Source organism: Sciurus carolinensis, chromosome 9 (assembly GCF_902686445.1).
Source record: "Sciurus carolinensis chromosome 9, mSciCar1.2, whole genome shotgun sequence".
Taxonomy (NCBI): Eukaryota; Metazoa; Chordata; class Mammalia; order Rodentia; family Sciuridae; genus Sciurus; species Sciurus carolinensis.
The window spans coordinates 130,785,035-130,854,860 of NC_062221.1; the positions used below are offsets into that span (position 1 = coordinate 130,785,035).

The following is a 69,826-nucleotide window of genomic DNA, read 5'->3' on the forward strand; positions in this document are numbered from 1 at the left end:
AGCCGCGTAGCAGTCAGGGTCAAGGCCTCCCTCGACTCCGGGAACTGGGAGGCCGCGGGCCGGAAGGAGGGGGCGCGAGGCAAAGGCAAAGCGACCCGCTCCTTTCGAAGCTGAGGGCGGGGAGGGGCGGAGCGCTCGCCGAGGGGAGGGGCGGAGCGCTCGCGGAGGAGGAGGGCGGAGCGTTCGCGGAGGAGAGGGGCGGGGCGATAGCGGAGGAGAGGGGCGGAGCGTTCGCGGAGGGAAGGGGCGGAGCGCTCGCGGAGGGGAGGGGCGGGGCGAGGCGTTCACGGAGGGCAGGGGAGGGGCGGAGCGTTCGCGGCGGAGAGGGAGGGTGGTGCGTTCGCGGGAGGGGCGAGGGGCGAGGGGCGAGGGCGGGGGACGGGGGACCGGGGCCTGGCGGCGGTGGGTTCGCGGGAGGGTCGGGAGAGACCGGGGCGGTGCTTTCGCGGAGCGGTGGCTGCGCGCAGAAGTTTGCCGGTGGCCTGGGCGCAGCTTGCGTGAAGCGTGACCGAGGATGTGAGCGGCCCGGACCGCCGCGGCCCGCGGACGATGCTCACCCTCCTCAGCGCGATGACGCTGATGCTGGTCGCCGGGGCGCAGGGGCTGCTACCCGCAGTCGCAGGTGAGAGGCCGGGACTGGGAGCAGGGCCTTGGCGGGGACGCGGTGGGGAGGGGACAGACGTCTCCGGGAAGCCGCCGGTCGCCTGCGCCTTACGGTGTGGGAGCGTGGCCTCAGCGCTCCGCTTGAACCTGGAGCGCGAGCACCCGCCCCCGGGTTGGGGGCGCCCCCTGGACCGAGAGCCCGCTGCGCCCCGGGGAACCCGCTGTGCCACGGCCCCTGTTGGCGTTGGCTTTTGGAAAAATCCTCAGCTCTGCTGTCGGGTTTGATAATAAACAAGGCGTCCCTGAATCGCATTTCCTCAACTTAATGAACAGTTGCCCCCAGTCCCTGGCGGAGTGAAAGTATTGCAAGGATTTCTCTGCCCTCGGGGTTCGCCCATGCTAATAAAAAATAATTGAAAGAACTGCTGGGCGGGGTGGCGCACGCCTGGGATCCCAGCTACTAGGCAACTTGGTGAGACCCTATCTCAAAAAACAAAAGGGCTGGGGATGGGCTCAGTGGTAAAGTTCCTGAGTTCCACCCGCAGTACCATAAAAAAGAAAGAAGAGAGAGAGGCAGGACGCCAGTAGGCTAGCTTCTTGCAATTCATGATGCTTAGCTAGGATGCTGTAGGGAGATGTCAACTATTGTTAAGATTGAGAGAAGAGCCGGGGTGCATGCCTGTAATCCCAGCGACTCAGGAGGCTGAGGCAGGAGGATCGCGAATTCCAAGCCACCCGCAGCAAAAGTGAGGTGCTAAGCAACTCAGTGAGACCCTGTATCTAAGTAAAATACAAAATATGGTCAAGTGCCCCAGAGTTCAATCCCCAATCCGGCCCCCCACCCCCAAAAAAAATTGAGAGAAGAGAGGTAATTTGTAGTGACAGGTACCCAAAGAGAAATAGGCGTAGCCTCCCAACGCAGGAATCCAGGAGGCTACTAGTGGGGTCAAAATACCTGTTTTCCTAGAAAACCATATACTTGTACGGTACATGATATGGTATTCCTTCAAACTCTCTACAAATAGTATCTAATAGCATATGGGTATTAGTGTCCTGGTACAACCCATGATGATTTCTTTGAAGTTTTTTTATGAAAAATTTGCATTAAACTCATACTTTAATGTAAAAAGAACTTGCCCATAAAATGAACATTTGAAGATGTGAATTGAGAAGTTAATTTTAATCTAGGTTAGAGATACTAAAATATAACTTAAAGGTACTTAGCTTTTATTTCCTAACTATATACCAGTCACTAATTTGAGTGTTTTAGGGATGCAGACTCACGTAACTTTCAGAACCTAGACAGTATTATCCTTATTTTACAGATGTGGAAACTGAGGCTCAGAGACTTTTAAGTAACAGCATGAAACCAGTCAGCCACTGGCTGAATGGGAAATCATACCCTGAGAGTCTGAGAGTCTTATGGCTTAACCAAACTGGACTCTTTCTTAGAGGCAAAACAATTTAAATTCTTGACTGTTCACCTATATGTTTAGGGCCTGCTTATCAGTTATCTTTTGACTAGCTAACGTTCTTTTTCCCCAAAGCAATAATAATATTCAAAACTAAGTGAACTGTTAACCCAAATTTGAGATTGTTGGTCTTTCAAAAGACATAAAAATATGAATACTATTTAATCTATAAGTGCAATTGTAGGACCCTAGTCTTAAGAAAATTGTCCAAAATATAGGAAGAAGTTTGCATTCAAATTTGTGTGGATGTATGTGTGTGCATTTACATCAGACTTAAAAAGATAATTGTGTTAGCTGTCCATTGCTCGGATGAAAATTCTGAGAAAAACAACTTAAAGGAGGAAAGATGCGTTTTGGCTCATGGTTTCAGAGGTTTCGGCTCATGATTGGCCAGCTCCATTGCTTCAGCAGAACCTCATGGCAGAAGGATGTGGCAGAAGACAGTTGCTCACCTCATTTCAACAGTGAAGCAGAGAGAAAGAGAGGAGAAGCCCAATGCAAGATAAAACTTTCTAGACATGTCCCCATTGACCCACTTCCTCTGCAGTAGACCTCACCACCTACAGTTTCCACTACCTGCCAATAACATCAGCAAATATGTATCCTTCAAAGAATTAATCCACTTGTGAGGTCGGAGCCCTCATGAGCCAGTCAATCCCAAAATCCAGCACTGCTGCACTGGGGATTAATTCTTCAAAACGTGAGCCTTTGGGGGACATCCAAACCATAACATTCTGCCACTGGCCCCAAGGCTCATGTCCTTCTCCAAGCATCCCTTAGTCTTAACAGTTACGGCTTTTCTCAAAGTCCAGATCTAAAGTCTCTCAACTCAAGGCCGTGAGTCCCTGTAAAAATCAAAAAGCAAGTTACATACTTTCAATATACAGTGATGAAACAGGCACAGGGTAAACATTCTAGCAGGGCAAACACTGAATCCTGTAGCTCCATCTCTTATCCAGGGCACCAAGTGATGAGATATGAACTACAAGATGGAACAGCCCCACCCCTATGACTTTGCTGGTTGCAGCCCACATGGTCTCTTTCTTGGACTGGCTCTGCTCACTGCAGCTTTTCTTGGCAGATAGTCTGCATTATTCTCATCTCTACTTTCCTGAGGTCTCCATTGCAGCTTCAGTTTCACTCACAGCTTCACATACTGCTCCCTCATGGGCTGCTGTCAGGCCAATCCTGTCACCTGTTACCTATCCTCCCAGGCATACCTTTGAAATCTCAGTGGAAACCCCATAACTCCTTCATTCTGCATTCCTGCCTGCAAAGCCAGCACTGTGGGGATGATGCAAGGCCTACTTGGACCATGCCTGCTGCAGCCTCTGAATGCTAGGGAAACACCATGGTGAGACAAATCCTGGGGCCGTAGCTTCCTAGGTGGCCCTGTGAGACAGGGTGCCCGGTACTCTCTTCTAAAAGCAAATTCTTTCAAAGGAGTTTATACTTTTGCACCCCTGAGCCTGCAGTGGGTGGAGACTGGCCAATGCCTGAGATGCCCTCAAGGCATCTTTCCTATTGTCCAGGTGAAAAGTATCCATTATTTCTTTAGTGGCACTAATCTCTTCAGCAAGTACATCTTCCTTGGCCCCAATTCACTGGCTTCTTTTATGGTCAAACTAAATTTTTCAAATCTTTTTGCCCCAATTCTTGTTCCTGATTTTCACTGTGAAGCTGACAAAAAGCAGCCAGCAATATCCATGCCACCTAAATATACTGCTGTCTGGAAATTTCCCCCACCAAATTAATTAGTCCTTCCTTTTTTAAAACTCATACTCACGTAAGGACTCAAAGCATGGACAAAATGTAGACAAAAGTTTTTGCCAGAATGGAAAAAGAATGGCCTCTAATCCAATTCTCAATAGGGTCCTTGTTCCCATCTGTAACCTCATGAGTACAGACTTTACTATCCACATTCTGTCAGCATTTTGGTCTTCTGAGCTCCCACCAGAATTGCCTATTAAACACTTACAACATTCTGAGGCTTCCCTAGCATGCATCTCCAATCTTTTCCAAATTCCTCCCACAAACCAGTTCCAAAGGCTTATGAATCACGTGGTCATGTATAATCACATGGTCATGTATAATCACAGCAAAAATCCCACTCTTAGTACCAACTTTCTGTGTTAGTCAACTTTTTGTCACTGAAACTTTTTGACTCATGGTTTCAGAGGTTTCAGTCCATGATTGCCTGGCTCCATTGCTTTGGACCTGAGGTGAGGCAGAAAATATGGCAGAGGATATGGAAAAAGATAACTGCTCATTTTATGATAGCCAGGAAGCAGAGAGAAAGGAAGGAGCAAAAGGCAAAATCTACCCTTCTAGGGCATGCCCCCAGTGAACCACTTCCTCTAACTAGGCCCTACCACGCACAGTTACCACCACTTGCCAATAATGCCATTATATATGAATTCCTCAATGGATTCACCCATTGATGAGGTCAGAACCCTCATATTCCAATGACTTGCCAAAATCCTATTTCTGAACACTGCTACATTGGGGACCAAGCCTTCAGCACATGAGACTTTGGGGGACATTAAGATTCTAACCATACTAATAGTAAACCCCACTGGCCACCTGAATATACTGTTCATGCCAGTAGTAAACCCCACTGGCCACCTGAATATACTGTTCATGCCAGTAGTCCCAGCACTAGGGAGACTGAAGCAGGAGGATCACTACTTGAGCCCAGGAGTTCAAGACCAGCGTGGGCAACATACACAAACAACAAAAGAGATTTATGTGAAAGGTTGGAAGCAGTCAAAAATATAAATAAATGCCCATTTATACCTTTTGCATGCTAGAAAGGTAAAACAAATTTTATTAAGAAGGGACTGCTAGAAGCTGGAGATGTGACTCACTGGTAAAGTGCTTGCCTAGCATGTGTGAAGCCCTGAGTTCAATCCCCAGCACCACTAAAAAGAAGAAGAGATTGCTGATACACAACAATCTGGGAAAACTAAAATCTTGCTTAATAACTGTTATTTCCAAGTCTCCCTGTCTGCTTACTAATAAGTTTTTTGTTTATCTCCCAAGTGCCAACGTGACTCTAACTCTAGGATCTCCTTCATTTACCAATAGAAGGATTGCATCCTTGAGGATATCCCTGAATCTCCCCATCAGATTTCCTCTGAAACTCTCAAGGCCCAGAATTTCTTGAATTACCATATTCTGAACAGTGTACTATAAATATTACAAATATCATCAGATCTTTTGTTAACCCCTGCAAATCCAACTGCTACCCGCTGCACAAAATCTATAAATTCCAACAAATTGAATAGGAATCAGGTTAAGAAAATAAGGAATAAAGAAATATATTCTCTTCAGGGATGCAGTTGCAAAGAATTTGAATATGAAACTTAAAATTGAGATTTAAAGACCTGATGGCTACCTCCTTAAATTTAAGAAGAAAAATTTTTTTCAAAAAATGTTTTCTCAGAAGTCTCCTCGTTGGGTACAGTAGCACATACCTGTAATCCCAGCAGCTCAGGAGGCTGAGGTAGGCAAATCGAAAATTCAAAGCCAGCCTCAACAGTTTATGGAGGCCCTAAGCAACTCAGGGAGACCCTGTCTCTAATATAAAAAAGAACTGGGGATGTGACTCAGTGGTTGAGTACCCCCAGGGTTCCATCCCTGGTACTCCTCTTCAAAAAAAAAAAAAAAAAAAAAAGTCTCTTTTGACCCCATTTTGTATATGTAACTGGAAAATGGCAGAAGCAATCCCAATAAAATTCTACAAGGATCTCTGTGGTAAAATAAAATAAATAAATCCACTTGTAAGAAAATGATATAATTGTTGAAGTCAAAGCTAAAAATATTAAATTTATCAGAAATAAACTTATAGTTTTTAAAAATTAGAGCATACCAGTGAATGATCTTTATATTTAAGAAATTTCTGGAGGCCCAGCTGATTACCCTGAAACTTACAAATGAAGTAGGATGCTATACAGACTCTACCTTTAATGGTTTCAGATGTGTGTTTCACACAGAGAAGCAGTTTGTAAAAATATGTCTTTGGGGGATTCTGGAAATACAACTGGAGAAGAAAGCAAAAGGGGCTCTGTGCCCCCTACACAGTTGCGCTGGCGTAGTCTGTCTGGTGTGGCTGTTCCAGAACTCTGGAGTCTTATTCTGAAGACTTGCGACATGAAGGGAAAGATTTCGATGAACAGAGGTGTCTACATTAATATTAGGAAAAATGGACTTTACACCATTGTTGACATAGTGATTCTCCTTTAAATTAAATAAGAAAATAGTTTATTCTAAGCCAAATATGAGTGACCATGCCCTGAAAGCACGGATTCAGGTTACCCTGCATGACTTGTTTCTCTGAAGTTCATATGTTACATGAACTTTTATAGTCACAGAACAAAGTCATAAATCAATAATTCATTCATTAAATACTTTGATGGGGACAATGCACAGGCAAGTTAAGGTAAAGAGGGAAAATCTGGAATTGGATTGGGATGCTGTCGTACAGCATTCTTAACCAGAAGGTCAGTCAGAAGGTCAGGGGTCTATTTTACCTAATTGTTATGAGAATATTAGGTGGGCTACAAAAGATGAGAAGTAAGGGCTTGTTTTCTAAAGGCACAGGGGCAGCCTTTATCTCAAGCCTCCCACCTGCACCTCATCTCCTTTCAGGAGAAAGAGCTTGTCTGTGTCTTGTACTTGCTTGAAGAGTTCCATTGTAATACAGTTTTTTTCTTCCAGAAATGCTTAACTTCACACAATAAAGGTGACAGGAGACAGACATTGTATTTTAATTAAAGATTCAATATAGCAAGGAGTTATAATAGTTACAAAGATTTGTGTGCCTCATGGCAAACCATAAAAATATCTGAAGCAAAAACTGACGGAATTGAAGGGAGATGTAGACAGTTATACAATAATTGGAAACTACAATTTTTACCCCTCTTGAAAATAAATAGAACAAGTAGAAGATAAGGAAATAGAGGTCACTATCAACAAAGTAAAAAGTCAACCTACAAATGAGAGCAAATATTTGCAAAGCATGTATCTGATAAGGAATTGATACCCCTAATATACATAGAAAGTTCCAAAACTCAATTCAAAATAACCAAAGGAGTTGAATAGACGTTTCTTAAAAGAAGATGCACAAATGATCAGTAAGCACATGAAAATATCCTCAACATTGCTAATTGTTAAATACAAACTGAAACTATAAGATACTACCTGCCACTCGTTAGAATGGCTACCATCAAAAGAAAAGAGTAAGGGTTGGTGAGGATGTGGAAAAATCAGAAGCCTTGTGTACTGTTGGTGCACCTGCTATGGAAAACAGTATGGAGGTTCTCCAAAGAATGAAAAATACAACTATTGTATGATCTAGTAATTCCACTTCCAGATGCTACCCCAAAGAATTGAAAACAGGGTCTCAAAAAGATACTTGTATATCCATATTCATAGCCACATTATTTGCAGTAGCTAAACTGTAGAAGCACCCAAGTATCCATCAGAGAACGAGTGGATAAGCCAAATGTGGTATGCAACAATGGAACACTGTTAAGCCTTTAAAGGAGGGACATTCTCACATTTGCTCCAACACTGACAAATCTTGAAAACATTATAAGTGAAATAAGGTAGCTGCAAAAAAGGAAATACTGTATCATTCCTCCTGTCTGAGGTATTTAGTCAAAATCTAAGAGAATGACAATAGAATGGTTGACAGGGCTGGGCCATGGGGAACGGGGAGTTATTGTTTAATGGGTATAGATCTTCAGTCTCCAAGATGAAAGGAGTCAGGAATATGGGTTGTGGTGATGACTGCAGTGTTATTGTACTTAATACTGCTGGACTGTACCCTTATTGTCAAAGTTGGTAAGTTTCACATTCTGCGTATTTTAGCACAATTTTTAAAATTGGAAAAAGTATATCCTGCACTCAACAAGTATTTGAGAGCTGAGTACATCTACATAAGTGTGAAATTGAGTAGTGCAGATTAAATGACATGAGATTAAGAAGACAGCAAGACCAACATGAACTGCAGTATGCAGCAAAGATTCTCTAAAGGGGTCAAGAGTGGGTCTTGGAGGATTTCGGTCATCAGAGAAGAAGAGAGGTACACTGCAGATTGGAGGAGCCAGAAAGGAAAACTGAGGAAGGAGGTAATTCTCTTGGTAGAAGATAGTTATTAGGAGTAGTAAAAAATAAAGTGGATTCTTAGATGGAAATCCTTAAAAATAAACAGAAAAGCTCAGTCAACACATTCAGAAGTTGGAACATGTTTAGGGTCCTGAGGGACTCAGCTGACAAAAACATTCATCTCTGTCTCTCAGTTTTGTTATATGAGTTCTGAATATAACTGTCAACTATGAAATCACATCTGTTTAATTCTCCATCAGAGTATATGAAGCAGCTGTCTCTGAAAAGGATATGAAACCAAATTGAGGCTGTTAAACAGTTGAACCTTGTGTTCATGGTGTCAGTATTACTTCTGAGACCAAAAGAGTTTTTTTGTTTTTTGTTTTTTGTTTTCAATTAAAGGAGAACTTTTTTTATGGATGAAAAATCTCAACCTTTTTTTTCAGGTCTCTCAGGTGAAGAAATATAATTAACACACTCCCTGTGCTGAAAGCCATCAAGTTTTTTAGATCTTTTAAATATAGCATCTCACCCTGACCTGATCCACGGTTTTCCTTTCCATGGTCAACCATGGGCTGAAAATATTAAATGGAAATTTCTAGAAATAAGAAGTTCAAAAGCTTAAAATTGTGTGCCATCTAGAGTATCATGATGAAATGTCACTGTGTGCTGCCTGGGACAGGAGTCATCTCTCCCGTGTATTCCATGGTGGACTCTCGCCCTAGTGCAGTCTACCAATTACTCCTATTTTACTTAATAATGGCCCCAAGTACAAAATTTTATTACAGTGTTGTTACAATTGTTCTATTTTTGTTGGTATTGTTAATCTCTTACTGTTCCTAATTTATAAATTAGACTTTACCACAGGGTTGTGTGTGTGAGAGACAAAGAGAAAGAGAGGAGAGAAATTATACAGTTGTTTCAGGCATCCACTAGGGGTCTTGGTGCGCAACCCCTCACAGATAAGGAGGAACTACTATATACTTTGCTTTATTTGAATGTATTCACTCGTTAATTGTGAGTGTGAAGGGAAGAATAACACTTTTTAAAGTGTCTAACATATACATAATTTTGTTTCTGGTTGTCTCTACAGATGAAAAAAATCTAAAGCCTCCTGAGAATATAGAGGTCTACATCATAGATGACAACTTCACCCTGGAGTGGAACAGCAGTGATGGGACTGTTGGGAATGTGACCTTTTCAGCAGTTTATCAAACGTAGGTGACTCTACTTATTGATTTGCCAGAATGATGTGGATAATATTTATGATTTTCCCACATTTTTATTGGTGCATTATAATTATATGTAATGGTGGATTTCATTGTTGTTTGTACACACAATTTAACAATATAATTTGGCCAGTATCATTCCCCAGTATTTCCCCTTTCCCTCCCCCGATCCCTTTCTTCTCTACTCTACTTATCTACCTTTGATTTTTGTGAAATCCCCCCACCTTTCTATTTCTTTTTTCCTTTCAACAGTTATAACTTTATCACCATAATTTCAGATTTGGGAAACATTTGTGTTTTTTTCATTTATTAGAAATTTTCTGTCTATATAGTATTTGTAATTCATTTCTGCAAACAGAGGCTTAGTGAAATTCATCTTTGAAGCAAAAGAGATTTGAGATGAGTGTGGTAAAGGCTTTTCTAACCCACAGCCAACCCCACACCTTCTCTGCAATGGATATTCCAGATTCATTAAATGTATATTGGTGTTTGAACTGGAGCATGCCTTGAGGATATGAGAGAGTGCCCAAAAAGGCTAATCCAGGATTTTGGAATACGTAACCAGACCTCCTAGGGTCAGGTTTTCCTATCATTTCCATCGTACACAATATTTTAAATTCAAATACAGTTTGTAAACTATATTGGACTCTGTATTGGAGTTTCAGTGTCTTTTCCTTGGTGCTGACTTTCTGTTTCATGGTTGCCAAGAGGATAAGCAGGCAGGACTTATGGAGAAAAGGTTTACAGAGGAGACACAGCTCAGGATGTACAGCCCTGGACCTCCCAGTGGGTGTTGGGACCCTGTCTGCTAACCATGGTCCACTGTCCAGGGAGGAGAAGACAGTGAAAGAAGCAAGGCGTTAGGGCCTTCAGAGCCAGGATCCTACCACTTCAGCCATGGTGATTAAAACTGGAAGAGTAATCTCATAGCTTGATTATTATGTGTATGTCTGTATGTGTAGAAATACATTTTTATCTCCAGAGATTTTCTTTAAATTGAATCGAGTTTTGCTACCAGATTATTTTTTTGCCTTAGTTCAGAATCTTCTTGTGAAACAACTGCCTTAGGTATAGCAGGGTCATTTCAGGTACCTTATAATAAAGAACAGAGGGCCATTGCTCTCTCACCTGCATTCCTCCCCACATTGCTTATGCCAGCTGCTCTAGTTCATCATAATCTTTCGCCCTTCCACTTCAACTTTTGCATCAAATGATTTTTTCAGTATGTTCTTACCCTCTTTTGTTCTGCTAATGTACAAACCATTCTCTTTGCAGAAATATGCCAGAATATACATTTGGATTAGGATAGTGTAGTGTAATGTGGACTCAAGCCAGGCTGCTTGCTTTGAAACCTATATTCTGCAGGTTTTTCTGTCTAAAACATCAGGGCATGTCACTTCTATCTAAAATGGATTGTGACGTATGTGACTCGTTCAGTTGACAATACCGAATGCCTTCTATGCCAAAGCACCCATTCTGAGTGCTCAGAAGACCTCAGCGAACAGGAGAAATAAAGATGGCCCAGAGCTACATCGCCAAACTGCTTTTATGAAATGAATCTTTTATTGGTTACATATTCATATTTCACATTGTATTCTGATCTGATCTAATTATTGGAGATGATAAAGGTTTTTTAAGAAAGTATAAAAGTAGCCCTTACTGAAATAGTTCCCTTAAATGCAAAAGCATTTTAATAAAAGTTTTACTGCATTTTCTAAAGTAGAAAAGAAGATAACTATAAAGAGTGAGATTGGATCAAAACCATATTAATATATTTGTTTATTTATTATTGTTGGCAGTGCTGAGAATGGAACTGGGGCCTTGTGCATCCTAGGCAAGTGCTCTACCACTCAGCAACACCTCTAGCCCCTGCCTGCTTTTTAAAAAGAAGAATCCATTCTCAATCATACAAACTTTTTTGGTTAACTAGTTCCACTGGAGGAATTTGTTTATGTTTACATTTTAAGTCTTTTGTTTCTGGTGGTGTAATAAAAAGAATGATGGAGACCAAGAAGCAGAGGAGTAGTTTGTTTTTGGAGAGGGCAGAGGAAGCCCCCAAACGGCACTGATGCTGAGATCTGCCTTAGGACAGGTCATGTATTCATAGAAGAACAGAAAGGGATCTTCAAATCCAATTTTCACTTAGAAGATCCAACAACAAAAAGTAAATTGCCAAAGTCACACAACTGTCCTTTACAAAGCCAACCCAGAATCTGCTTTTGCCTTATGGTATATGCATTTCTCTGCTTCCATGAAATCTTAATGCAGCCACCCATAAAATTATTATAGAACCATATCGAAAATCTGTTATATGAGAGCCAAATGTGGTGGTGCACACCTGTAATCCCAGCCACTCGGGAGGCTGAGGCAGGAGGATTTCAAGTTCAGAGCCAGCCTCAGCAAAAGTGAGGCTCTAAGTAACTCAGTGAGACCCTGTCTCTAAATAAAATACAAAGTAGGGCTAGGGATGCAACGCAGTGCGGTCAAGTGCCCCTGAGTTCAATCCTCAGTACTCCCCCCCTCAAAAAAAATCAATTATATGTCTGAATTATTCTATTTTATATGTAGTAGCTTGTTTTATAGGTATTGGAAAAGAGTGAAAGGGTACATATTCAAATGTTAACAGGACATGAACTCAAGAAAAGGAAATAACTTCTTAAGCTAGCTTTATAACATTAGTAAGGGAAGAACGTATTTGACACACTTTTGTCTGACATGTGCTCATTCATTCCTTTGCTTTTTTTTCACTTGAAGACCTGAGATGGATGATTGGATAAAATTGCCTGGCTGTCAACATACTGCAGGCACCAAATGCTATTTTTCTCTCCCTGATTTGGATGTTTATGAAGAACTTCAATTGCGAATAAGAACAGAAAAAGGAAATGACACTTCTTCATGGAGTGAAGTTTACTCATTTATACCATTTAACAAAGGTAATAAAAACCAAACTTGCTATCTGAATTATAGTGTATGCTTTAGTAAATGTTGCCAGAATGGTTCTCTTTCCAAATCCATTGATTCACATGATGTAAAATCTCCTGTCTTTAAAAGAACAAAAATGCCTTTAAATCTCTTTCTTCCTCTGCTCTGGCCCCATTTTTCTGCTTTCCTTTAATAGTAGTTCTTAAAGTGTGGTCCCCAAAACCCTTTCAGAGGGTCCATAAAGACAGAACTGTTTTCATAATAATCTGATACTTCATTGTCTTTCTCCTTTTCGTTCTTTCTTGTTTGCACAGTGGAATTTTCTGAAGGAGGCTGTTAGATACATGATGTAACTGTTTGAATGCAAATGTGAGATTCATTTCCTTTATTAATGAAGACACTAAGGAGATTTGAACACGAGACCTTCTGGTCTAGATTCAGACGCGCTGCTGTTGAGCCACAAGGCCGAATGCCTCAAGGCTAGAAAGCATTATGAATACTTTACTTCTGAATTACAATAATAGTTTTTTAAAAAAAGAGATTTGGAAAAAGATTTAAAACATCACTATAGTTCCAAATTTTTTGTTTTGTTTTGGAAAATATATAACAAATGTTTGTTGCCGTATAATGGGTTTATCCATTGTTTGTTGTTTTTGGTTTTGTTTTTTGTTTTATGGTACTGGGGATTGAACCTGGGAGCATTCTGCCTCTGGGCTACATCCCCAGCCCTTTTTTAAAATGTTATTTTGAGACAGCATCTCAGTAAATCGTCCAGGCTGGCCTCAAGCTTGTGACCCTCTTGCCTCCCAAGTAGCTGGGATTATGGTGTCCACCATCTTGCCTCACTTATCGTTTGTTTGCTTTTTGTTTTAATGAATTCATCAATATTTTATAATTTTGTTAGTTTTAATATTTAATATGCAGAATAACAAAAGACATATTCCATATAAATTAAAGCTCTTTGGGAACCTTAATAATTTCTTTAAAAAGTGTAAAGAGGTCCTGAGACCAAAAAAAATTCGAGAAGCACAGCCCTGAACCAAACAAAAGAGAATGGTCTGCACTCCCTGTCTATACTTCATTTTCCCCCATTCCCTCATCGTCCCTCTCCCTTCGAGCCTTCTTCCTCCTCACTGTATGAAAACCATCCTTCTCGAGGTTACCAGCGACCTCCACATGCAGGTGAATTCCCAGTCTCTTCTGGTCGGTCCCCCAGTGCGTGGATGTGGACTTCCCTCCAACTCTCTAGAAACACCTCCTTTACTGGCTCTCTCGGGCATTTCTCCTTCCTAGTCTCCTGCCCACTGGTTGCCCACTGCCAGTTTCTTCACCTCTCCCAGACTTTTTTAAATGTCGAACTGCTGCAGGGGCCAGTCTTTGAACCTCTTCTCTGCTCACTCCAACAGTAATCTCGTGCTTTCCAGATCATCTGTATGCTCTTGCCTCACAAAATTGTTCCTCCAGCCCCATTCCTCCTCTGATCTTTAGACTTGTATCACCACCTTTATTCAACACCTCTGAATGTTAAAAGTCATCTCACAGTAAAATGGTCAAATAAAGCTCTCCCTTTCCCCCTTAAAATCTGCTCTCCTGCAGTTTTTCCCTCTCGATTAACGGCTTCAGCTGTTGGTTTGCTCAGACCAGCAGCCCACAGTCATCCTTCACACATCTTGTCTGTCAGCACATTCTGTCTGATTCATCTTCAAAGTACACCTGACTTTCTTCACTTCCAGCCTAAAAACCAAGCCACTTTTCATTCTTCGTTTGATTTCTTACTTTCTTTTCTTACCAGTAAGAAAAGATATTGCCTCCTAATATCTTAACTAGGATGCTCTTTCCAAAACCTGAGTCACATCTTGGTACTCCTAATCTTAGCCCCCAGTGACTTCATGGACTACTAAGCCTATGAAGTTCTTTCACATCTGGCCTCTAGTCTCCTCCCTGATCTGTTTCAACCACCCCCAGCCATTCTAGCAACTTCATTGCCTCCTGAAAAAGTTAAACTCATACTAGGGGCTTGGCACCCTTGCCTGGGTGACTTTTTCCCTAGATATTTGCATGACTCTCCTTTACTTTGTTCAGGCCTCAGCTCAAATGCTTTTCCTATCTAATGTATCTAAAATAGCACTTGCTACCATTCTTCAACCCTTTATATTACTTTATTTTTCTTTATAGCATGTGGTATTTTATGTATTCATTTATTTGAGGTTTTTGCCATCTACCATGAGAGTGTAGGTCCTCTATTTTGCTCTGTTGGGGACACAGTACTTGTTGGGTGAATGTTTTGACTTGGTGTTAGAGAAGCGTCATAGTAATTGTTTTGATTCCTACAGCTCAAATTGGTCCTCCAAAAGTACATTTAGCAGCTGAAGATAAGGCAATAACAGTATACATCTCTCCTCCTGGGACAGCGGACAATGTTATGTGGTCTTTGGATAATAAAGCCTTTACATACAGTTTAGTTATGTGGAAAAATTCTTCAAATATAGAAGTAAGCATTTTTTTAACCTTTGTTTCATGTGAATTAATTGTAAAATTTGACTTTATACTTTTCTGACGAGTAGACCTCTTTTTTTTTTTTTTCTTAATTATAGGAAAGGATTGAAAAGGTTCAACCTGGTGGTAAAATTTATAAACTTTCACCAGAGACTACTTATTGTTTAAAAGTTAGAGCACAACTACTTTTGTATAGCAAAATTGGTATCTATAGTCCAGTGTGTTGTATAAATACCACAGGTAAGGAGAACCTTTTGCTTTAAAACTATATCTTGACAATATATTTATTTTGGAATTTTTTGCATAGTCATTGAACCATGTGTTATATGATGGTTTAATAGATATTAACACAAAAGCATTATAGCAGCATTTACATAAGTTGAAAAAGGTTATTTGGGATTTTTGCCTCAAGTAAATAGTATTGAAAATTAATTCTTCTTAAAAGTCCAAATATTTTCTAATGACAAAATGCTTCTTACTTGCTCAAAATCCATAAAAGCGGGAGGTAGTTAATAGTAGAATGGTTAGTCTTCCAAAGTATACTGCTAAATGAAATGTGAAAATATGGCATCCTGTTCTGTCTAGTCTTTGACATCTTGCCAGTAATTAAGGTCAAGAGTGGGAGGTGGGATTTGTTTATTATTTTAATTATAAACCTAACATGCTTTCTTTCTTAAAATCAAACAATACAGAAGAGTTTAAAGTGAACTTTTTTTCTCTTGTTCTCTTACCCTCAGTTCTGTTTCCCAGAGATAAGCATTGTTAGCAGTGCATATTTTTTTCAGGGCTTATAAGAGGTACAGTTTGGGGGTTTTGTTTTTAAAATTAAAAGAGAATCCTGATACATATACTTATTTTACAACTTGCTTGTTTAACCCAATATGTTGGGGATATCCTCTGTATTAGTACATACAGATCTGTCACAGTTTTTTAAATGACTGCTTAGTATTTCATTGTGTAAATGTACACCACAGCTTTCTTGTTACCTTAATGATCAGTTGTAAGCCTTTTATCATTTGACCCATGCTGTTAAGAATTCCTCCATTTATTCTCCAGCTAGAGGAAAATCGTATGCTATTTAATGTATTCTTTGACTTCTAGTTGAAAATAAGCTGCCTCCACCAGAAAATTTAGAAATCAGTGCTAACAATAAGAGCTATATTATGAAATGGGATTATGCATATGTGAACGTGACCTTTCAAGCTCAATGGCTCCAGTAAGTTCTTTTCCATAAATTTCCTTTTGCCACATGTGTTTTGATTATATTTTCATGCCACGTCAACCAGCTGCAACTCCTTGCACCTACAAGTGACTGGCTGAGAGGTGGGTATGAGACATTGGAAATTTGAGGGATTTAATTATAGTTTCAACTATGGGCATAACTAGCTGGCTGATGTTGAGCTCATGACTTAACCTCTGTGTGCTTCAGTTTCTTCATTTGTAACAAAATGGGTGTATTCTAATCCCTAAATTTCTTATTGGCTCTTTTTGTAGGTAGGTACGATTTTATTCTTTCTTTGTGTGTGTGTGTGTGTGTGTGTGTGTGTAAGAGAGAGAGAGATGCTGGCTGTGGAACCCAGAGCCCTGCACGTGGTAAGCAAGTGCTCAACTACTGAGCTACACCTTCCACCCTAGTTTCACCTATTATTTCCCCAATCAGGAACATTTGATTTTGACCCTGATCTTTTCTTCAGAGCTTACGTTTCCCATAAGTCCTTGAAATTATATCAGGCTACTCACTTCAGCTTGTTCAATCCAAAAAGTTAATCCTCCTGTTTTCTTAATTTCAGTGGCTTTGGTGAATTTTCTAATGATCACATCAGTGGGAAATTAAAGAAAGTTGGAGAGAACAGACTTCACCATGGCCGAGTAGAGACTAATCAATCTGAGTGAGGTCTTGGTACTGCATAAATTAAATAACTGCATGCACTTTATATCGATTGAAAAATGGCAGAGGATGAAGAGACAGGGAGGAGAGAATAGAAAATTATAAGAAAGGAAAAATGAGTTTTGGGGAGACCAGGGATGGAAAGAAAGATAAATACTGAGGGCAGAAGAATAGAGGGACTAAAAGATGGCCAACGGCAGGGAAAGAAAAGTGAGAAGAAGAAGAAAGGGAAAGATGAACAATGCGGGTGGAGAGGAGTCAGTGCTCATCTTCTGTCCTCTTTAATGTTATCGTGGAACCAGGGATGGCTGGAGGAGGGGAGCAGATCTGTGCGTTTGTGCCCCATCTGTTCAGATGGACACAGACTCCCCAGGGGACTGTGCAATAACCTTTTGCGTCTACTCCACTTTCAGAACCATGTTCAACGATAGGGCCACAGAATAGAGAAGGAGAGCTGATGCCGGGGGCTCCTGAGTGTCTCTTGGCTACTTGGCGCCCTATACAAAGACTGAAGAGGTGAAATGAGCAGGAGGAAGCATGCAAGTCCAGACTCCTGAAGCAGCCAGCTGACACTGCTCAGCGACCTGGCTCAGGGCTGGGTGGTGGCATACAAATTATAACAGTTATATAAATCAAAAAGGTGAAATAATAGATAGGGCTGGAGAGCACAGAAGCCACTTGGAAGGACGTCAGATAATAACGAGGCCTTGATGTTAATCAGATGTTTTCAAGTGGATGAGAGAGGGTATCCAGTGGGAGCAACAGCAGGAGGGAAAATGGAGGAATAGGAAGAGACTTAAAATCAGGTTGGGGGATAGCTCATTTTCTGTTCCTCTGTAACAAATTACTATAGATTTAACAGATCAAAAACAGGCATTTTATCTGATGTTTCTGTGTCTCAGTCCAGGTGTGGCTTAACTGAGTCCTCTGCTAAGTAATGAGGGCATCGCCGAGATCGAGGTTTCACCTGACTCCAGGTCCCCAGGCACCCCCACGAGGCTGCTGGCAGCAGAGGAGCTCCTGTGGCCTGCCTCTGGGAGACATCAGAGGACCTCTAGCCCTTCTTTTAAAGGACTCCCCTGAGAGATCCGGCCACCCAGCATAGTGCTTCATTTGATTAACTCACAATTAGTGATTGGGACCTTAATTACATCTGTAAAATGCTTCTGCCAGATAATGTCACCTAATCGGCAGGGAGAGGGACCCCCATCATATTCACAGATCCTGCTCACACTTTGCGGGGGCGTATAGGATGTATGTGCAGAGACGGGGACTTTGGGGCCACCTTAGGATGCTGCCTGCCACCGTGGGGAGGGTGTCCTACAGGAACAGAACATCAGGGCGTGGAGAAGCCAGGAGCAAGATGAAGGTGGTCGGAGGGGAGCCATGGGCTGACCTGTATATGTTTGGAAATCATTGGGAAGTTAGCTGGGGGATAGGTGACGTGAGTTCTGTGTTTGAGGAAGATGTGTGTGACTGCATTGTATGTGGAGCCGTGGGCTCAGGCAACACAACATGAGGAAACGAGTTAGGCTCTTGCGGTTCTAGGCCTAAAGTAGACGCTCTTTGCAGTTGGTTTGAGAGGCAGTTTCTTAGCCTCCCCAGCCTCAGTTGGGTGCCTGACCTTGGTTTTGGCGCAGCATAGCCCTGGGCAGTGCATTTGTGTTACGCAGGGGTGTGTGCAGATGTGTTCAGCAACTGACTCTCCAAAAGGGAAGAGCCCTATTTGGAGTGTTGGTTGAATTTTGTGATGATGGCTACTTTCAAACCATTAGCATCCTGTTCCTCAACATGGAGCTGGAAAGATACACACAGAGTTGGACACTGGTATGCAGGATTTTTACCATGTAGATACAATAGGCATAAATAGCCTCAAGTACATAGATGATAAAATATAGTAAAATCTCTAGGACAGGATGCAGTTTAAATATGTATTATCTTTGTCTTTAATACAATTTTTATTTGTAAGATTATATATTTAGATTTTTAATAAAGGCTCTATTTAAAAACCATCTTGGAGCATTCCTGGAATTTTACAAGTTGTCTTTGCACATGGTACAAGCCACCTCTGACACACACCACCACTTTGTCACACTCGGGAGCACTCTTTAGCTTTCTTTTGTGTTGGATAGACACATCTTGTGAGTTTCCCAAGGGTGTGGGAGCTGATTGTTCATGTGTCTTTAGCCTCTAACAGAGCATCTAGCATACTGTAAGTATTCAGTTCATATTTACTAAATTAATGTGTTTGAATTTTTTAAAAAATTTTGTCTTACAGTGGCTTTTTAAAAATTGCTTCTGGGACCAATTTACATAAATGGGAACAAATACCTAACTGTGAACACATCAAAACTACATATTGTGTCTTTCTTCGAAAATTTTTCCCAAAAGGAATTTACTATCTCCGGGTACAAGCATCTAATGGAAATAGCACATCTTTTTGGTCTGAAGAGAAAAAATTAAATACTGCAATATACAGTAAGCCAATGTTTCTTTCATAAGATTATAATTCTCCGATTTGGTGCAAATTCTTAAAATTGTTTTAAAATGTATAATCACACATTATATCTTTACAAATTTTTTTCTAGCCATCATACCTCCTCCAGTCATTAGCATGAAACCCGTTAATGATTCTCTGCGTGTCGATATCAATGCTCCAGGAGTCCCACTAATTTATGAAATTATTTTTTGGGAAAACAATTCAAATACTGAGGTAATTATACATAGTATAATTTTGTATTTGGAAAAATAAAGCTTACATTTAAAATTTAGGAAATATTAGACTCTTAAGATTGTATTTAACTGTGTGCCTATTTGCAGTATGATGAATATCAGCATTTTTCCATGTTTTTGTCTGGTAGAGTTGTGGATTACTTGTGTCTGAGTCTCAGTTTGCTTTTAAAATAGATTCCTGAGCCCATTGCCACTGAATTAGAACCATTCTTAACACATTCCTAGATGTTCTCACGCAGGGCTTCTCTACACTATTGCACTGCGGCCAGATAATTCTTGCAACAGAGTCACCATATGCTTTGTAGGATGCTTAGCAGCATCTCTGGGCTCTACCTACTAGATGCCAGTAGCACTTCCTCCCAGTCATGACCACCAAAAACACTGCTGGACATTGTCAAATGTCCCCTGGTGACCCCTCCAAGGGGACAAAATTGGTTCTTAGTGGGCAAAAAATATCATGGAAAGCATGTCTCCAAAGTTCAACTTTATTCCTTAGTGTTTAATTTCATGTTGGGGAGGAATTTTTTTAAATTATCTAAAAAAGTCTCTGCAGAGAAGTCATAATGAAAAAAATGTTGAGAAACACTGGCAAACACTGCAATTCAGAATCCACAGACAGAATTGATAACATCACATCAGGGTATCCACACAATTCCTTATGGAGTTACAATCAAGGAATCAACTTCATATACTCAGTGCTGGTAAATTCTGTAACTTTACTTCATTTTCTGTTGGAAACTTGAAGCAAATTCCAGTGACTTGAATGCTTTCATTTTAGTTATCTGACCATAGCTTAATTTAGACCATTGAGAATTATCATCAGTTTTCAGCTGTCCTGAGATTAGACAAATCTGAATTTGTGTACCACACTTACACATCATTTAATTAATCTTAAGCAAGGTGTTTCACCTCTTCGAGACTTTATTTCATCTGCTCAAAAGTGGCAGTGATCATGGCAGCTAAATTTTGCAAAATGCTATTTCTAAGATTTGAAATAAAATACCTAGCACATTGCTCTGACAAACAGTAGAGGTTCAGTCATTTGTAGTTGCTCTCGTATCCCATATTGGAGACATCAGTCATTATAACAGCGACTCATTTATCGAATACTTGGAATTATTTATCAGGTATCATACTAAGTATTTTACGTGAATTGCTTCAATCATTCTTCAAAACAACACTGCCACACCATATGGTTAAATTGTTCAGCAAGTTCTTAGGATGGCACAGTCCCTGCCTCCTTGAAGTTGGGCCTTAAGTGTGCCAGCACAGCTTGGCTTGGCACTTGTGCTTCTCCTTGTGCTTTGCTTGAAGAAAGGCATTTATCTAATAGTCAGTGGTCCAAGGAGGACGAGAGACTGGTGGGTTGGGAAGCCTGGACCTCAGTGGGGGTTCCCCCTGTCAACCTGTAGACTGAGAAAAATAATTACATTTGGAGCCACTGAATGCTGAACTGGCTTCGATATTGTGGCAATAGCTGACTAACATAGATAAGAGCAAAATTTGTACTCATTTTTCAGCTCAGGAAATAAGGCAGCAAGCAATGAAATAACCCACACAAGGCCACACAGCCGTAATGATACTTCAGCACAGGCAGTTGGGGTTAGAATCCCTACCATTAGCCATTCTGTCATTAATAGCAAGTAAGCCAAAGCAGCATGGGCTCATGAAATAAATCAGAGCTACCTTAGGAATGTGTTATGTGCTTTTCTGATAGCATTTTTAACTTTCTTATTTGGTTATAATGCGTTGTTCAAAACAAACATATTTCTTTTCACTTTTTTGTTTTTTTGCAGTGCTGGGGATAGAATCCAGGGCCTCATGCATGTTAGGCAAGTGATCTACCACTGAGCCACATTCCCAGCCCACAAATTTATATTTCTTAAACACACACCAACTGAGTATTTAAGAGAGGCCAACTGAGTGTTTCGAGAGGCCAATCTTAAATCGGATGTAAAATAATTCAGAGATACCCCCTCTGATTTCATGAGCTAACTAAACTTTATCAATGACTTAATTATTTTTATAGAGAAAATATCAAGGAGGAAAAACCGATTTTACTATTGCCAACTTGCAACCACTGACTGTGTATTGTGTCAAAGCGAGAGCACACTTTGTGAGTAAATCGTGGAATAAAAGCAGTGTTTTTAGCGATATAGTGTGCGAGAAAACAAAACCAGGTCAGAATCTCTTTTTTGTATCTTTTTTCAAATGTAACTAGACTTAATAAAATAATACATTGGAAATTGTAAATTATTTGCTTTTCACTACAAAAGATAGAACATTTTCTTCATGTTCTTTTCATGAACTACATGAATCAAAAGTAAACCTTCAAGATGTCTTTAAGTTTTAGAAAATATTTATAATATTCAACTCAATTCAGTGTTTTTAATGCTTTATATTTCATCCAGTATCCACATAATTAATTTCTTTTTAATGTTGCTTTTGGTATTTAGTAAGACTATAAGTTTTTTATTTTTTTCATAATCTTTAATGATCATGTCTTTTTTTATGTGCAAGTGGTTTCATCTCATTTTGTAGAGCTGACTGGTAGAGGCTTAGTCACAGAATCTTTTTAAATTCGATAGTCACATGTTGTAGAAGTGCTGGAGAACTTTCGCCTGCTGGGGCCCATATGTTGATATCATCTTCCTCCCCAAGCACCTCTTAGATCAGTCCCCAGGTGGTCTGTAAAGGTCAGGTCATTGCCCACAGTTGCACTGGTACTCAGTGTTACCAGAAATACTTTTAGAGGTATCATTTAATAGATTTTATATTTCCTTTCATATGGCTAGTTTCATATTAATGCATTTGTGTGTTAAAACATACATTGATGCGAAACATCATTTATATATTTTTAGGAAATTCTTACAAAAGCTGGGTGATAGCTGGAATTTGCATTGCAGCAGTTTTTATTGTAGTTATCATTTACATTATGAAAAACCTCCTGAGATGTTTCAATTATGTGTTCTTCCCATCACTTAAACCTCCCTCCAATATTGATAAGGTATGTTACTCTTCTTTATCAACCTAGGAAATATGTTTGCTTTCAACAAAATACAAAAATTTTCTTGATATCCAGAAAACAATGCAGACAAATGTGGGTAGTTTCTTCAAAGTTTCAGTAAATGAACTTTAGAAACAGTCCCTTAATAACAGCACAGTAAGATTTGTCCTTAATCTGTATTTCTGGCAGTTTGGCTATTATGGCATTTATTTTACTACTAAAAGTCTTTGGGATTCTTCATAGTATATCAAAAAGAATTGTTCTATCTGTATAGTATGTATATTCATTCCAAGAGTGAAATCACAGAAAGGAGAATCATCAAAAGCACAAGTTTCCTCGCAGACTTGTCGGTGTTTGGCTTGGCACTCCTGTAAGAGTGGCAAGAGCGCTGGATGCGGAAGGCCCAAAGGCAGTCTGCCTGGGGACAGTGTTCCCGCAGGGCAAGGTTCAGGCTGGCCTTGAGAAGCAGTGTGGTTAAGAGCCCAGGCATGGAGTTGGAATTGTGATGAGCTGTGACATAGCCACGCTTACAAGCTATGTGAAGTGGAGTGAGTCACTTAAGAGTAGAAGAGCAGGCAGGTACCCTTGGGCTCTGCAGGGGAGCCAGGCCCACTAACCCACAGAGTCGTGAGCAGTGAAGGAGCTACGTCAGGAATGGCTCAGCACTCTAAGAATGCTCGGTACATCTTCACTAGCTTACTCTTAGATTCCTGAGTTTTTAAATATCACTTTTATGTACTCTAATATTCCCAGCTATTGTTTTAAATAGACTTTAAAGTAGCTAATTATAAAATTCTTAGTCAAACAGGAAAACCTTAATTTCTCAGTTGTGCTGCTTCTGGGTGCCTTTGGGTTGGATATAACATTTGGTATTATTTTAAAATGAATGTCCGTGCTCCCTTGCCCTCCCTTTGCAGCCCCTCCTAGGCTGCCACCAGACCTGCTCCAAGGCACAGTGTGCCCCCTGACGTGCTCTTCTTAGACTCACTGGAAAAGTATTAAGATACATGAGCTTCCTGATTTTATTCTAAACCTGACAATGTAATTGATATGTTCTTCCTGACTTTTTAATTTGCATGATGAAAGAGAAGTTTTCTAAATGGAAAACTAAAGCTATTAGAACTATGAAACTAATTTTTATTATTTTAAATAATCCATCTCTATTCCTTCCTTTTTTTAAATTAGTATTTGTCCGAACAGCCATTAAAGAATCTTCTACTTCTGACAACTGAGGAACAAATTGAAAGGTGTTTTATAATTGAAAACACAAACACAAATACTATAATGAAGGAAACTAATCAAATTGATGAGGATCACAAAAGGTACAATTCCCAAACCAGTCAAGATTCAGGAAACTATTCTAATGAAGATGAAAATACGGGAAGTAAAGCAAGTGAAGAACTTCTGCAACTGGAAACTGGGTCCCCAGAAATGAACTCTTAAAATGCTCGTTGCCATGTGGAGTTCATGCTGGATCTTAAGCTCCTTATGCCTGTAAAGAGAATGTTTGCTTCTTGGGGAAGGAAAAACACCTTCAGATCACAGTTCCTAGAAATACAGCAGGCATTTAACTATTTAAAAATGAAATCACAGGAGTTTGGAGAAATGTGTTCTACCTTCTTGTCATCAAGCCTGTCTTGGATACAATGAGCAATTCAGGAAGGTGGCCAGGGTCTTTCCAATGGTAGCTCAAGTACCATGGTGCTGTTTTGTGGCTAAAGACAGTTTGTGTGCCTGTCAGTACTGACACGGATGCTGCTGGTTGCTGCATGTGGCATTTGTTCTCCATTCCCAATAACATCTCATTATTTCTCAGGAGATATTAGAACATTTGGTCTTTTGTTAGGCACTTAGGAAATTTCTTTAGAATAGTCTGAATAACATTATCGCCTGGTTTTCTGAAAAGCATCTCGTCCTGGAAGACAACCACAAATGCCAGAAAAATAGTCCTTCAAAATGTTCAGGGGAATTCTTTGCAACGTCCTGCGGTATTGTGCAGCTACCTGTCCATCCCTTACATGGTTTAGGATTAAAACCAGGTAATCTTTTACTATGCATTAAGACTTCCTGATTCATAACTCATTAGAGCTCTTGGCAGTCACTGATGTCGTCAGGTAGAATTAGAGAAGCCATCGTTATATTTTAAAATCTCAGTGTACACTTATAAGGCACAACAGACATAGGTCATCCTAGGATCAGAAAATTCCAGTGATGGAAAAGAAGGAGAGAGAAGTGGAATCATTCAGTAGGAAAGCAAGTAAATTTGGTGGGGAAAAAAAAAAAAAAAAAAAAAAAAGAATTTGTCTAGTCAACTTCTAATTATTAACCCACTGTATTTTTATGGCTTATCTGTTACTTCTCATACCAGGAAAACTTCTCTATATTGTCTAGCAGTATTCAGATGCCCTTCTGTTCAGCCTGAATGTACTCAAGAAAATGCAAATTATTTACTATGAACATGAAGGAGAAAACACAATGAGGAAGAAAAGCCTAAAATTTTGAAAATTGTATAGTGCTTTCCAAAGGCACCTAGAGCTTATTTTTAAATTACTTAAAATTCAGGATTATCCATAGATGCCTTTTGCAGCAGAAAGTCTAGAAATTCTGGTGACCTCTAGGGCAGAACTCTCACCAGTTGCTGCGGCAGGAACCGCTGAGAGAGAAGAACACATGGCATCCGAGGGTGTGCTGGGCACGCATCACTAAGGCCGGTCCTGTTCACATCGTCTTCTCTGTTGCGGAACCCCATCATCCAGGAGGAGGGACCGGCTGGCAGGGCCGTGGTGCTCAGCATGTCCTAGGCACCTGTGCGTGAGCATGCACCCACACCATGTGCTTCTGTCCCTGTCGACTGGCTCCCGAGTCATCTCAGCAGAGCACCAAGGCCATGGAAGAGGCCCGAGGGTCACCACTGAGATCCCAGAAGACTCTCTTCTCTTCCTGACCAGAGGCACTCGGTTTAAAGTGCAGCTTCTGGGTTAAGCATGCAACTGTAAAGGCCCTGTCACTTTGAAAGTTCGCCTCTTAGAGAAATCAGGAACATGTCAAAGCCCCTGCCACTGTTGCCTCTTGTACTATGTCACTTCAGTGATCCTGTCCAGCATGTCTGACCCTGTGTTCACCACAGCAGAAAAGCTGCTGTCTTACACCAGGCAGCCTAAAAAGAAACAGTGCCTTGTTAGGGTATGAAGACGGGAAAACTCATAAATGAACACTGAGGTAGCAGTGAAATTGGCAGGTCCCTAAGATCTGGGGACAGATGTCTTCATGTGACACTCCGTGGCTCTGAACAAGCACTAAGCAAAAAGAAAAACGGGAAACGGGCTTCTCTTTTGCCCCCCGTTCCAGACACACGGTCAGTGCCGTTCTGTGCTCCACAGCGTTCTGTTGGTGTTTCGTCAGGCTGTGCTGCTTAGTTGTAAGGTGGTGGGCATTTTTTTTTAATAATAGCTTTTACTTAGAAATATTATCCACTTGGGCTGGCCTCAGTGGCACACACCTGTGTGACCCTCAGCAGAAGACTGAGGCAGGAGGATTACAAATTTGAGGTTAGCCACAGCAACTTAGCAAGAACCCTTCTCAAAACGTTTTCAAAAAACGGGGCTGGAGGTGTAGCTTAGTGGTAAAGCACCCCTGGGTTCAATCCGCAGTACCTCCCCCCCGGGGCAGGGGGATTACACACACACACACACACACACACACACACACACACACACACTTGGAAACCCTAATAAACTGCCTAAAATTTAGAGTGTTACTGGTTTTTGGAAAGACTAAATATGATCTGAGAATTCATGCAAGAGACATTCTATATAATATGTGTGGATATATGTGAAAAGTGATTCAGGCCTGTAAACATACGTATGTATACTGACATATGCTCAGACATACGATGGTGACCCTTATTCTATCAGTATGGCCAAAAAAAGTACTTACTAAGGTAGATTCTAATTAGAAACATTTTAGTTCAAAACTATGACTTGCATCTGACCAGAAATTTGTAACCTGTAAAAAGTTAATCTAAAAATATAATTTAGTCCAGGCTTGGCAGCACACACCTGTAGTCCCAGCTACTTGTAAAGGCTGAAGTATGAGGAGCACTTGACCCAGGAATTCAGGACCAGCCTGGGCAACATAGGAAGACCCTGTCTCAAAAAAAAAAAAAAAAAAAAAAAAAAAAAAAAAAAAAAACCTAAAAATTTATAGTTTGTATCTTTCCCAGAAACAAGGCTATGTCATTTAAAACAGCCTCAGATTGCTCTTGAGTTTGGGGGGAGGGTATAGAGAATCCTCCCAACCCCATCCCGCATGACTGGGACCGTTCAGTATTCACTTGTTTTCTGTGATGTCTGTCTGCCCACACTAGAGCAGAGCTCTGTGAGTGGGGATTCTGTTCATCCCTGTGTCCCCTGTACCTCTACTGTGGTGCACAGCACATGGGAGAGTGCTCAGAATCCTTATGGAATGAATGAGGTTTGGTTTTTGTTGTTGTTTTGTTTGTTTGTTTTGCGGTGCTGGGGATCAAACCCAGGGCTTTGGGCTTGCAAGGCAAGCACTCTACCGACTGAGCTATCTCCCCAGCCCTGAATGAGGTTTAAGAGTTAAACCAGATGAGTGTTCTAGCAGTGTTTGTTTTATTGAATTAGGACATGACTGAGTTTTCAATGTTTTTATGCAACAAGTTTTTATCTTGTAGTTTGTGTATTTGTCTTTTTACTATTGTAAACAACTTCATCCAATAAACACTGGAGCCAGAATCTCTGTTTTTTGTGATTTTTTTTTTCCATTTGAACTTAATAAATTGTGTGCCTCAAGATGTTGCAGCTGATGCCTTTAGAAGGTATTCATGGTAAAGGAACCTGATGCCCACTGTCGAGCATCCCAAAGGGACCACCACCACATTATAACTGCCCCACAGAGCCCCCTGAACCTAACACCCAGCAGGGACACAGTCGTCCTGAAGCAAGAGTCTACAGCGGCCTTGGGTCCTCCTTGCTTTCTTGAGTTAAACCGCTTTCCCTTCACAAATATTCCAGCTCCATTCCAAGGCAGGTAGACCCTCCTGCTCTCCAGCGTCTTGGACTCAGTATTCAATCTGGAAACCCTTCTGTGTTTGTGTTTTTAATAAGCTTCCTCAAATTCTTTGCAATGCACAGGGAAGGAAATAAGTTCACCTCTGATGCCCAAGGTACACCCTGTTACTTAACAGTAGTGACAGATACCAGTAACATCCAGTTTGTTCTCGCTTCCTTTTTCTTGGGTTTAGGGTGGTCACAGAATTACAAGTCTTGAGGACTCTATGAATACATGGATATTTGTGGTGGGATGTATATATTGAGGAGAAAAATTCAACATATCTTTTCCTTCACCTGAGGAGAGCAAAGGTCAGAAGAGAGACTGATGAACACTCTTCCTCCAAGGGACGTGCACATTTCCATCCCTTACATACAAGCAATGTGCAGTATAAGGATAAGCAGTGCCCTTTCTGTAATCCACTGTGCCCTTTGTGTGACCCACTTCCCCTTGGAACCAGTGTTCTAGAAAAAAAAGAAGACTTCTGTGGATGAAGAAGCAGTTAATGAGCCAGGTGCAGTGGCGCACACCTGTAATCCCAGCGACTCTGGAGGCTGACACAGGAGGATCAGGAGTTCAAAGCCAGCCTCAGCAACTTAGTGAGGCACTAAGCAGCTCGGTAAGACCCTGTCTTTAAATAAAATATAAAATAGGGCTAGGGATGTGACTCAGTGGCCAAATGCCCCTGAATTCAGTCTCCAGTACCCAAGAAAAAGAAGTAATTAATGAGTATGAAGAGAGGAATTTGGCAGTGTAGACAGTCTGTCTTGGGGGAAAACAAGAGGCCTTGGGAGGAAGAAGGAAATTGAAAAATAACACCACTCAAGAGCTGGTTGAAATCAAACATGACCTCACCTGATGACTCAGTGCTCACCCACACACAGACATCCCAGAGTTTTCTGGATTCATTGTAGAGGGAGCATATCAGGGGAAACAGAATAAGAAGAAAAACTGTTTTTCTCTTCCCAGTTGAACTTTGATTTTTCCAACATGAGTCCATAAAAGTATAAGAAAGAAGAGAGTGCCTTTTTGTGTACTTCACTGTCTTCCCAAATTTTATCATCACTTTTAATATTCTGGGATTTTATTTATAGAAAGAGATCATTGTGAGTTTTGCAGTCGAGATGTGCATCAGCCACTCTAAAGTCTTCCTAAGAGATCACTGAATCCACATGTAGAAGTCATCGTTGTGTGACCTGTACCTTCATGTTTGCTTCAGAGGAGCTTTTGGTTCCATTTATGTAATGTATGCCTCCTTCCCTTACATGGCAAACCAAGAAAACAAGGGCTGTCATTGCTGCAGTAACTTGAAGGCTGACTGTTGAATTAAGTGGGCATTGAAATACATACATTAACTGGATTCACCACTAGAGGGCAACAAGGCACCTGTTTAGGCCCATACCAGCCGAGTCTATTTAAGAAATAAATATTTAAGAATGACTGTCATGGCTGTCATGAGAAGACGTGAAGGCAGTGTGTCATTTATCAAGGTTGCCAGATGTAACAAATGAAAATACAGAGCCCCGGTTTAAATGGGAATTACATTTGAATTACATTTGAATTTTAGGTAAACAATATTTTGAGTACAAGGATGTCCCAAACATGGTATGAGATATACTAAAAATTTTTCATGTTTTGTAATGCATTGAATACACTAGCATTTTACTTATAAAAAGGTGATTGTGAAATTTTAGGATGAAAGTATGTCATTCCTCTTTGAAATCTAAATTATTTCTACCACATAAACATAGATGTCATCTTTGTGCAGCGTCTGAAATTGCAGAAAAACAATAAATATGGTTTTTTGTATAAGCACGTTCCATGCACTGTTTGGGACATATCTATACTAAAACCATGTTCATTTGTTTATCTGAAATTCACATTTAGCTGGGTGTCCTATATTTCATCTGGCAACACTAGTCATGTTAAGCTACATAAGTACCCTTGGGTCCTCCCTCCAGTGCACCAAACCAGTATAAATAATGCTTTATACAGAAGTGGATATTAGCTACATTATGCAAAGCAGATTTATTTATAATTTAAAACATGACTAAGAGTTAATATCATAAACATTACATAGCCATAAAAATTAATTCTATCATAATTCCATCCTGAGAGGTGCTTCCTGTCTGGGTTGTGCAGGTCTTTCTGAGAAATCTGACTGCTCACCTCTTCCCACACCTGGCTCTGATCATGCATGTGTCCTGTTTCATTTACTTCTATGCTTATCTACTCTTTCTCAAAGGATGTGAGCTTCTCGAAGACAAGGGTTCGTGTTGATTCAGCTTTGCAGCCTTCATCATAACTGCTCAATAAAAGGTCTTTCAAAATGGATTCATTGTTTCCTTCTGAGTTTTTTCCGTCAGTTATACCTCTGGGCATGAATCACTTGGCCAAAAAGCAAGACTGCTTTTGAGATCAGACCAGGTCCTCCTGCTGTCAGCACCCACGGCACTCCATTCTTCCATGTCACCCTGGAATGACTTGTCTAATGACCTAGCCCCTCGAGACGATTGGCCCTAAAGACAGGAACCTGGACAGTCTCGCTCACAGCAGTGATCCCAGTACTCAGCACAGTGCCTGGCACAGGGTCCTGCTTAACACACTTTTTTAAGTGATTGGACGAGTTGTATGCCTTTACTTGTTCCCATGAACCCACCCTGGCAAGTGTCTTGGAGCCTGGAATGATAGAAATTGGAAATTCAGAAACAGGGGTCTGGGGAACGAGGCTCTGAGTGGGCCTGTGGGAACATGTCCAAAGTGTGCACTCTTCAGAGAGCACCCAGTATGGGGCAGGCACCGGGTGACAGGCGGAGAGGCAGCTCGTCTCCCAGAGGTCAGTCGCCCTCATCGTCAGCCCTCTCAGCGTTCACACTCTGCAACCTCAACAGAGCCACCATGACGGAGGCTATGCCTGGACCCAGCAACAGGGCTAACTGCCCACCCCACCTCGGCCCTGACAAGTGCCAAGCCCCACCCCTTCACTGGTCCACTTCTGGGGATTAATGCCATTTCCTGCATGCCAGACAATGACTCAGGCCCCCACTATCCAAGGGGCCACAGAGTGTGAGAAACTTGGTCTCCATTGTGCTGCTATTAGGAGATGGTGGATTGCCAACTTCCTTCTCTAAGAGACGGGGCCTAGTGGAAGGTCTTCAGGGGATTGGGGCCATGCTCTTGAAGGGGTCATTGGGACCCTGGCGCCTCCTTCCTCTCTGGCTTCCTATCCAGGAGGCAAGTGATTTTGCTCCTGCCTCACCCAACGTAACAGGCCAAACAGTGAAGGACCTCTAAAGATTTCAGCCAAGACAAACCTTTCGTCTTCATAAGTTGATTATTTCAATATTTGTTATAGTAATGGAAAGCTAACAGCATCTATATTCATTTTCTGTTGCTACTCTAACCAGTTATAGTGACTTAAAACAGCACAAATTTATTACATTACAGATCTGTGAGTTCTGTAGTCCAGAAGTCCAAAATGGGTGTCTCTGGGCTAAAATCAAGTCGTCAGCAGAAGTGTATTTCAGTCTAGAGACTCTTGGAGAGAATCAGTTTCCTTGGTTTTGCACCTCTAGATGCCACCTGCATTCCTTGACTAGGACTCCTTCCTCCATCTTTAAAGTCAGAAACAGCTAGTCAGATTCTCACATCACGTCCCTCTGACCTCTGCTTCTGTTTCCCTCTTCACATTTAAGGACCCCTGAGACTACATTGGGCCCACCTGGGTCATCCAGGATAATCTCCCTATTTTAAGGTCATTTGATGGATAACCCTAATTCCATCTGCTACTATAAATCCCACTTAGCCATCTAACATATTCATGGGTTCCAGGGATTCAGATATAGACATTTTTGGAGCAGAGGGAGATTATTCTATCATAGTGCTTTCTTGTGTATCACTCAAAGTGGTTTCCTTCTCTAAATGAACCCTGATACATTGCCTGAGACCAGCGGACCCACTTTATACCAAAGGAGATACAGCATTGAGCTCATGACCACAGGATCCAGTCCTACACTATGCCACATTGCCTCAAAGCTTCTGCTCTGACAGAATGTTGGAACAGCCTGAAAAGACACAGCCAAGGTCCCAGCTGACAGTGAACTCCCAAGAGGCTGAGGAGCTAGGTCTCCAGAAGTCTGGGAACTAAGGATTGGACATCCAGTGGCATGACTTACCCTCACTCCCACATCTCCCTGAGGAATCTGCACTTCTGGTCCCCACAACTTTAGAGGTCCTCATTTCCTGATGGGGGAGTGAGGGGCTGGTTAGCCAAAGGACACAGGAAGGAGTCCACTAAGCCTGAAGCTGTGGCTTCCACGTTGCTGGTTTGAGTTCCTCACACACGTAGTACAGCAGGCAGAGAAAGGAGGTGCTATGCAGGCAGAGGGGAGGCACCCCAACTATATGAAGGTGATAGAGTTTTAACTATATAATGGAGCAAGGAGGCATAGATCTGGAACCAGGAATTCACAGGGGTGTGCCTTGATGCTTTCTGCGAATCAGCGATTACAGTAACAGAAACAGGCAAGAGCACAGCAGTGGGACACAGACGCTGAGGGTAAAGTTCTGGGTAATCCGGCCAGGCAAGCAAACCAGGCCAGAGAGGCCGGTGGAGAGGGAGGAGAATCTTAAATGAGTGGGAATGGAGGAAGAAGATGACTGCTTATTAAGAGATTTGAGACCCTGCAGAAGCAGGAGCTAGAGCTGGCCCACTAATCTCCCCATCAGAAAGGTTTGATTTTGTTTGGCTTGGTACCAGGGATTAAACCCAGGGGCACCTAACCACTGAGTCACATTCCCAGTCCTTGTTATTTTTTAATTTAGAGACAGAATCTCACCAACTTGTTAAGGCCTTGCCAAGTTGCCAAGATTGGCCTCAAACTTGCAATCCTCCTGCCTCAGCCTTGGGAGTTGCTGGAATTGCAGGCATGAACCACCATGTCTGGCATCTTTTTTTAATTGTGACAGCTAGCCATCACCTGGGAGAACCAATTACAGCATGGAGTGAATTACTGTAGGACACCGAAGCTCTGCAGTATGCAGGGATGACCAGCAGCAGATGTTCTTAGTGCCTCCTCTTATTTCCTTGGTATTTAATGTTTCTGAACAAAAGGGAACTTCTAACTCCAGGGACTGTGACTCCTTGCCTGAGGGCTTTTCTGACTTCCAAAGTCCATTTTACCCAAGATTTGATGAGAGTTAGCACCGAGCAACAGAGGCCTGCTAAGCAAGTTGCAAAGCACTGGACAGCCTCCAGCAAGAGAATGAATTTCAGGATCCACTTGTCAACTTCTGCAAAAAAGTTAGGATCTAATAAGGATTAGAGTAAGTCTGTAGAGCAATTTGGGAAATATTGCCAAACTAGCAATTTAAAATCTTCCAATCCATGAATATAGGCTATCCTTCCATTTATTTAGGTCTTCTTTAATTTCTTTAGATAATAGTTTTTAGTTATTAGTGTATAAGCTTTGCATTTATTTACTTAAATTTATTCCTAAGAATTTTATTGATTTTGATACTGTTGTGAATGGAATTATTTTCTTAATTTCTTTTTCAGAATGTTCACTACTAGTGTGTAGAAACAAAACTTGGGGGTATATTTATCTTGTGTTCCACAACCTTACTGAACTCATTGATCAGTTGTGTGTGTGTGTGTGTGTGTTCCTTAGAATTTTCTACATAAAAAGATCATATCATCTGTAAATAGATACAGTTTTACTTCTTCCTTTCCAACCTGCTTGCCTTTTGTTTTTCTTGCTTAATTTCTCCAATTAGAATCTGGAATTCAGTGCTGAATACAAGTGAACACAGTGCCTTGTCCTGATCTTAGAGAGAAAGCTTGTCATCTTTAGATTACCTATGACATTAGCTGTGAAGGTTCTTTATTTTTTTTAATAGATGCCCTTTATCAGATTGAGGAAGTTCCCTTCTATTCCCGGTTGCTTAGTGTTTTGTTTTGTTTTGTTTTAATCATGAAAGGGTGTTGCATTTTCATCAAATGCCTTGCATAGATCTACTGAGATTACCTCTATTTCTTTGTCCTTTGTTCTGGTAAAATGATCTATCACATCCAGTTTTTTTAATGTCAAATCAACCTGCATTCCTGTGATAAACCTCACTTTGGTGTGGCATATAGTGCTTTTTCTACATTGTTGGACTCAGTGTTCCAGTATTTTGGAGGATTTTTACATTTATCTTCACAAATGATGTTGGTTTACAGTTTTCTTTGCTTGTGGTATCTGTGTGATTTGGGTTTCAGGTTAATGCTGGCCAGTCTTTTGCTTTAGTTTGGTTTTTGGATGTTGGTTTCTTGCCACTTTGTGGTATCAGAGATCAAACCCAGAGTCTTGCACATACTAGGAAAACACCCAGCCACTGAGTTATACCCAGCTGGACTCGTTTTGTGTTCTTTTAGTGGTGGCCAATCAGATACATCCTTAACAGGAGTCAGAGGAGAGACTCAGAGAAATGAACTTGTTTATACCCACAGGACCTAGAGACAGGAGGCATGGCACACCACACAGGTCACCTGGGGAAAACACCAAGTGTCAAGAGGCAGAAGATAGGAGTAAGGGGAAGGTTTAGGCCACTGCCTTTATTGGGGTTTCTGCAGGACAGCCAAGGCAAGGCAGGGTGAACAGATTAGGATTGGCAGGTGTGAATAATTCAGTGGCTTTGGGGCACGGGGGCAATCCCTACTGCCCGGAACCTGGCCCTGGGATGAGCGAGGCAGAGGAATGTCCCTCCTGGGATGCACAGGCTGGATACAGGAGGTCCAGCTCTGATGGTTAGTTTGTATATGTCATTGACACTCCCAGATGTGCCCTTTGCTGTCTCTGAGAATTGCCTATCCTTGGAAGAGGCAGTGTTTCCGCAGGCAGAGCAGTTTTTTAAGATGTAAAAACATCATAATCTGCAAAAAATAAAAATGCTTAAAATATAGACTCATAGGATGAGTTGGGAAAGATTCCTTTCTCTATTTTTCAAAAGAGTTTGTAGAATATTGGGGTTAATTTTTATTCAAATGTTTGGCAGTAGGCCTGGGGATGTAGTTCAGTAGTGGAGCTCTTGCCTAGCACACATGGAGCTCTGTGTTTAACCCCTACCACCACAAATAAATAAATGTTTGGTAGAATTCACCAGTGAAGCCATCTGACCTCAGCTTTTCTATGTGGAAAGGTGAGTTGTAATGGGATTGAATTACAGATTATGTCTCTTTACTTGGTGTGTTAATCAGTTTTCCATTGCTGTGACAAAATACCTGAGAAAATCAACTTAGAAGAGAAAAGATTTATTTTTGACTCACAACTTCAGAGGTTTCCGTCCATGATCACTTGTCTCCATTGTTTCTGAGCCTGCAGGGAGACAGAACACCATGGCAGGAAGATTGTGGCAGAGCAAAGCTGCTCACTTCAAGGCAGCCAGGAAGCAGAGAGAGAAAGAGAGAGAGAGAGAGAGAGGCCCTATCTCTGAACATTGCTGCCCTGGGCACCAAGCTTTCAACACATGAGCTTCTGGAAGATATTCACATCCAAACCATAGCACCTGGAGTCTACTCAGATTTCTTCTTGAATGAGTTTTGGTAGCTTGTGTCTTTCTAGGAATTTTTCCATTTCATCTTGGTTATCTAACTTTTTTGGCGTGAAATAGTTTAGCAACTTTCCTTATCCTTTTTATTTTCCTAAAGTTAGTAGGAATGTCCCCTCTTTCATTCCTGATTTCAGTAATTTGAGTCTTCTCTGTTCCCCCTGCAGCCCCCACCCCATCAGTCAAGCAAAAAGTTTGTCAATTTTATTGATCTTCTCAGAGAACAGAGAACCAAACTTTGGTCTTGTTAATTCATTCCCTCTCTCTCTCTCTCTCTCTCTCTCTCTCTCTCCCTCCTGCATCCCCAGGCCTATTTATTTATTTACTTAGGGCCAGTATCTCTCTCAGTTGCCTAGGCTGACCTTGAATTTGAGATTCTCCTGCTGGAATGGAGTTCAGTAAGCTATTATTTCTCTATTCTCTATTTCACTTATTTTCACTTTAATATTTATTACTTACTTCTGTGACTTTGAATTTAGTTTGCTCTTCTTTTTCTTATGTCTTAAAGTAGAAGTTCAGGTTAATTGAGATTTTTTTTTCTTAATATATAAAAATCTATATAAATTTCCCTCTAAGTACTGCTCTTACTGCGTTCCATCAATTTGGGGTATTGTGTTTTTCTTTTCATTCATCTCTTAGGCTTTATGATTTCCTTTGTGGATTCTTCTTTGACTCATTGGTTGTTTAAGAATGTTGTTTAATTTCCATATTTTTATGATGTTCCATATTTTATCCGGTTACTGATTTCTAATTTTATTCCATTGTAGTCAGAGGACATCTATTGTGATTTTAATCATTTTAAATTAGTAGAGAATTTTTGCATAGTCTGACCTGTGTTCTATCCTGAGAATATTGCATGAGGCCTGGAGAAGAATTCTCATTCTGCTGTTATTGGATACAGAGTTCTGTAGATGTCTGTTACGAATATTTGGTTCATGGTCTTGATGACTTGATTTGGTCATGGTGGGATGACTTTCTAATAGAGGGAGAGAACAAGTCAGACTCAGACCCTTCGTTTTACCATCTGGCATCTCTTCCCTCCCACTCACACAGCACGTCTAAGTTCACGCACTCCCATGAGCACTCAGCCTGAGATCTTTGCTCTTCGCCTTGTCTAACCATGGTTGACAGAACATGGCAAATGTCAGAGAAAGCTTGCTTACCAGACGCTTCTCTGAACATAGAAAGTAGCACAGGACATCAGCTTCGATATGCCCTGTGAATGTCCTCTGGCAAGCAACAACTCAGTGTCATTCCTCGGACCATTCAACAGGCAGGGCTTGGCCTCTGTCTCTCCCACCTTCACCTCTTTTTTTCCTCCTACCTACTGCACTTGACCCAAATTGGCTGTCTTCTTTTATTTACTTATTTGTCTACCTATCTATCTATCTATTTATTTATTTATTTGGGGGCTGGGAATTGAACCCAGGGCCCCTTGCATGCTAAGAATGTGCTCTACCACTGTTCTACGCCCCCCAGTCTTTCTTTGTTCTTGTAGCTCTTTCCCACCTCAGAACCTTCAAAGACAGGGACCTCTTTCCCTGGCAGTGGCCCTACCTATGCTCCTCTGACAGTCTCCTTCTCTCAGATCTCAGCTTTTATGTCACCTCTCCAAAGAGACCTCCGTGTAAATCCCTGATATGACTCCTGAACCATTCTCCTCACAATTCATCACTAGGGGTTTTTTTTTTATTAGTTTGGTTACTAATTTATTTTTTTTCCCCACACTAGAATCTAAACTCAAAGAGGCAGAGAGCAAGTATGCTTTATCCACCAATATATTATCAGATACAAGTATAGTTCCTAGAATACGTGGGCACTCAGTTCATATCTGTTAATGAAAGAATAAATTTTTAGAATGACTACTAAAGTGTCTATTTTCTGCAGAATCATAACTGAGGATGTCATTTATCATATTATTCAATGATGTTCCAACAAGGCCTAATGAAATAAAATTCTCCATGAAAATGTTTGTACTTTCCAGAATACTAAATTTAGGGCAGACTAACAAATTCAGGAAAGCACACACACAAAAACACGTTGGTTGCATTTCCATACAATAACAGTGAACAATCCGAAAAAGAAAATTTAAAAGCAATCTCGCAATAGCATCAAAAACCTTAAAATACCTAGGAAAAAACTTAACCAAGAAAGTGAAAGATTTGTATATTGAAAACTATAAAACAATGATAAAAGAAATTAAAGAAGAAAGAAAGAAATGGAAACACATCCCGTGTTCATGAATTAGAAGTCTGAATATTGCTAAAATGTCCATACTACCCAAAGTAACCTACAGATTAAATGTAATTCTATCATAATCCCAATGGCATTTTTTGCAGAAATAGAAATAAAATTCTAAAATTCATATGAAATCTCAACAGGCTAAACAGCCAAAAAAACCTTGACAAAGAATGAAGTTGGGGACCAAGCACTTCCTGATTTCAAAGCTTATTATAAAATTATGGTAATCAAAATGGTGTGTCACTGGCATAAAAACAAACATATAAGACGTACAAAGATTAGAGTGCTGAAAAGTAAACCCTTACCTATATATATGGTCACATGATCTTTGACAAGGGTGCCAAGAGCACACAATGAGGAGTGTGCCCTTCTTCAACAAATGTATTGGGAAAAAAAACTGGATGTCCACATGCAAAAAATAAAGTTGAAACCTTACATTACACCATATAGAAAATTAAATCAAAATGAACTAAAGACCTAAACATAAAATCTAAAACTACAAAACCGCTAGAAGACACAGAAGAAATTTTTATGATATTGGACATGGCTATCTTCCCTGACATCTTGAATATGACATCAAAATTACAGAGAACAAAAACAAAAATAGGCAAATGGGAGTCCATCAAACTTGGAAACTTCAAAGGAAATAATCAATAGAATGAAAAAGCAACCTACGGAAATGGGAAGCAATATTTGCAAATCCTGTGTGATAAGGGCTTAACATCCAAAATATGTAAATTATGCCTACCACATATCAACAAAAAATAAAAAACCCAATTTTAAAAATGGACAAATGACTTAAATAGGCACTTCTCCAAGACACAAATGCCCACGAAGCACATGAAAAGACGCTCAACATCACTAATCATGAGAGAAATGCAACAATGAGATACCGTCTTACAATCACTAGTATAGCCACTATCAAAAAAGAGGAAATAAGCGGTGTTGGTGAGGATGTGGACAGCTGGAAATGTTGTCCGTTGTTGGGAAGAATATAAAATGGTGCAGTCACCATGGAAAATGTTATGACACTTCCTGGAAAAACTAAAAATAGAATTACAAAAGGTATCGCTTCCCTGAGTCTGAACTCTTCCTAAGTTATAGGTCAAAAGCTACTTAGTGAACTGTTAACAGAAAATATTTCTAACAGTTGAGCATCAACAGCTGCTGACATCCTAAAAATAGAAATGACCTGACACTAAGCATCTCCTAGTGCAGGACTACCTCACCACCTATAGGGCAGTCCTATCCAAAACTCCATCCTATCCTGACCTTGGATAGAATTACTGACTTATAGGAAATACAGGGGACAGAGAAATAGGCTACATAACACTTTACAGATGCCATTAGCAAACTCCAGACTACAAGCAAGTGATCTGGTTTCATTGGCATATCAGTTGTAAGGAAAAATAGGGAGAGTTCATCAATGTTCAACCTGTGTGCATATGTGTGTGTGTGTGTGTGTGTGTGTGTGTGTGTGTGTGTTTGAAAGAGGGTTACGACATCTATAAGACAATCAAAATTTTAACACTAACTGAATTTTGATAATATGAATTATTCACTTATTTTGGGTTGAGTAATGAACTAAAATGAACTAAAGACCTAAACATAAAATGGTTCCTTGTATTTAAAGCTGAAATATCGCTGGATGGACTTATGGATACCTGGGACTGACTCCACAGTAGCACTGGATAAGGGAGTGCGGTGGCAGGGCAGCAATGGAGCAGGGGCAACAGGAGGATCGCCGAGGAGCACTGCCTTCCCCACCTTGGAGAGTCCCTGCCCGGGACTGCGCACAAGCAATGCCTTGTCCCCTGGGGGATGCCCACCTTAGGACACCTCTGAGGGCCACCCTAGAGCACCCTCTTCTCTCCCTTCCCTTGCATAGAGCTCATCCTCGGAGTGTACCCTACTAAACCTCCTGCAGGTTAACCTCTGTCTTAGAGTCTGCTCCCAAGGAACCCATTCTGGAACCAGATGCAAAAGAATCATGGGGTTGACCATTCTTGAAGCTGATACAGGAGGTAGAATTCAGAGATGGTCCCAGAAGCCCCCACCCCAGGTGTAAAGGTCCGATATAACCGCAGGACTATGAATAGGATGGATTTCACCCCCGCCCATGATTAGGTTACATTAGCGAGCACAACTGACTTCCAGCTAGGAAGATGATCCTCGTGGGCCCGATTTTGATCACATGAGCCCCTTAAACACTGAGTGTTCTCTGGCTCCTCCCAGAAAGGAAAGTCAGACATCTAAAGCATGGGATTCGATGTACCATTGCTGGCTTTAATAAGAAGGGAGTCACGTGGCCAGGAATGCAGAGGGCCCATAGGAACTGAGGGCACCTGCTGCTGACAGTCAGCGTGGACTCAGAGGCCTCGTCCTGCCCCTACAAGGTCCTGAACTCGGCCACCAACAAGAGCCAGCTTAAAGAGGATCCCACCTCCACCACCAGGCCTCCAGAGGAGAACCCAGTCTAGCCAACACATGCCAAGCAGAGAACTCCCTGTGAGCTTCGGGCCTGTGGAGCAGAAGCTAATAAGCGGGTGTTGTCTTAAGCTGCTAAGTTTTGTGATAACTCGAGACACAGCAATAGAAACCTAATACACTGGGTGACGGGCATGTGGAGGTTGATGGCCCTATTCTTTATTCTTGTACAAGTTTGGAATTTTCTGTAGTCATCAGAAAGGTTTAAAATATTGATTTTGGCCAGGCGTGGTGGCACACACCCAAAATTGAGGCTAAAGCAGGAGGATCACAAAGTTCTAAGCCAGTCTCAGCAAGGCCCTAAGCAATTTTAGCAAAACCCTGTCTCAAAATAAAAATAAATAAAAAGGGTGGGAATGTGGCTCAGTGATTAAGTGCTGCAAGAGTTTAATTCCCAGTACCAAAATACATTTATCTATTTACTTACTTATTTATTTATTTATTTATTTATTTATTTTGATATATAGAGATGAGTACTAGTTGTAAGGGGACAGAGGTGAGTGGTGGGAACCCAAGGTTAAGAGAATAATTCTATAAGATGGCCCCCTGTGCTGACCCCCACATGCTTTCATTTCCAAGAAGCAACTTACCTGCAACCCTGCCTGGCCTCAGTAGACAGCCTATGTTACATTCCTCAGCAAACTACCTGTTCACTGCAGGAAATGCAGGCCCAAAATAATGTTGATGAGAGGAATCCAAATTACCCTGAAAGAGGACTTTTGTGACCAGATCCTGAACCTCTGGCAGATAAGGAAAGTTCCTCCTAACCATAAGCTCTATAAGAATATGTGGCTAAGAATCCAATTAGAACCGTTAGCATGGGCCAGGGTGACCTAGAGTTGCCATGACAGTGGGGACTTAAAGTCTGATGCCACCTTGCTGTCAGTCAAAATTCAAGAAGTGGACCTGGGTGAAACTTTCTAGAAACTTCTCTGGGATCCCCAATAAAACTGGAGTGCCGGAGAGGCACATTGTCCCTCTCCTCTCTGGGAGGACCCACTCTCTCCCTTGCGAGTGTCCCCTTCCCCTTTCTTGTCTCTTCAATAAACTCTTTTTCTATTACTCTGGGTGACATGTCTGAAATCATTCTGACTCGATTGCAAGAATCAGAGTTTGAAGAGGGGGGTCTTCAGGCTACCCCAGTCTCTCGGAAGGCTCCACCCCCTAACCCTAGTGACTTGTTATATATTATTTTTTCTAGTGTAAGAATGTGTAAATTTCCCCATAATAAAAAGCTTTAAAATCATGCTTAATGATTGATTAACAGGCAACCTGAGTAGTTTCTCCTTACCTTTTCTTGTAAACAAGTAACTAATGAGTGCCAGCCTTCTAAAGGCTTGATCGTGGAGTCACTGGACCATTCCATTTCCCAGTGGAACTGTCTCATTGCTGGGTGACCTAGCAATTTGAATTTTCCCTTAGATTTGCCCCAGAAATTTCACACCCAGGGACATCCTAGTAAGAGTGTGGAGTGCTGGGGAGGAGGTATGTCTTTCTTTACAGGGTGAATGAACTGTCTGGAGATATTTTTGGATGTCACAACTGGAGAATAGGCATGGGCACCACTGGTATCTTGAAGGTCCAAGGCACAGGATCGTCCTCCTCACCCCACAGCAAAGAGTCATCTGGCCCAAAATGTCCAAGGTGCCCAGGTAGAGAGACTATGCCTCGAAAGCATCTGTGTCCAGCACTTTTTGGAGAGTCCCCAGGAGCCCCCAAAAGTGAGCATTCCCCTGGCTTTGCTGTTTCTTGGGAAGCAATGTTTCTTTTTAAATATCTTATTTTTTTTATACTAAAAGTGATTGCTTATTCTTAGGGAGCCACAATGAGCGTGTGGTCTTACCTTCCCTCCTGAGAGAGGCCAGCCCCCAGCGCCTGCAGGAACACACACAGGCCTGCCCTCTCTTCCTGCTGAAGGCCCAGAGAGGAGTCCAGCCAAGCTTGGAACAGCTCCAGGTGACATCACCTAGGTATGTGGCAGGCCTCACCCTGTGGGAGCTGAGTGACTTCCCCTGAAAGGAATGAGAGAAAACCTGGGGACACCAGCTCTCCAGGTGAAAAGATCTGCCTGAGGACCTGTAATTCCAGGACACCTCTGAGGTGGCCAGAAGCCAAGAGCAGACAGGAGGCCCTTCAGGGCCCTGAACTCTCCCCTGAGGTCTCAGTCTCCAGGGAGAGTGGCCGGCAGCAGCGTTAACAATCGACTGCCTGGGTTAGAATCCCCTTCCTTTACCCTTGAACCCTGAGGGAGATCGAAGTTCAAATCTCAAGGGAGGGATCTGTGCCCACAAGGACTGAACCCGTGGAGGGGAGAACAAAGGACAGAAGGTACCAGTGTGGGGAGCGGTGCCCACAAGGAAGTAGAGAGCAGCCTCTGTGGCCAGGTGTCATTTGCTTAGAAATGGGGAGAGGTCAAGTACGTATTTACCCAAAGCAAGAAGAGCGTTTGATGTCCTTAATGGTATGGGACACAATAAATGAGCTTTGGTTTTGTTGTTCTTTTTTTTTTTTTTTTAATGACAAAAGTTGGTAAAATGAAACATTTGTCTTGTGTATTTGTTTTCCTCTAAAATTTAACCAGGGCTGTACCCAGGGCTTCCTCTGTAACTAACCATGAACCAGCTTTGGTTGGTGTCTGCTTCCTGTAACTCGCATCTTTGTGACGATAATCATCAAGAAAAGATACAAGAACCAAAGCCTGGGCCTTCCCAGTTCTGTTGTCGGTTGTTGTTTCAGTAAAAGGAAGTTGAAAAAAGGAAGACCTAGTGCACTTACCCTTCCCACAAGCCCTGCCCGAAGCGGAGTGTCTCCTCGTTACCCTGCTGGGAACATCGCCTTGGACCAGTCGCTGCTTGGACCAAAAGCTACTGCTTTTGTGTTGATTCCTTAAACTTCAAACAATTTTGTTCTGGAGAATTATACATTTCTCTAAATTTTTTGTTTGATTCTTGTTGGTCTGTTGGCCTGTGGGCCCACTTGCCCAGATGCACAATATGTTTCATGTTGAAATTTTCCCCTTGACTAAGCATGTGGCGTCTAGTTACACTTCCTCTTCCGCACAGGGAAGCTCATTTTCTCGTGTGTGGATTTTAAAGAGCAAACTACCAGGAAGAAAAATGACTTGCTGACTCCGCCATCCTCAAGTGTGTCAGTGGACAAAGCAGAGCTATCGGGCATCTCTTTCTGAAGCAGCACAGTGTTCAGCTTTTCAACTAGCCATGACACCATGTCCTAAAGGGCTGGGGGCTCCAGGATCCAACAACCCCAGTCAAATTCCAGCCCTGCCATCTACTGGCTGTCTCAGTGCCTAAAGCCCAAGAAGTGTACCATCAGTATAATGCACCACACAGGAAGCTAACAGGAGCCAACGTGCTCACACCCGCAATGCAGGGATATTGTGAAGATATGTGATGATGGACTTGCAACTTCCAGCACAGTTCATGGTTGCAGTATTATCTAGAAGATTCTAGAACCTTGTGGATCAGACACATTTCCTTCCTTCCTTTCTTTGAATCTTTCTTTCTCTTTGATGTCTTCCATTATAAAGTGAGGGATACTGATGTTGACCTGAAACGGAGTCAAACTGTCTCATGATTCAGTCTTTTCCCATCAATAAACTTGCCTCCTTTCTTCAAGTCGCTGTGTTCTTGTGTCAGCCTTGACTCCTCCTTGACTCTCTCCTGCATTCTCTGTGTCAGGAAATCCTACCAGTGTTGCCTACAGAATACCTCAAATATGACCACTTTAACAGCCTGGTCCAAGCCACCATCCAGAAAATTAGGACATGTCTAAAAAATACTTTCACAGAAATATCTAGAATAATGTTTGGTCAAATAGCTGAGTACCAGAAAAATTGACCCATGAAATTGACCACAACACAATGCCCAGTAAGTAATTGAATATAACTCACTCACCAAGATAATGACAATTTAAGCTATTGTAGTTGAAAGAAAAAAAAAATACTTTTAAAATATCTTCAAATTTCAGGTAGGTTTTTTTTTTTTTTTTTTTTTTAATAGACATGTGTATTTTCTCTAACTCTAATTATACTTAGTGTGCCTTTTTTTTTTTTTTTTTTTTTTTTTTTTTGTGGTGCTGGGGATTGAACCCAGGGCCTTGTGCTTGCAAAGCAAGCACTCAACCAACTAAGCTATCTCCCCAGCCCCTTAGTGTGCTTTTAAGGGTTAAAAGAGGTAGGGGATGTAGCTCAGTGTTAGAAAGCATGCTTAGCATGTGTGAGTCTCCAGGTTCAGTCCCCAGGACCCCCCCCCCCCCCCGCCGCAAAAATAAAGGAAAGAAAAAAAGTTAAAACTGTTTTAAAACTGGATTTTGATAATAGTTATACAATTCTGTGAAGTTACTAAGAATTATTGAATTGTATAAATAAGATGGATGGGTGGATGAATGGATTAGTAAAACCTGTACCTGAGTCTCTTGATGTTCCAGAACATTAGTTCTCAAATTGTGGTTCCTCTAAATACTTTCAGGGGATCTGCTATGTCAAAACGTCATAATAATAACAAGAGGTTATTTGCCTTTTCCACCCTAACCCTCTTAGCAAAATGTGAAGTGGGATTTTCTAGAGGCTGCATTGTGTGATTTGGACCCTGCTAAGAACAAAGCAGACCTAAGACCCTAGGTGGCTTCCTTGAGTCAGAAGTAAAGGGATTTGCAGAATCTCTTTTAAAAAGAACTTTGGATTGTGTAGAGGGAAATGAGGAGGGGAGGGGGTGGGGGAAGGAAAGACAGTGGACTGAGACAGACATCATTACCCTATGTACATGTGTGATTACACGAGTGGTGTGAATCTACATCTTCTACAACCATAGAAATGAACCATAAATCAAAAAGCAGTCTGTAAAAATAAAAATAAATAAAATTAATTTAAAAAAAAGAACTGCAATTTTATCACCAAATTTTTTTGTTTGGAAAATATAATTATTTTTCATGAAAATATGTGGTTTGTGTTAATATGTTTATTTTGTACTTTTGAATTATTAGTAAATATTTTTATATCTGTCTAAATTTCTAATATAAATACATACATATATATGTATATGTGTGTGTGTGTGTGTGTATATATATATATATATATATATAAAATCCACACAAACAAAGGTCTTTGGGTGTCCTCAGTAAATTTTAACAGGGTAAAGGGGTTCCAAAACTGAAAAGTTTGAGAACTGCTCTTCTAGAAAGAATATTCACAAATAGTGATAATTCGCAAATAGTGATAACTTTGTATTCTTATTCATGATCATTATGCCTCTTATTTGCCTCTTATCTTATTCTTTCAGTTAGAACTCCCAGAGTCATGTGAAATTATTACAGAAAAAGATTGGAGATCTAATTTTGCTTCTGGATGAAATGGAATGTCTTCTAATATTTCCCAAATCTTGGCTGCGTTTCCTGTCCTGTCATTTTAAATATCAACAGGAGTTCCAAAAGGGCAGTTGGGGTTCTCTGCCCTGGCATCTCAGAGTTGTTTCAAAATAAAGATTTTTCTCCTTTTGGTCTTAAAAAAGTAGCCTTTTATTTCTATTTACTGTGCCTTTTGAGCAAATCTTTTTACTTCCCTGAACCTCAGTATTTCTTGGGGATGGGGTTGTGGCCCAGTGGTAGGGCGCCTGCCTAGCACATGTGAGGCCCTGGGTTCAATCCCCAGCACCACAAAAATAAATTTAAAAATAAAATAAAAAGCAAAGAAAGGCCTGAACTAAACCTCAGTATTTCTCATTGTGAAAGAAGCAGTTGAACTCATTTGGTGCTTTTGAACCATGCTTACTGACATTAAAATCACTCCTGAAATTGATCAAGGAAAGCATTCTTTTTAGAAGATTCCAGGCAGTAGACACACACACACAAAAAAAAAAAAAAAAAAAAAAAAATTTTTTTTCCAGTTCTGGGGATTGAACCCAAGGGTGCTCTAATACTGAGCAACACCCCCAACCCTTTTTATTTTTTATTTTGAGACAGTCTTGCTAAGTTTCTGAGACCCTCACTCCATGACTGAGACTGGCTTTGAACTTGCAATTCTCTTGCCTCAGCCTCCCGAGCCGTTGGATGACAGGTGTGCGCCCAGTAATAAATGCAAACTTAATGAAAGAATCAGACAATTAGCATCTTGCAACTCCCCGTGGAATAACTGATCTGGGGACAGCTCATCAACGGACGTTTAAAATCATTGGTGAGAAGATGTCAGGGACTGTTTGTCCCTGGGTCCTTGAGCAGCTTCACAGCATGCTGGGCAAAGCCACCCAACTCTCGGATCATGGCCCACATGAACTGGCCTGCCCAATGGATGCAGGTGGGGACGGCTGTGCCTTGCTGTGCTCAGGTTCTTGGTCACTGTGTGGTCCTTGCTGAGCCCACAGCCATGGGTGGCACAGAGCCAGGGCTGCTCTTCTTCACTGTCATATAATTTCCATGACATGTGTCTATCCATTCATGCATTGATGGACATTGCTGTTTCTGCCTTGGGGTTCATACGAACAGTGATTTCCTGCCAGTTTTCTACTCACTACATGCATTGGCGCGGGGTCCCTCACAGGCTGACCCGGACCAACACCACCTCCAAAATGTCCAGTACTCCAGGACCACAGGTCAGACTCTCCTTGGTCCTCATTCCCTCAGACACCTGCCCTCGGGGGAAGCAGAGCCCTGTCGTTCTTTCTGCTAGTCACTGAAGTCAAGCTCTCCCCACCCCGACCCATCGGATAAGCCCCAGTAACCTCAACTTTAAAGCCAAAGAACAGAGAGTCCCAGTGGCTCTTTCTGGGAGTCCCAGTGGCTCTTTCTAATTTACAGTCTCCTTTCTATGAGGCTGTAAATTAGCCTATTTGCATCACCCAGGTGTCACCTAATTTCATCCACTAGTGGCATCCAAGCCCAGGTGCCCCGCCAACCTCCCACCACCACCATCAGCATCAGCTGCAGCGGTTGCCTGGCATCCAGGTAACTCAAGGCACCGCTCACGATGTTAACCCTTGACCTCAAAGCATTAGGGCGAGGGAACTTCCAATCTGCACTCCAAAAGGAGAAACGATTGACATTCCCCAATCTAGAACTGTCCCCGCTTCACTGATCTTAAGATCCAGCCTCCTCCCCTGGTACACAAGAGTCCTCTTGTACATTTGTGCTGATCCGGGACGAAGACCATCAAAGGGTGAGAGAGCCACCAGGACTAGAGAGGCCACAACCTTGACTTCTGCAACCCTGTGTGGCCAGAGCATGAGATAAGGTGACTGACTCACACCAGTTTGCCCAGGACTTTCCCAGTTCCCAGACTGAAAGTCCCACATCTGGGGAAACCCCTGGGTCCCTGGCCAACTCTGAGAACTCAACTTTGCTTCCCATGCAAAGCCTGGTACACTTTAGCTGCAACTAAAGCCTGAGATGTAATAAAGCTACAAACCGTGACCCGTGATCCAGATTGCAAGGAGGACAACAGGAAGCCAGCCCCAACCTGTGGGCAGGTAGTTAACCCCCCACCCAGCAAGGAACCGATCCCTGAAATGAGGGAGGCAGGACCCAGCAGGGGGCAGAGCCAGCCACCGTTTTTCACTGTAGTTTTTGTTCGTTTGTTTGTTTGTTTTAATTACTGAGGTAAAATTCCCATCACATAATCAGCCACTTTAAAGTGCACAGTTCGGTGGCAGCACTTAGTACATTCACGACATTGTGGTGTCGTGTTTGGAATCTGTTTCTAATTCCAAAATATTTCCATCACCACCGAAGGAAACCCCCTACCCATGAAGCAGTCACTCCCCATTCTCCATCCCTCCAGATCCCAGCAAACACCACTCAACTATCTCTGAGGATTGGCCTGTTCTGGACACTCGGTATAAATGGGATCAACAATGTGTGGTCTTTTGTGACTAGCTTCTTTAACTCAGCATAATATTTTTCAGACTTATTCATGTTGTAGTATATACTAGTATTTTGTCCCTTTTCATGACTAAATAATATTCTATCCCACAGACAGACCACATTTTGTTTACCTACAGTTTCTTTTTTGAATTTGCCCTGAGCTCCTCCTCCTTGTTCTTACTGTTTATTTTTTTCAAGCCTCACATATAAAATATTGATATATTCTCATTATAAAACAAACAATACTCACCGAACAATGGTAGACTCTTGTTCTGAACATGCTTCAGCAGTTAAAAAGAGTTAGTTGTGCAGTTGCGCTGATGGTGTATAGTAAAGGTCAGCTTTGTGTAACTATGGTGAAATGCCTGAGGCAACTAACTTTATAAAGCGAAAAGTATTGTTTAACTCACAGTTTTGGAGCATCAAGCCCAAGATTGAATGACTTCATTGATTTAACCTTTGGTGAGGGCTGCATATCAAGGCAAGAGCACATGTAGGACCCACTCGCTGGTCACACCTCAGCCAGAAAGTGGAGCATGGGAGAAGACAGGCAGGGTCCTGCAGTCGCTTTCGTGGGGACATCCCTGATGACCTACGGACCTTCCGCTAGGCCTCGCCTCACAAAGGATCCACCACCTCCCAGTAGCAGCACTCAGCACCAAGCCCTCCACCCGGGGACCTTTGGGAGACTTCCAAAACAATGTCCGACCACGGCATGGCGCATGGAATAGCTGCCAGACCTGACTCCTCTCCCTCGCCGGCTGGCGCCTCACCTCTGCCTGCAGGGACGCTCAGGTCTCCCCCAGTGTGAAAAGTAGATACAAATTTCTCCTTTCTCTTCCACTTTCTCGGCTCACCACCACGCTTCCTCACCACGATTCTCTCTGCTTCCTCACACCCACTCACTGGTTAGTCCTCCTTGACTGCTGCTCTTCTGACCCTGCTCTCTGAAAGTGACTGCTGTCCTCAGGAGCCACCCGGACCTTGGTTCGTTTTCCTTTGTAGGGTTGGACCCTGTCCATCAGCCCCTTCCTTCTGAGCAGCCTCTTTGCCTTCCCTCTGCCTCACCTGGGCATCATCTGCGTCCCCATCCTACTCTCCTGTTTGATGCAAGACCTCAGGGGCAGATCCCGACATCTTCTGCAATGACATCAATGACACCTGCCTTATCAGTTCTGTGAGCATTCGCTGACGCCCAGGCAGATGAGCGCTCTGCACGTCTATTCCCAGAATGAGCAAGATGCAGCCAGCGACCCTGCTCTCCGTGACGGGCTCTCTTTCTTTGATTAAATGATCCAGACCCTCACGTTGTTCTCCTCCAGGACCTCCGAACCCAGCAAGAAGATTCGTTTACAAGGGTCTGCTTCCTGGGCACCCTGAGGGGGTTTCGGCACCTGGGAGGGCCCATGCGCTCCATCTGGGAGGAGCCCATGTGATTTCGAGCAGCTCTGGGTGTCACCAGAAGGCTTCGAGGAAAGGTTTCCTGAGCCTCCTTGATGTTGGTGGGGCTCCCTGCTGCTTTTGCACTCCTCCAAGTAACCTTTGATACTGTGTGGTTATAACATAGCAACCACACGTCGCTTTGTCTGAAGGACGTTAACCGCTGGTAAAAGTGTCTTCTCACCTAAACCGCACCGCAGCCGTGTTTGTGAACCAGGTGGTTAGTCTCACTGATTGGGTTATTCTCACAAATTAAATGCCAATCGCGACGTTGCCTGGGCTAAGCTGAGTGCGAGTTAGCCAAAAGGCGATCCTCGAGAAGTAAAATCTCTCTCCACTGGTTTTGTTAGTCCCAGCTCACAAAGTCTTTCTGATGGTGCCAGCAGACCGTCCGAGCTGTTCCCTGCTATGCTCTGGGCCATCCCGGCTGTGGTCATGCCCTGCTTTGCATCTGGCCTTCATCCAGCTTCATGGAACCGCTTCCCAGAGGGCAGGATTTGCCCAGTAGGTGCCTAGAGCAGAGACTGGTCACTATGTGTCCAGGGAAGGGAGTTCTTAAGGCTGTGGTTCTGGAAAGGGCTCCCCTTTCTTCTCTAAAATGGATTCCAGATTCTTCTGTCCTGAGATTTTACCTTTCTCAAATGATCCAAGTCATTTCACTGCCCCGTAAAGCCACCTCTGAAGGGCTGGGTATATAGCTCAGTTGGTAGAGGGCTTGCCTCACAAACACAGGGCAAAAAAAAAAAAAAAAAAGTCACCTCCTTGTCTAAGGAAGCCCTTGGGGCTGGGAAACTTACTCTCCTCTTTCTCCTGCCCACACTCCCCTGCATGCGGCACCTGGACCTCAGCCACCTGCTGCAGTACAGAATCTTCGGCTTCATCGTCCTCTAGGCCAACTGCCTCTCCTGGATGGGGAATCGTTGGACTCCGTAACAGGTCACTCTCCGCCGCATGGATGGTGAAACTGACCCCAGGATGCATTGCGGAATGTTTTAGTTTAACAGCTTTTTTGCTGCCGTGACCAAAAGACCTAACGAGAACAGCTAGAGGAGGACAAGTTTATCTGGAGGCTTTCGGCTTCAGAGGTCTCAGTCCACGTGTGGACAACTCCACAGCTCGGGCCTGAGATGAGGCAGAACATCATGGCGGAAGAATGGGGTGAAGGAAAGCAGCTCAGAACAAGGAAACAAGAAATGAGGGGAGAGAGAGAGAGGGAGAGTGGGCTCTCACCAAGGGGAAAATATATACCCCAAAGACACACCCCCGGCGACCCAGCTCCTCCAGCACACCCTGCCTGCCTTCAGTTACCCCCAGTTAATTCCTGTCAGAGGAGCAACACACTGATTAGGTTAAGGCTTTTGTAACCCAATCTTTTCACATCTGAGCTTTCTTATATTGTCTCACACATGAGCTTTTGGGGGACACCTCATATCTAAACCATAACAAAGAATGTGCCCCAGTGGAGTCCCCCATTCCAGCATTGTGCTTTGGAGCCTTTTCAGGGGCCCCTCCTGTTCCAGGAGACCAAAAGGGCTTTTCAGGGTCCCATTGTTCACATACCACACACCTGGGGTTGCCCGACAAGCACTAAGGGAACCAACTAGTACCACTAACTGGCAGTGAGGCCACCCACAATAAGATCCTGCCCAGAACCTGGACGATATGCATGTGCTTGCGTGTTCAACCCAGCCCACCTCCCCCAGGGGAGGCCCGGACTAGAACACAGAGCCCATGTGCTGGAGACTGACCCCTGACTGCCTTCTGAGACCCTGTGGAAGCCTCTTTCCCAGTCTGCTATGTTCAGCTCTCTGGAGGCCACAACCCATATCAAAACACAACCCCTGCTGCGTGGCATGTGGCGACAGGTGAAAGAGGAGGACCGGCCTCCCCACCAAGGACAACCGATAGTGTGCAGGGAACCTAAAGGAATCAGCCGCAGAGGACAAGTTCAGTGGTGCGCGCTTGTAACCTAGCTACCCGGGGGGCTGAGGCGGGAGAGTGACCAGTTCCAGGCCAACCATGGCAAGACAGTGAAGCCCCCTCTAAAAGAAAAGGAAAGGAAAGGAAGAGAAAAAGAAAATAGAATCTTCTGGAACACTGTAAGAAACACTCGGGCATTTAATCATTTTGTGATTCATTACAAAAGTAAAAGTTTTCGCCAGGCGCCGTGGCACACACCTTTAATCCCAGCTGCTCAGGAGGCTGAGGCAGGAGGATCGAGAGTTCAAAGCCAGCCTCAGCAACTTAGCAAGGCCCTAAGCAATTTAGTGAGACCCTGTCTCAAAAGTGCTGGCAATGTAACTCAGTGTTAAGCACCCCTGCGTTCAATCCCTGGTACCAAAAAGAAAAAAAAGCTAAAATAGACCATGGAAGAAAAAGTCCTTTTCACAATAGTGACAAGAGCACTTTAACATAGAACACATCAAGGAATGACCTTAGTAAGAAGTCTAGGGAGTGAGTTTCAGGTGTACAAAAGAAACCTTGGATAAACAAAAAGATTCACCTTCTTCAAGTAAAATAAGTCAGTTCTTATCCAACTATTTTCTAGATTCAATAGTATCCTAATTAAAATGTCAAGAATTAAAATAAAAATTTAGTCCAAAAAAAGAATCAGATCCTAATTTTATTCTTTATGTGAATAAAAATGGCAAGTTTGCCAAATAACAAAAATTAAAGTTCAAGAAGAAGAAAAAGTGAACATATTGTTTCGTTGTAAGAAAAAAAAATGCAGAAGCATAAAGGGAAATTATGTGAAATAATTAATGGAGTAGTCTTTTGGAGAAGGTAATATATCCACATATCACAAAATTCAAAAGGGAACAAAAGGTCTCTTGGTAAAGAGTAAAGAGCCAGGTTCCAAACCCACTATCTCCCCAGATGTGTATAATGTGCTACCACTTGTCTTTTTTAAGAGGAATCTATACACACAAAAACAATGCTTGTTCATGCATTGAGCCATCGTTACTGTTTTCTCATGTTTCTTTATAAATAATCAATGCATGCACAAGCACATCTTTAATGGATAAGTGGAATATACTCTACATGCCCTTGTTATCCTGAAATGTTTCATTTAGTCGATCTGGCAGTTAATTTGTATCTGCCCATTCAGTGCAATCTCATTTCCATGTGACTTTATATTAGATAACAAAATTATATTTTATTGTCATTATAATAAATATAGCATTTAATAAATATTATTCCTGCAAAGGTTATAAATTTTGCACAAGAAAATGACCATAAACCAATTCAAAAGACAAACTATACTCTGGGAAACATATTTGTCATATGTGTGATTTAACAGAGCTAATATCAATAATGTAAATCAATTTTTAAAGGGACAATAATTCACTCTAAAAGGGGCAAAATGTACAATTGGTTTGTTCATAGAAAAAAATTCAAATGTTCTTAGAAGATGGTCAGTCACAGTCAAAAGAGTACAAATCAAACAAGAAGATATTTATTGTTGTTATTATTACCATTATTTTGCTTGTTATATGGGCAAAAAATTAGTTTGGGGGCTAGGGATACCACTCTGTGGTGGAATGTTTGCCCACGTGCATAAGGCCCTGAGTTTGATCCCCAGTACTATTAAAGAAAAAAGGGGGGGGGGGGAAATTACCCAGGTTAATACCCTTTGTATCTGAGAGGTTATGGTGAAAGAATGTGCCCAGCAGAGCTGTCCTGGAGGACACCTGAGTATCCTTCCTGGTGAAGGAGCCTCCAGGATATTCCTGGTTCTTCCAAAAATTCTGCACTTTAGGATCCTTCCAGAAGTTATCTAGGGTGGTGTCCATTGTTTCAAATTCAGACAGACCCTGCTATGGTTTGGATACATGGTGTCCCCAAAAGCTCCCATGTTAATGTGGCAATGTTCAGAGGTGACGTGATTGGAGAACTATAAGTGGGAACTGTAACCTAATCAGTCCATCCTGGTTTGAATGGACTGACGGGGTGTAATTATAGGCAGGTGAGACGTGGCTGGAGGACATGGGTCACCGGGGCGTGCCCTGAAAGGGTATGTCTTCCCTGTGGCCCTTTCCCTTCCCTTTCCCTCTGCTTCCTGGCTGCCATGAATGGAGCTGCTTCCCTCCTCCACACTCTTCTGCCATGATGTTCTGCCTCACCTTGGACCCAGAGCAATGGAGTTGGCCAACCATGGATTAAACCTTTGAAACTGTGAGCCAAAATAAACTTTTCCTCCTCTAAGTTGTTCTTGTCAGGTATTTTGGTCATAGTGATACAAAGCTGACTAACACAGACCCTAACACCAGACTTCTGAGTCAGTTTCCCAGGTGAGAAGTCAAAGCCAATCTCTTCTTTACAAGTGGACCAAGAACATTTCCCAAGATCACATTTCAAGTCCAGGTGTTGGGTAGATGACAGTGATTATCAGCACCAGCCCACACCCCTTACCTGGAAACCTCAGACCTCAGAAGGGTTTTGCAGTTAGGGTTTTTAGAGAGGTGAGGTTTTACCAGCAGGGTATGGGGCAGCACCCTGTAAGTTACCATTTATGATCCTCTAGGGAGAATATAGCTATTTCACATTTAGTGGGATTATTAAAGACCACTTAGAGCTCCAAGTTAGTTCAAGCCATGAATTACGAAAGGTTGTGATTTTCAAAACTCTTTGGATTTGGAGTTGTGAGTTGGAATTCATTTCCCTGTGGCCTGATTAGTTTATTTTGTGATGCTTGGTTTTTTAAAAATCCTTCAGCAGTTGACAGAACCCATTCTCTATGGAAACAATTCTGGTGTCTTGGCATATCTTTTTTTGATCAGTCCCAGTGACCTTTGACCAGAAGACAAGGTGAGCCCCGGTTAGTATATGACATCAGCAGGTTGTTGGCCACTCCATGTCCGCCCTAAGAGATACTGGAATTTCCCCAGAACTTCAAGGTCAGGATCATCAGCACTGAATGGGCATAATTTTTATATATATATCCTGCTCTAATTTCCAGGGAAGGAAATTCCAGGAGTTTCAATTCAGATTAAAGGCAGACTGTTTTTAGAATTAAAATTCCGTCTCATTAACATTCTCTGAAAGATAGAATTTGATTCATGGAGTATAACTGTTGATCTACTGGCCTGAGAATCATGGACTAAGCATTTGCTGCCCTATATTTAAGTTCTTTATGTACACTTTTTCTTTCTCTTTTTTAAGCAGCATGATTGAAATAGGACTGGTATACATTATGTTATGATTTTTTACACATGTGAACCCATTAGCCATGATCAAAATAATAAATACCCATCATCCCCCAAATGTCTTCACTGTGCACGTATAAAATAAAGGTTGCTGAGATTATACCATAAAGTAACTTTTCTCCATCAGCAAACTCTTGCATGTAAGGGTCAAATCCAGCTGTTTGTCTTTTTATCTGGTTTATTTTTTAAAATTCGAAAGAAGTACCAATAGGATGATATATAATTAATTCTATCACATTTATAACCTATTTGCCTCTTCAAAAAGAATCCAATGTAATGTAATGTAGTGCCCTGGATTGGATCCTGGAACAGAAAAAGGACATTAATGTGGAATCCAGTGAAAACCTAATAAAACCTGGAGTGTAGTTAATATTAAGACCCCAATGTTGGTTTGCGGGTTCAAATAAATGTATCTTAGTAATGTAAGGTGTTAACTTTAGGGAAAATGGGAACTGGAATAATTTTGGAAGATTATTCCATAATGTAAACGGTGTATAAAAAAGAATCAAAGATAAAATTAGTTACTGAAGGAAAGCCATGTTTTAATGAGAGACACTGTTTTGAACTTAAAAGATTTTATTTTACCTCTAAATAATAAACAAGCAATAACTCTTGTAGTTTTTAAAAACTAGCAACAAAGTACATTTCACTCTGTAATGTTACCTTTTCCTCGTAATTGGACATTGATTTTCTTTTCTCATTCCTTTCCATTGTCACCTTTAGGGTCCTTTGCTTACCAAGTGCAATCACTTCTAAGAGCAAGGTCGATCAGAAGGCTGGCATTTTGATTCTTGGAATAAGACTAACCTGCATCTCAAGTGAAAGGACTAAGGAATCCAGTTCCTGGACTAGGAAGACTTTTCTGTTTGTGTTTGCTATGGTTGGGGACAAACACCATTTTCCTTTCCCTTACGGGAGCCCCCAAGGCCCTGAACTCCAGGTGGGAAGTTTGCCACCCAATTCCAGGCTCTGAGGAGAAGCTGAGCTGACCCACTGCATGTCCTAGGAGGGGGCATGTCCAGCAGCCCTGGAGGCTCCCCCTAGCCAGGAGGTGGTCAGGGGGCTGAGAGTCATGGGAGGGAAGCTTTGACAAGTGAGAAGGATCAGCCACTCAGTGTGCACCTCCCAGGTGACCAAGCTAGTGTTTCCCTTAAGCTGCTGTTGGGACGTTGTAAAGCTATGTGGATTGCTACTTCTCTGGCACACCCAGTAGAGCGACCCTGTTCCCCCAAGGGAATACACGGAGGGTCCAGCCACCTGGGAACTGACCACTATCACTGGAATAAGAAGAGACAGAAAGGGCTTGGATGTCCTCTGTCACTTCCTCCACAGTGCAAGTTCCATGGCTTTAGTTTTATTTGTTGTATTCAGAACAGTAAATGCTCACTAAACATTTACAAATGAGTGGGGGAAGTAAGGGAGGGAGGCAGGAAGGAGAGAAGAAAGAAGGGCGCGATTCTGAAAGCCACCTGTGGGTTCTGTGCGTGCTTCGCTCTTCCGCACTCTTTCTATTCTGGCCTCCACCAAAAATATAAACGAATTTGTGTTCATAAGGGCAAACAGTAGGTCACATAACTGTAGTGTGTGGAGTTTCCAAGAAAAAACAAGTGTAGTGACCCTAGTTTTTTTTTTGTTTTGGGGGTACCAGGGATTGAACTCAGGGGCACTCAACCACTGAGCCACATCCCCAGCCCCATTTTGTATTTTATTTAGGGATAGAGTCTCACTGAGTTGCTTAGGGCCTCACTAAGTTGCTGAGGCTGACCTTGAACTCTGGATCCTCCTGCCGTAGCCTCCCAAGCCACTGGGATTACCAGCATGCACCACCACACTGGGCCGTGACCCTAGTTGAGTATTGCAACAGAAGGGACATTCACAAGGCATTTAGCTCCCACAGAATGTAGGGTGATCTCTCAATAATGACTTACCACACAATAACTGTTATAGTTTGGAAGTGAGGTGTCCCCCCAAAAGCTCACCTGTGAGATAATACAAGAAGGTTCAGAGGAGAAATGGTTGTGCTACAAGAGTCTTAACCCAATCAGTAAATTAATCACCTGATGGGGTTAACTGAGTGGTAACTGAAGGTAGATGGGGTGTGGCTGGAGGAGGTGGGCATTGGGAACTTGGCTTTGGGTATATATTTTGTATCTGGAGAGTGGAGTCTCTCTCTGCTTTCTGATCATCATGTGAGCTGCTTCCCTCCACACTCTTCCCCCATGATGGAGCTGGCTCTCTATGGACTGAGACCTTTGAAACCTTGAGCCTTTAAATAAACCTTTCCTCCTTTACCGTTGTGCTGGTTGGGTCATTTAGTCATAGCAGCAAAAAAAGCTGACTTAAACAATGACCAAGACTATTTGTAGGAGGTTTAGCAGATTGAAGGTATAGGGTTGAGGGTTGCTGAGAAGCGAACTCCAGGCATCGGGTATCTGTTTTTCTCCAAACAATTCATCTTCAGTATTAGATATGGAAAATGAAAAATCTCTAAGATAATGTGGCCTGGGAAAAGGGAGCCATAAAGAAGGTCATGAACTGATAGCCTTCATCTTCCAAGACAAATGTTTTCCAGATGCCAACTTTTTTCCAGATGCAGACAGGGAGGAAGTGTTTTATTACCCCTAAAGTGACAGTCCCTAAAAGCATTAATCCCCTTCAAAAACAGGTCCTCTCCAGACATTGTCTGCAGACCCTTGACCCAGAAATTTAAATTCATAAGCCCTAAAACTGACACTTTCACTGACTGGTAGAACAGACCCCAAAATCCAGAGTGCCCAAGAAAAAACTGATGTGCTCACTAGACCACTCCTCACAATAACCTATATAAACCCAGTCCCTTTCTGTGTTCAGTGACTCATTTTCCACCAGGAAAGTGGGTCCATCGATGCCATTTCATCCCTGCATCCTCTGTTCCCTGTTCCCGTGTGAAACTTCATTCCTGAATAAATAGTTGAGATGATTCGTGAAGTTCGTGTCCACCCCAGTCTTTTTGTGCTAACATTCAGGACTTTGCAGGCTCAAGACCATATCTGTAGCAAATGTTCTGAAACTACAGGCTGCCTGACTTTTTTACAAACATGAAACACTTGAGAAACAAAATATTCCTTCCTCTATTTTCTGGAGGTTTCCTACAATCTTCTCAAAAAGGTGAAGTCACTCTGCCACCTGGCTATTTTATTGGTGCTTAAAAATTTAGGAGTTTCAAGGGCCTGGGACTGTAACTCAAGTGATACAACAACTGCCTACAATGTGCCAGGACCTGGATTTGGGCCCCAGTACTATGGGGGGAAAATAGAGGCATTTCAGGATGTAAACTGTGGGTATTTTTAGTAAGATTATTGGGGGATGGATTTTTGTTCTTTATATTTTTCTGCTATTTTATGGTTTCACAACAATGAGCAAATACCGCTGTTATAACAAGGGAAAACAGTAATAAATCTTATGTATTTAAGTTTAGAAGTTCAAAATCAATTAAAATTCCATTTTAAGTTAGTCTACATATTAAGGCTTCTCATAGAGGCAGAAGTCCTTACAAAGGCAAAAGTAACCATTGTTTGGAGTAGAAGCTAGACTATGTGTTAGTCAGTTTTTCCTCCCTGTGACTAAAATACCCAAAAGAACAACTTAGAAGGAAAAGTTTATTTTGAATCATGATTTCAGATGTCCAGTTCATAGTTGGCCAACTCCACTGCTCTGGATTCAAGGTGAGGCAAAATATCATGGTGGAACAGCATGGAGAAGGGAAGCTGTACCATTCAGGGCAGCCAGAGAGCAGGAAGATAGAGGGAGGGGCTGCAGGGAAGATGAGCCCTTCCAGAGCATGCCCCCAGTGACCTACCTCCTCCAGTCAAGCCCCACCTACCTAAAGTTACCACCCAGTCAGTCCATGCAAACTGGGATGGACTGATTAAGTTACAACTCTCATCATCCAATCATTTCACCACTGAATATTCCTGCATTAACACAGGAGTTTTGGGGGGACACTTCATATCCAAACCATGACAGATTGTTACCTCAGGGGTAATAGTGCAACTTTGGATAATGGTTTTTACTTTTATTGTTAGGAAACTGATTTTATTAAGCATGTAGGACTTTTTAGCTACCTCCCCACTTGCTGTCTTAATTCCTTAAATTTGCATATTTTCCATGGTCCAATAATTTTTAACCTAAATTTTGCACCACATGTTGTTTTTTACTTGTAAACTTTTACACTAAAAAGTTATTACAGTAGTCCTCCTTTACCTATGGGGAATGTGTTCCAAGACCCCCAGGAGATGTCTGAAACCCTGGATAGTTCCAAGTCCTATGTATACTATGCATTTTCCTATATGTTCTTACACATGTGTATTAGTCAGTTTTTCATTGCTGTGACCAGAATACCTGACAAGAACAACTTAGAGGAGGAAAAGTTTATTTGGGGCTCGTGGTTTCAGAGGTTCAGTCCATGGTTAGATGACTCTATTGCTTTGAGCCTGCAATGGGCAGAATCTCATGGTGGAAGGGCATGGTGGAGGAAAGCTGTTAGCTCTTGGTAGCCAGGAAACAGAAACAGAGCAAGGACCCAGGGACAAGACATAAACCCAAAGGGCATGCCCACTGTGACCTACTTCCTCCAGCCACACGTCACTTGCCTACAGTTACCACTCAGTAGTCCACTCAAATTATTTATCCATCAAATGGATTAACCCACTGATCAGATTACAACTCTCATCTTGGCCTAAACGTCCCACTTCTGAACCTTGCTTTGCTGGGGACTATGCTTCCAAAACATGAGCTTTTCAGGCGGCATTTCTAGATCTAACCATAATACTATGATAAAGTTTAATTTATAAATAAGGCACAATAAAAGATCAACAAATGGCTAATATAAAATAGAACTATCATAACAATAATATTCTGTAATAGAAGTTATGTGAATGTGGCCTTCCCTTCCCTTTCTCTCTCTCTCTCTCTCCCTCAATATCTTATTGCACTGTACCCATTCTTCTTGTGTTGATGTGAGATGGTGCATTGGCTATGTGAAGAGGAAGCAAGGTGAATGACATAGCCATTGTGATGCAGCATTAGGCTACTGAGGTTACGTAATACAAGCACTGTGTTCCCAAAACCACAACAGTCAATCTAAGACCTAATGGGATATGAGGGGGCTAACGGGCAGGTAGTGTATACAGCATGGATATGCTAGACAAAGAATCTTCATGCTACTCAGAATGTCATGCACATTAAAAACTTATGAAATGTTTATTTCCAACTGAAACTACAGAAAGCAAAATCATGGGTAAGGGACAAGTACTATACATGCATAAGGTACAAATGGTCATACATGTACTATATTATTCTAAGTTGCTTTAGAATTAATTTTATGTGAGGGAATGAAGTATGGCATTAATTTTTTTTTATTGTTGAGTAGCAGAATCACTGATTTTTCATAGGTGCTAATCAACTCTTCCTGGAAGCCTCAATTCTGGCGCGAGCCTTTGCAAGAGGAATATGTACTCAGAAAGAACTGTGTGTGGAAAGGTTAAAAGGAATTAAAGAGACTTGCTGTTCCAAGTGAACTTTCTCTCTACTGTAGACCTAACCATTTGCCCTACTTTCCAGACCCAGAAAATAATTTTAATTCTTTACACCTTCTTTAGTTTTTATTTGTTGCTTTGTTTCTATAATGCTAGAGATGGAACCCGGGACCTCATATGTGCTAGACAAGTGCTCCACCACTGAGTTATACCCCCGTCCTACCCCCTTTTTAGTTTAAAGTAGGCTTTTATTAAGCTAATTCAACAAGAAAAGGGCTAATGACAGCTTCAGGAGACATCCCTGCAAGGACCACCCACATCAGATTTGAGAGAGGGAATGCTGTAGTGGCCAGTCTAGGGCTGGCAGGCCCAGGGAGAGAGAAAGAGAGAGAGAGAGAGAGAGTGTGTGTGTGTGTGTGTGTGTGCTTGGTGGGATGAAGGACAGTCCAAGATGGAAGTAGGGCAAGGAGCTTCAGGTAGAGGTACTGAAAACAACCAACCTCCTATCAGCTTTTATTCTGTGTAGCCCCTGTAGTGGGCTGATTAATGGCCCACAAAGAAGGCTATGATCTAACTCTCAGCTTGGGAATATGGTACTGTGACAGAATTCCTGAACCATATCAATTTAAAGAAGGAAAGGTTTAATTGGGCTCATGGTTTCCAAGGTTTCAGTCCATGATTGCTTAGCTCTATTGCAGCCCAGTGCATCATGGTAGGAGTACATGGCCAAGGAGATCTGGTTAACTCATGGTGGTCAGGAAGCAAAACAAGAGAGAGAGGAAGGGCCCATCCATTATCCCATCCTAGGGCATGTCCCCAGTGACCTAGTTTTCTTCCACCTGGCCCTGCCCCCTAAAGGTTCCATCCTCTCCCAACAGCACTACAGACTGGGAACCAAGCCTTCAACACATGAGTCTTTGAAGAACACTCAAATCCAAACCATAGCAGTTACGTTAAGTGGTAAAAGGGACTTTGTGGATGCCATTTATCCAAGGATCTTTAGATGGACAGATGACCCTAGGTGATCCAGGTGGGCTCAACATAAGCACAAGGTCCTTATGTGTGAGAAGGGAGCAGGATGGTCAGAGGATGAGATGTGATTATGGAAGCAGAGAGAGAGAGCGCGCTGAGGTTGCACAGCTAGCTGGAAGATGGAAGAAGAGCCCACGGGTTAAGGAATGGGGCCGTCTCTGGAATCTGGAAAGGGCAAAGAAGTAGATTCTCTCCTAAAGACCCCAGAAGGACCACAGCTACGCCCACCCATCTTGGATTTCTAATATTTAGAACTGTAAGATAATGTGCTTCTGGCTTCAGCTACCAAGTGGGTGGTGAGGAGTGAAGCAACAACAGGAAACGATGAGGCCCCCAGGGCAGAGGCCCCAGCCGGCCTTGCAGAGCGCACTGAGCGGGCATGCTGGCTCTCTCTTCTCTGAGCTGGGGCTCCAACCTGGGTCCCCACTTTGCTAGGCACCCTAGATGAAAGGCCCCTGAGCGATCTACACCCTTTAGAAAGCCCTGTGAAAATCATTCCTAGGCTCCCAGGATGACTTCACGGGCCAATTACAGCATCGAGTTTCCTTCTTTGTGGCTGGACTGTAACCCCTCAGTGTGGCAATGCGGTTCTGCCACCAGAAATGCTGACTGGCAACTTATGAGTGGTTATAGAACAGGAAGTGTGCGAGACTCAGTCCATGAAGTCATGAAGTGCACTTGGCAACAAAAGCAGATTCTTTTGAAATGGCGACTACTGCTGTTTACTAAACAACCTGCACAAAATGAGAGGAACACCCATCAGTCAGAAGCCAGGAGGCTTATTCACATCAGTTCCTAACATCGCTATTTTATGGCTCTTCTTTTTCACACATTGGCGTAGTCAGAGACCAAGATCCATCCAAAACATGCATACACACGTATGTGCACGCGCACACACACACACACTAGAGAGACTCCTATTATCTCAGGTGAACAAAGCAGAGTAAACAAAATTCACAAGAGGTTCAAGGGCACATCTTCCAAACATGAAAGTAATAGTAATCAAATCAAAGTACTTGTTTGGAAAAAAGATTCAAATATATATATAAATAATACATGTATAATATGTATATATATATTTTTTTAAAAAGAAGGGGAGTCACAATGAACAAGGTAAAGCATCTATTCAAAAGGGTAATCATAAGTATGTTTGCGGAGAGTTAGAGTAAGTGTTTTTAACTTTCAGAGGTCAAATACAATTATTTTGATTTTATAGGGTGATTTCCTCTACAAACAATTGGAGAAATGGGGGTCTGGGGCTGGGGTGCTGACTCAGTGGTAGAGCACTTGCCTAGCATGTGTGAGGCACCACATATAAGGAAAATAAAGGTCTATCAACATCTAAAAAATTAAAATTTAAAAAAAAAAAAGAAATGGGGTCTGTGGGGAGCTCTGGGTGATTCTTTGAGGTGAACTTTTGGCCCAGCAAAGGTATATGGTTGGAGGAAGATCCTGTGGATGATGTGGTTGACACAGATTGAATAAAATGGTTGTCGGCTGCCTACTGCCTGCAAGTGGAGACAGGCATTTGAATTTTCTGGAAGGACTCATAAGACTGAAAATTTCCCACATTCAGCCAGACAGTCACAAACAAGAAAAACAGCCACTGCCCCTCCCTACCAGGTTGGTTCTGGGAATCAACTGAGTGATGCATCCGGCACAGGACAGGATCTCAACAAAGGGGGTCACTTCTTACGGTGGACAGGGGTGGAACTCCCAGTTTGCAGAAGCCTATCTGACGCCTCGGCTGCGCTCAGCTGACGCCGGTAGTCACCATCTAGACTGAGCTCCTGTGAACCGTTCTGACTCATGGCCTGCCTGCCAGGCTTTCCTGGAAGTCTATGGGATCCCGGCAAGAAAATCGACACACACAAAAGATGATATGATCTTAATCTTTCCAGAGAACTGGGATCCATTTGACTTTCTCTGAATGACAAAACCCAGGAGGTTTCATTAAACAAATGAAAATGAGAACAAAGAGAAAACAATTTCAGGCTTTCTCCTTCCAGTTACCACTGGCAACTTCCAGAAACTGTGCTTCCTCCCTGGGATTGTGGGCGTTGTGCATCTGCAGCACCATCAGGAACCGTGAAGCCTTGACACCTGTCTAAAATGCAGGAGTCTCTTCCCTTCTAAGGAAGGAGCCATAAAATGTTCTCCTTTCCTGTTCTTTTTCCTGACAAATTTCAGGACATTATTCATTTCTTGTTTTAAGGAGGACTAAAATGTAGAATTTCATATTTTGTAACAGTTACTTTTTGGAGGGTCCCTGATAGGAGGAGGTGAAGGAGAGACGAGGTGTTTTCAGAATGAGGTTTCATAGTGGCCCCACTAGGAGAGTTGAAATGCATCATGGGCCACAAGAGGAGGAGACTGTGGCCCACGAGGAAGAGAGTAAGAATGCAGGAGGTCCCTAGAGGCCCAAGGGAAGTTGTTCTTTTGCTGATGTGACAAAAGATCTGGCCTTGATACTGGGAGAGAGGACAGCAAGTGACAAGTCAATACCGCACTCAGCATGATCAAGGGCCTATTGGGTTTCAGAGCCCCTGAAGCTCAGTGTGACTCCATGGAGGACACTCCCCTGCCCTCACATGCAAGGGTCAGCAGTCCTGCCTCTGGACGTGTCACCTCCAGAGATCAGTGCTGACACGGATGGTCTCAAGCAGTGGAAGATGGTCATCAGGGAGGACCACAAAGTTCTCAGGAAGTGGAAGCCCAGACAAAGGAGGGAGTTTGAAAGTTAAACTATAGGTATGGGGACAGGGAAGAGGGTTAGAAGTAAGGGCAGGAAGAGGGTGGCACAGGCAAGGCCACAGCAGCAAAGAGGCAGAGAAGTAGGGCACACGTGACCTTCGATACGCACAGCTTCAGAGCTTCTTGTGGGGAGCACAGCGAGTATGATCAGGCTGAGAGCATGGCCTCCATACCAGTGATGCACATCAGCCAGGGAAGAGTTCCAAGTGCTGTTTCTCCAGATTAAACACCGGAGAAATGCTGCGTAGAAAGGCAAGCGTAGAAAGCAAGTTTTATTTAAAGGATAGCACAGAGATAGACTTCTTTGCAGAGGAGGGTCCCAGAATTGGGTGTCCGAGGAAGTGGGGGGTGTCCGGCCCCTTTTATGCGTTTTCGAATTCCGTTGTTCTCATGGCCTTTCCCATGGCCCATCCTGGCCCATCCTGCCTACAACGCATGACCAAAGGATGGGCCACAGGTGGAGTGATCCCAGGGCAGGAAGGAAGCCGTCCAGGGGTCCAGGCAGGAAGGGAGCAGCCCAGGAGACTTGCATTGACCACCCCTTGTAGGGAGGAACAATTCCCTGGAGACAGGTCACCTTGACAACAGGTTGCAGCAGGGGGAAGGACTCTGGAGGTGTTAACGTTTCATTTCCTCCTGAATCCCCCCCATTTTTCTGACCCAATCTTGTATTACCTACACTGACCGTCTTTTTGTCCCCCAGCCTCAGCCTGATTGAGGGGGACTGAATGGCAGGATGAGAAGTTTGATGTGAAACGAAAGGAGCACTGGAGCCAGACAGAACGAGGCTGGAGCTCAGCCACCCCGTCTCAGAGTGTGATCTGGGGCATGATCAGTCAGGTGTGGGTCAGAACAACCACCATGTGAGGTATGTGTGCACAGTGTGTGTGTGTGTGTGTGTGTGTGTGTGTGTGTGTGAAAGAGAGAGAGAGAGAGGGAGAACTGTTTCATTCAGGTTTGACCTTATACAAGGATGGGAGTTAGTGACACAGTTTATGTGAGACGATTTTTCCTGTGTCTGGTGCTGGAACCTGAAGTCCTCAGGCAGGAAGTGGGAAGAAGAGGAACGGAAGGTGGAAGAGACAAGGACAAACTGCAATGGAAGGCCACCACCCCTCCCTCCCTCCTCAGTCTTTCCCCATCGTCAAGCCTCCGACGTGCACAATCACATGGGAAAAGCTGGTGCCCTTTGTCTTGGAGCTAAACTGAAGGGGCACCTGACCCGGGAGACAGGGAAGCGGTAGCAGAAGACATGGTAGGAGCTGTAGTGCTGCCACCCAGCCCCACCCCCGAAATATAAAGGCACATGGCTGCACCTTCCCTACCACTTTCCAAATCATTGACTTTTCTCGCTATCCATGCTGTCTCACAAGTACTCAGGGAGGGGAATTCTAGGAAGTGTGCCACACCTTAGCAAGGTCGCCCCAGGGCACATTGCTCATCTCTGGTAGTTTCCTCACCTGTGAAATGGCCGTCAGAGCCCCCGGGGCTGAGAGGACTGAAGGGCACAGCACAAGCAAAAGTACAGCTGGTCATCAGCCAATGTTGGCCTGTCACTGCCCCCATCCACCTGCCCAAGGGAAGGAGGACAGCCTTCCTGGACTCTCTGCACGGGGAGATGTTTCAGAAAGATCAGCTGATGGAAGGTGCACATTCATGGAAAGGGATGGAACAGATTCAGATTTTTTTAGGGCTGAAGTTCATATGGTATGTAGGAGATCTCTTTATAAAAGAATACACAAGGGGCTGGGGAGATAGCTCAGTCGGTAGAGTGCTTGCCTTACATGCACAAGGCCCTGGGTTCGATCCTCAGCACCGCAAAACAAAAAAAAAAAAAAAAAGAATACACAAACTGAAGTTAGGCACAGAAGTATTTATTTAGAATGAGAAAATAGCAGATTACAGATGTTTTAGATGCCAAATTCCACTACCATCACAAAACACAGAAAAATAAAACAATACCTTAACTGCCTGACAAACCTCTATAATTCTCTTTACCTACATCTTTTAAACTATGTCATCATTACCTCTGTATATTGTTGCTGAAAGCTCAGTCCTTGTCCCCAATGCCATCCAGCAACAAAGACAAAGTTTTGAGAAAAAGGAAAAAGAAGGTTTATTGCTTTGCCAGCAAAGGAGAAACACAGAGGACTCCTGTCCCAGAGGCTGTGATTTGCCTGTCAGCAGGAACAGGGGGCTTTTAAAGAGGTGAGTCAAAGGCTATGTTTCACATGTTCTCCGTTGGAGTTGCAATTCACTTGTTAATTTGGGAGATAGTCATTTCTGAAGTTTCTGGTACCATTGCCAAAGTCTGGATTACTTCCTTCCTATGGTGGGTGTGTACTCAGCCACAGATACTCTGCCTAGGATGGGGAAGAAAGATAATCCGGTTTCCCCTAAGATTAGGAAGGGGAGAGATGACGGAGAAGTAAGGTGAGAGGAAGAGAAACATATCCATTTTAAAAGTAAGTTGCAGTGGCGGAGCAGCAAGGACCATATTCATAGCTTAAAGTGGACCACTGTTATAATATGACAGCCTTATGGAATAGTCTCTGTAGAAATAGAAAGTTAACTCAATTTTTTCTTTAGCATGATTTATTTTTTTAATTATCAATAGTTTATAAAAATCAACTTTAACTTGGCGATTAGTGGAGATAAATGTGTGCTGGAAAATGTCAAATATTGATAGATATGTATACATTCATATGTACCACATATAAATTAATTCAGTCTTTCCTCTGGCATGGTTAATTGAAATTTATTTTTTAATTAGTTTAGAAAAATTTTTCAGCTTCACAATTTACTATTGATCTATTTCTATATATGATGTAAAATGTCAAGACATTGCTCAAAAATCTCAGTCACCCCAACATCACTCTATATGAGAAGGGTGTCAGAGGGAAACGACAGGAGTCTCAACAATCATGGTTAAAAACCTACTTTGCAGATTTCACAAAAGTACATGACCTTGTGCACATGTGCCAGAGTCCCTCCTATGGCCTTGGAAGAGACCTTGCAAATCCCTGAGATTTAAGCTCTCAGTGGGTTCACAGTAAATCTGCCTCCAAAGGGAGAGACAGAGGTGTTTGCACCCATCGGCAGGAACAGGGGTTTTTTAAAGAGGTGATTCAGAGAAAATGAGATTAGGGAGGAGAGATCAACGAAGGAGAAGATCAGGGAAAAGAAGATCAGGGAGGAGGTTAGGGAAAAGGAGTTTAGAAAAAAGAAAAAGCCATGTAATTTCAAAGCAACAAGGTATATAGTTAAAGCATCAAGTGAACCCCTGTTACCTTTCCCCACTGTCAATTTCTAGCTTCCATTTCTATGGAAAGTGTGTGACAACATCTCCAAGCTACTTCCTGCTGAAAGGGGATGAAGTTGGGGGAAGTAACCCAGAGTCCTTGTTCTCTATCAAGTGGGGCATGGACAGGAAAGGGCATTCAACATCAGAACAGTACAGAGTTTCACAGTGGCAGATGGCAGGTGACTGGACAAGGCATACATAGGGCAGGGATCATGCTAAGACATAAAGGCAGCAAACGATTGGCTCAAAAACAATTCGTATTTCAGGCAGTCTCTGAAAACTATGAAGACAGTAACTCATAATCTTATCAGTGAAAAACAGATCAAGTTCATCAATGTAGGAGGTTAGGAAGATTTGTAGGTCTATGAAATCACATTCAAATTCACTCAGGACAAATTTGCAACCCTTGTGATTATTATTAGACACTCTCACACAAGAACCCTTCCTTTGTAGCCTCCAGTTTTACTTACTTTTGGTAGGGTTGACACAAAAGTACATCTTAAAATCATTTTTTGTTTTGTTTGTAAATGTCCATGTAAGACTGTGCTTTTAGGCTTCTTAGGTTTAAACACTCTTCTGCCAGGTGTTTAAACCAAGTTGGTCAAAACTGACCTTGTTCCTACTTTTAAGAGTCAGCTGAGATTCCTCAGAGATCACTCTTGGGGATGTATGTGAAGCCTTCTGGCTCCGGTAGCTTTCCTCTAACAATGGTGCCACTGCTAAGATGAGTCAGGGTCTGGCTGACCATACATGTCTTCTCTTGGAAGCATCAGGGACATATCCATCTCCAGTGGCCCTCCTCTTTGCAGAATGTGCACTGATTGGCTTCCTGTTTTCTAGGGTTCTCTTGGTCTCCCTGACCAACTAGCTGATCAGGGCCCATAGAGGGGTCCTGTCATTCTCTGGTCCTGACTAAACTTAGAGGGCAAGGGCCAGAATGTTGGCTGATTTTTCCTTGGCCCTTTCACTTCCTTGACTTTGGTCCCCAAGTTTTTGGTTTTAAACACCCAGCAAGCCAGTTTCACCAGTCTTAAAGAGGTAATAACAGGTTACAACTTCAATATCTATAATTTGCAGATGCCCCTTAGATGCCCCTTTCATTTAATTGGGGCATTAGTACTGGAAGTCAGCATTAGATACTATCTGTCCTGTAGGTGATGGCTGATTATCTCAAATTAACCCAGGTTGGGTTTTGGGGTTTTCGTTTGTTTGTTTGTTTGTTTTAAAGCAATACCTCCGCAAAACACTAACAGGCAACAGTTACAAAGTTTACAAGGAAAATAAAAAATGAAATTAACATAGCAAAAACATATTCAGCTTATGTAACAGCTATGAACCAAGAAAAATGACTTTTATAATCTCAAAACTTTAGTTATATGTTATACTCCCTGTTTGAGATCACAGTAATCTTTACAACAAAAATCAATCTTTTCAACACAACTTTAAATGAGCTGAAGTCTAGTCTATTTTCAAGCCATTTTTACATGGAGTAAGGTGGAGGCAAAGTCTTACCTCAGGTAAGGTGGGGTTCTTGACAAAAAACACAATACAACATTATATCTGAAACATGAATCAAAGACAGGCTAAGAGAGCTTTTAACTTTCTTTTTGTGGAAAAAGTGGCAGAATGCTTCCATGTTTTACAACATCATCTTTAAACAGATCAGGCACTCCTTATTATCTTCCAAAAATGCATTTAAATTCCATTCCAGTGTGAAGAGTAACACAAAATTGTATTTATAACTTATAGACAATAGGTTACTTTATCCAGTTATAAAACATCAAATGACATGAATAAATACCAACAAAATTGTTATATCTATACAAATCTGAGTCTTTTACTACAGATAATTTTAGTTTGGAGAACACCAACTTGGCAAAGTACCCTCCTAACTAAGTTTAACTTTTAAAGTACAATTTAGAATCCAGAGTGTATGATAACAATACTCACAGGTCTGTGTGGGTTAGCAAAAACCAAAGGATAGCCTTAAATCTCTTATACATCTAGGAAACAGTGTTAATGATCAGAAATTGACTTAGGCAAAGCAAACAAATATAAGACAGGTCTTCAAATGACAGTGTGGCCCTTCTATGTCAGATACAATGCATATAAGAGAGCATTTATGGATTATCTTGCCCATAAACTTACACAAACTTTCATTTTATAGACTTTTACTTAACACTTAGATGAGGTTTAGATTTAGTTCTCAGAATGCATATGTATACCTAGTTGCATATATTTAGGGTGTCAACTATACTGTTTTAACTAAATAACAATTGTGTATGTGCGATCATTTATAAAGTAATCATTTAAGACTTTATAACAGGTACAAACCCTAATTTCTTTAAATCTTAGTTTCCCCAAGTAATAAAACCTAACAAATACAAGAAAATTATCCATAGATAAGAACAGATCAATGTTTCAGATTTTGCTTCATATCAGTACATTAAAGTTCAAATAACCTTGACTCACTGTGCTAATTATAGCCAATTAAATCAAACACAAACTTTTTGAGATTTACCTTCTACAGACCTTCTGCAACTTACTTAAACATTCACAACTTCTTTACATCTTTAGTTTTGTCCTCTTTCATCTTGGACTTTAGCCCACAGAAAAAATACTTCTTCATCCTGAAGCATTTCTTTTACCTTCTAATTTTCCATACTAAAATACTGAAACAGTCCTTTCGAATGTTATCTGTGCATTTAATTTACACAACAAATTTCACCCCAGGAAAGGGTTGGACAAGCATGACCAAAAACTGTGCCTTAATCTTTTTTCTCCCAGGTTGCATTCAAGGGGCTGGAGCACAGGATATTTTTGAGCCTGACCTGCCTCCATTATCATTGTCACAA

General features: G+C 42.1%; 1 protein-coding gene across 8 annotated transcripts; it reads left to right on the forward strand.

Annotated features, from left to right (window-relative positions):
• The first annotated feature begins 392 nt into the window (after positions 1 to 392).
• Ifnar1 (interferon alpha and beta receptor subunit 1) lies at positions 393 to 27,218 on the forward strand. 8 transcript variants are annotated; one of them, XM_047563999.1, is made up of 11 exons: positions 393 to 622; positions 9,280 to 9,403; positions 12,170 to 12,348; positions 14,671 to 14,828; positions 14,932 to 15,073; positions 15,935 to 16,049; positions 19,000 to 19,199; positions 19,310 to 19,434; positions 21,484 to 21,634; positions 22,316 to 22,461; positions 23,647 to 27,218. In XM_047563999.1, exons 1-11 carry the CDS (start codon positions 550 to 552, stop codon positions 23,902 to 23,904), a joined length of 1,671 nt encoding a protein of 556 aa, XP_047419955.1. In that variant the 5' UTR covers positions 393 to 549; the 3' UTR covers positions 23,905 to 27,218. The 8 variants fall into 8 exon arrangements, 6 of the variants coding, with proteins under 6 accessions (XP_047419955.1, XP_047419956.1, XP_047419960.1 ...); XM_047564000.1 differs by lacking the exons at positions 21,484 to 21,634; positions 22,316 to 22,461; XM_047564001.1 differs by lacking the exons at positions 393 to 622; positions 12,170 to 12,348.
• The last annotated feature ends 42,608 nt before the right edge of the window (positions 27,219 to 69,826 follow it).

What these genes read in the sequence shown, in the direction of transcription:
- Ifnar1 (XM_047563999.1), top strand. Translation starts at nt 550, where the DNA reads ATGCTCACCCTCCTCAGCGCGATGACGCTGATGCTGGTCGCCGGGGCG. An exon ending in TTTTCAGCAGTTTATCAAAC is followed by an intron (nt 9,404 to 12,169) that starts GTAGGTGACTCT and finishes TTTCACTTGAAG; the next exon opens with ACCTGAGATGGATGATTGGA. An exon ending in GTGTTGTATAAATACCACAG is followed by an intron (nt 15,074 to 15,934) that starts GTAAGGAGAACC and finishes TTTGACTTCTAG; the next exon opens with TTGAAAATAAGCTGCCTCCA.